The sequence below is a fragment of the Papaver somniferum genome, chromosome 1 (assembly GCF_003573695.1).
Source record: "Papaver somniferum cultivar HN1 chromosome 1, ASM357369v1, whole genome shotgun sequence".
Classification (NCBI taxonomy): Eukaryota; Viridiplantae; Streptophyta; class Magnoliopsida; order Ranunculales; family Papaveraceae; genus Papaver; species Papaver somniferum.
This window is the reverse complement of record NC_039358.1, coordinates 239841133-239910789: the sequence shown is the minus strand read 5'-3', so window position 1 is coordinate 239910789 and position 69657 is coordinate 239841133. Positions and strand designations below refer to the sequence as shown.

Genomic DNA, 69657 nt, shown 5'->3' with positions numbered 1-69657 from the left:
TTCTCACCACCGCTCCTATAGTCCGACCACCCGATTGGAAGCTTCCGTTCGAACTTATGTGTGATGCCTCTGATTATGCTGTTGGTGCTGTTTTAGGACAGCGAGTTGATAGACTACCATATGTGATATACTATGCTAGCAAAACCCTTAATGATGCCCAACTCAATTACAACTACCGAGAAGGAATTGCTTGCCGTCGTTTTCGCATTAGACAAGTTTAGATCTTATCTGATAGGGTCTAAGATCATCATATACACAGACCATGCGGCTTTGAAGTATCTTCTTTCCAAGAAGGATGCTAAAGCTCGCCTTATTCGATGGATACTATTACAGGAATTCGATCTCGAAATCCGTGATAAGAAAGGTTGTGAGAATGTGGTTGCTGATCATTTGTCTAGATTAACTTTAGAGTCTATTGATGAATTTGAGCTGATTAGAGAATCATTCCCAGATGAACAGCTGATGTCTATCTCAGACCTTCCTTGGTTTGCTGATATTGTTAACTACCTCGCTACAGGTAGGATGCCCTCACGTTGGTCGAGACAAGACCGCTAAAGTTCTTGGCTGAAGTTAAACATTTCCTTTGGGATGACCCATATTTGTTTAAGTACTGCCCAGACCAAATCATTAGGAGATGTGTCCCCAACACTGAACAGAAAGATGTGATATCTTTCTGTCATGACCAAGCATGTGGAGGCCATTTCAGTGCCAAGAAAACCGCTGCAAAGATCTTGCAGTGTGGATTCTATTGGCCATCATTGTTCAAGGATTGCCATGATTATTGTGTTGCTTGTGAACGCTGTCAAAAGCTAGGAAGCATTTCGAGGAGAAACATGATGCCATTGAACCCCATTTTGATTGTGGAGATTTTTGATGTTTGGGGGATCGACTTCATGGGTCCATTCCCATTCTGACGGTAGATTGTACATCCTAGTCGCAGTTGATTACGTTTCTAAGTGGGTAGAAGCCATAGCAACCAGAACAAATGACCACAAGGTGGTACTTTCATTTCTAAAGGAAAACATATTTGCACGTTTTGGTACCCCTAGAGCTATCATCAGTGACGGCGGTTCACATTTTCGTAACAAGTACTTTGAGTCTTTAGTACGCAAGTATGGCATAACTCACAAGGTTGCTACTCCGTACCACCCTCAGACGAGTGGACAAGTGGAAGTTCTAATAGGGAAATTAAGCACATTCTCGAGAAGACGGTTAACCCGTAGGAAAGATTGGTCATTAAGATTGAATGATGCTTTGTGGGCCTATAGAACAGCTTATAAGACACCAATTGGCATGTCCCCCTATCGTCTAGTGTATGGAAAGCCGTGCCATCTCCTGTGGAATTAGAACATCGCTACTGGGCAATCAAGAAACTGAACTTTTCTTCGACAAGCGGGACACAAGGAAACTTCAACTCAACGAGTTGGAAGAATTGAGAAATGAGGCTTATGACAGTGCCAAGTTATATAAGCAGAAGATGAAGATGTTTCATGACAAGCGTATTCTACGCAAATCCTTCACTCCTGGTCAGAAAGTCTTGCTGTATGACTCCCGATTACATCTTTTTCCAGGAAAACTGCGTTCCAGATGGAAGGGTCCGTACCTAGTACGCACAGTTTTTCCTCATGGAGCTGTAGAGCTGGAGGATGTCTCCAACAAGAACGTTTTCAAAGTCAACGGGCAGAGATTAAAGCCATTCCTTGAGCCATTTCCACCCGACATTGAAACAACCAACCTGGAGGACCCAGTCTATGTGGACTAAACTGGTCCACTCTTTCCCTAAATAACCAAAAAGTTTTCCAAATCTTTCCCTAAAAACCAAAATTTTTCGTTTTCCCATCAAAACCAAATGTTCCCAACAAAACCAAATTTTTCCAAAAAGTCCAATCCCATTAAAAACCAAATTTTCTTGTAGATAATGTGTTAGTTAAATTTCCTTTTGTATATATTTTGTGCTCATCCATTGTGACTCCTAATATGATGGATTTTTGCCTTGAATAACGGAGCTTTCGCCGTACAATCGGGTATTCTCTCTCCTTTTACTCTACTCAGCATGTTCCTCTTCATATATTGTTTTATAATTCTTTCCATATTTTGAAACATTGAGGACAATGTTTAGTTTAGGTTTGGGGGTATAGAGTAGATACCATGATAATGCCATAATTGAAAACGAAACTCCTTCTTTTTGAAAAAATTGAAAAATTCCAAAAAAAAAAAAAAAAAAAAAAAAAAATTAAAAAAAAAAAAAAAAAAAAATCATAAAAATGGAGCTCATTTACCTTGAAATGTTGACTCTTGTGCAAATATGTATTATTAGGAGTCTTAGTCTAGATATTTAGGCACCCTGATTCTAGCACAATTCACATAGTGATAAGAAATTTGCACGCGCACGATCTACCAATACATGTATGGCCTCGATCTTCAAGGTGTTTGATAGGAAGTTACGATTGCCAATCACTTTAGAATACTGAACGAAACTTGACTAGCTTGTTCTTTGGTTGGTTGGGATAGAAGGTGGAGGTTACATTAAGAAAGACAACCATCGAATTTAACTGGGTGCATCAAAAAGGGCTACCTCTTGCAAAGTGTCATGTAATCTTTTGTTTCCTTTTGTATATGTATCAAAAGTGTTTCTTATCAAAAAAAAAAAATGTATATTCAGAAAAAAAAAATATCAGAAAAAACAAAAAAATCAAGTATTTATCAATTCCATTCTCTCTTGTTCCAAAAATAAAAGAGAGTAGTCAATGTAAATAAGAGTCATGTAAATAGTCATTTTGTTGTTTCATTGTAATAAGCAAGGAGGGTGTATGCCATTGATGTACAACGCGAGTAATTGTGAAATACCTCCAACTCATTCACAATTCTCGTAAAGTCCGGACAGCTAGCTAGATTTCGACCTTGGTTCTTAGCCTGAGAAACTATCTCTTGGTGATTAGTAGTCATAACTTCAGATCTTTCTTTACACATGTGTAGATACACTTTACACTCTTATCACATGTCTTTTTTTGTTATCAGTGCTAGGATTGTGCCTTGATAGCTAGATTGACATCTCCATTTTGCTGTGAGCTTAAACTGACTTGCACATGTCACATTTGATGGAATCTGAGCTTATATTTTGACCTAGAACTTTGTAGGTACGTTCTAAGCAAACCTTCACGAGACTTCAACTCGTCCACTAGGGACACTTAGTGGTTTAAAAGGCTTAGTGCATACGCTAAATGCATTCGAGAGACCAGCGACAGTGGTATAGGTAGGATTTCCTTAGTTTTGTTTTACTTGAGGACAAGTAAAATTCAGGTTTGGGGGTATTTGATGAGTGCCAAATATTGTATAATTTATCCCTTTTTGTTGGCATTTAACTCATCTTTTGCGCAGTAATTCTACATTTTATCCCATATTCTGTATTTTCATTGTTTTCAAGAATAAATATTTTTCTTACTTAATTTTGCATTTTTAGGTAATAAATAAAGTTTGGATGAATTGCGGAGCGAAAAGAGAAGAAAAGTAGTGAAAAGCGGGAGGAATTACACAAGGAAGCCGCGAATGTCGTGCACAAGACCAAAAGGCTAGAAGTGGGCTTGAAGAGGAAGAATTGTTCTTAAGAAGACATGGGCCTGGCATACCCAAGGCCCAAAACCCTCACCCAAACCCATTTTCTATATCCAAGCCCGTCTCGGATTTCAGCCGTCAGATCGAAGCATTTCAGCATCCTACGGTCGCTCCTATGCCTGTGCATCAAATCCCGATGATTCCGCTAAACACTACAACACCTAACCTAATCTCGCACCGTAGACTTCGTTGTATTTTACATCCTACGGTCGCTACAAGCTGCTTCTTTCTTAGCCGTCCGATCCACCTACCATCTCCATATCCAGCGGCTTCAGCTCGTGGTACACACATCTTGATACACCCGCCTAACACACTAATACTCGAACCCTATGACCTAGCCAAACAGCTCCCTACCCTAACCCATATCGACCTCCACCTTCTCTTCCTCTCCCCCTCTCTGCAACAGAACCACCATACCCTGCCGTACCACCACCTATTCCACTTCCACAACCACCACTACCTACACCAACTACCACCAACTCCACCATCTCCATCATTACCCGACACGACCCATCCCCCTAATTCGAAGCGCTTTAACCTCTCTCACCAACTGACCTAGGTGAGGGTTGATAAAACACCTCAAATTAGGGAGCAATTGTAGCGATTGGGAGCAGGAGAAGAACCGAGAGAGGCAGAGAAGACATGGGGCGACGTCAATTCAAAGTTTTGGTGAGTAAATTTCGGAGATTGAAAACCCTAATTTCAATTCTAGGGTTTCGGAAAAATTGGGTATTTGGTGATATAAATAGGGGGTGATGTAGAGGGGTAGAGGGGGATGATCTCTGGACTAGCCAGAAAAACATTTTGTTCTGTTTTATTTCACAATTTCAATTTCAGTTATTGCATGACAGTTGATATGTGTTATATGATTTTGATTTTTATCTTCAATGTTGAGAATGTTGTTTCAATTAGCATATGTGATGAATGTTGATGCTGTTAACATGTTTTTCATGAACTAAGTTACTGCAGCTAAGGCTCAGATGAAGCCTTAGTGCATTGTTGGATGATGAATTGCTAGGTTAGAGCCTTAATGCTTGTTTTTCTTGAGCAATGGGAGATTAGTGCTCATCTGTGTGCTTGTGATTGATTGTACTGTCAAAAGACAGTCAATGCTAGGAGCACATTAGTTGAGCAAGCTGATTTTCTTTCCATTCCAATTGTATGCTTAGGGTCTTAATTTCAACCTAGAACTACATTGTTTGGCTAGGACACCAAGGTGGATTCTAAGCCATTAGCTTAGCCACAATTCCTTTCTTCAGTCACTTACAATTCCAGCTCTGCTTTTTCACTGCTTAGTTACTTTCCTTTACTGTTTTGCTTAGTTCTTGCATTTTGAAGCTGTGTGCACTGAAGTCAGTGCACAATCTCACCCCTGCCCTTGGCTTACAGCCTTGGTTCCTTGCTGTTTTTTTCATTTTGATCTACTGCTTTGTTTGTTAACTGTTTTAGTTCTTTGTATCTGCCGCATTACCTTGCTTTGCTCACTGCCATAGTACCTTGTCTCCATTGATAGCTTAGGAAAATTTCTTTTAAGCACTCCTACTCCCTGTGGACTGATCCCTTTCTTATCCCTATATTATAAAGCTTGACCTTGTATACTTGCAAGTTTTTGTGTGTTTTCCATTCCCACACCAGCGTGGCTACACTTCTGTGTGAGTGTGGCGGATTTAAAGCGACCTAATTGGTCGATGGGAAGTGGGGCCGGAAAGCTAGGGCGTGGTCACACTTCCAGTGCGTTGTGGCGGATTTAATCGCCTTATTTTGGCTAAGCATAGTTTTTCGACCAACAAGGTCTAGTGTACTGCGCGAGGCGCGAAACCCTAATTTTGCAAATTAGTCAGGTTTATGAGTTTTTTGTGAGTTATCACAATAATCGGATGGATTTTGTATGCTGCCACAAAAATCCTTATCTACAGAATGCAGTGTGCTTTCCGTCTGAGCATTTCGTGCGATGGCCTTAACTTTGGTACTTGGAGGTTCATGACACTCCGCTGTGAGTAAACATAAATCCTTCATGTGATACCGATATTAAGGGTTCTGACGGGGAACACAGCATAGGAGGGCACTCAGCGAGTCTTGCATTGGCGAGGTGCCGAAATTTACAGAGTGTTTGGGATGGTTGCTACATTCGCCAGTTTGGATAAATTTCATGTAAATATATTGAACGACTCAATAAATACGCCAGTGGAGAGGTTAGCACTCACAGCACCGTTTCCTTGCAGAGTGACATCAGATGCAAGGTTTTACGATTTTAACCCTAAGCTAAAAACCACCATCAACATTAAGTCCCCTGCTTAGCACGTAACAGTGGCATTGTTGCAGGGTAAGCATGAGATGGTGACAGACAAGAGTAAAATCGAAAGAGTATAAAATGAAGAGATTGCCAGGGAAATTCAACTAACCTTTTGGTGGAAGGAATGAGGAATCTGTGACCCTTGTGTTGGCGGCTTTTGTATAAATTCGTCTTGGCCATGGGATGTTGGCACCAGTGCGGCTTCTTTGGCTACTGGTTAAGGAATGGTTCACGGCGCTGGTGACTAGGCTTGGCCGCATAGGTGATGCTGGCTAGATGGAGTAGCGGATGGCGCGGCTAGCTTGGCATAGCGGATGGCGCGGATGGCGCGGCTAGCTTGGTGTGGCGGATAGCGCGGATAGCTTGGGTAGCGGATAACGTTTGTCAGGAGCAGAAAAGTTGGCGCTGAGAAGGATGCAGGTGTATCGGCTACCGAGGAGAGAAGCTAGCGCTGGGAGGATGCAAGCTATTGGTGCTGGCTAGAGACGCGGGTTGTTGGCCCCGGCTTGGACATGGAATCAGTGGCGTCGCTTGGACGTGGAGCCGTTGGCGTTGCTGGCTTGGCTTGGCACTTGTCAAGAGCGGAAAAGTTATCGCTTGAGAAGGTCGCAGGTGCATCGGATACCGAGCAGAGAAGCTAGCGCTGGGAGGATGCAAGCTGTTGGTGCTGGCTAGAGACGCGGGTTGTTGGCGCCGGCATGTACATGGAATCAGTGGCGTTGCTTGGACGTGGATCCGTTGGCGTTGCTGGCTTGGCACTTGTCAAGAGCGGAAAAGTTGGCGCTTGAGAAGGTCGCAGGTGCATCTACTATTGAGCAGAGAAACTAGCGCTGGGAGGATGCAAGATCTTGGTGCTGGCTGGGGCGTGGAGTAGCGGATGGCGTGGCTAGCTGGAGTAGCGGATGGACGCGGCTAGCTGGTATGGCGGATGTCGCGGCTAGCTTGAGTAGCAGATGGACGCGGCTAGATGGTATTGCATATGGCGCGGAATGTTAACACCGCGGGCCTAGCTGCCTTCTTTTGTGCGTGTCCCAAAAGGGAAACCCTTCTCTCATTGAACTCCAAAACACCATGCCTATAAAAGGCGTTACCCATCTTCCTTACTTTCGTATTGTTGGTTTTGTTTCATTAACTTGGTGCTAGAGGCAAAGACTTGGACCAGCGGAGAGAATAGCAGCGAAAGTAGGTGAGCGTATTTTAGGTATGTTTCTTAACGTTTCTTCTCCTTTGTTTGCTCGTCTGTGTTGGTGTAAACCCTAGCCATAGGCCTGTCCTCCACAAATCTGTAAAAATCCTCTAATATGAATAATTCCTATCCGCCGGTAGTATTGTAGTAACGTTAGCCACAACATCAATAGCAGTGGAGTCGATTATTGTGTAAAGAAAGCACGTATGGATGGTCGTCGTAGGCTCCTCTCTTCGTAAAACCTAGTTTTAGTTTGCGTTTGGACGTGAGCATTATTACCGCGACAAGACACGGTTTCGGCCAATAACATGTTTTTCCACGGAAAGAGTTTGTTTGAGTGAACACCAGTCCCCATTCCCCTTAACCGCGAGTGACGCGACGTGTGGCCAAATAAAATTTCCCATAGAGAATTTGTTGTCAGCTCTTAATCATTGTACCCTAATTTCTTGGCAAGATCCTCATGTGTGGTTTCCTTCAAGGTAGTAACCTTTCTGTTTTTATTCCGTTGTAGTTACTTCGAAAGTAAAAGTAGCACAAGGACTTTGTTAAGATGTCACCTGAAAGCAGTTCTGCCGCCACATCAAGAAATGCTAACAACTCCAAGCCGAATACGGATGATGAATTTTTTACAAAGCCTTCTACACTTAGGAGAGCCCATCCCAAGTATGTGGCGATCCTTTTGACCGGTTCAGAAAATGAAGGAGAGGTCCAGTTGGTTCGGCCGAGGCGCGTAATGCGGTTTTTCCTTCAGAGGAAAGGGTATTCTGCTTCTCCAATCGACTTAAAAATCTGTCAAAGTCCATTGTGCTCTTTTGATAAATGGATGCAATTTATGATAAGTCGAGACTGTGTGAAGACCAATTTTACCAAGGCGCAAATCATTGATGCTGTCATGGCTTCTGCAACACTTCAAATCAGGAAAGACATCCCGGGCTTGATCACTTTTATCTCTAGATGGTGTCCAGATACTCATACGGCCATATGTAGGTGAGGTGAAATGACCATGTCTTTAGAGAGTATAGCCGTCTTGCTGAACCTTCCCATAACAGGGAATCTTGATATCACGTTGTTCGATGATGAAGAAGAAATGCGTTCCACTCTTGACGAGAAGTCAAAAGGATTCGTCGGAAGGATTACGAGACGAAGTGCTTATATAGCTGGTGTATGTCTGAGTGGTTCCATGATGAGCCGGAGTCGGATCTAGTCTTGGACGATACACTCCATATCGCTGCATTTTTAATTTTGTGGCTATCTAGAGATATCTTCGATGATGGCTCTGGTAAGAAGGAGATAAGACAGGAGCTCATTAAATTCGCCATTAAATTAGCGAAAGGTGTCGTTCTTCCCATTGGCGGCTTGTTTCTTGGCTCTTTGTACAACTATTTGGATCATCTGGTTGCGGATATGTACGCTTCAATGGTTATATGAAAGTGGATTCATATGTCCACGTTGCTTTTCTAAAAGCATGGTTGTGGGAGCATTTCGTAAAATATGCTCCCAAACCGTTGGCTTTACTTCCCGAGTCTTATGGCGGCTCCAAAATACTGCGTTGATTGAATAAGTGCCCAAAATCTGGATCAAAGCTCATCAAATTCCTTGACAATGCATATGCCGTTAGCTTTCGTCCTTGGGCTCCAGTCCATGCGTCCGTAGTTCAGCCGAACACTTTCGCCGCTGCTCCGAACTTGACTTTTCTTTATGCTGGAGAGAATATGAGCGTTGGAGAGGTCGTATTTATGCGAAGCTGTATCCCCAGACACGTGCTATATTTCTTCCGGGGGTCTTTCGAGGCATTCCATTATAATATTGACAGGGCGGCTCGGCATATGGGTTGTGACCAAGGGGTCCCATTTACTCGTCAGCCGGTTGCTCCGGAAGAATTTTTTCCAACTGTCCTTGATGCCCATATTCTCGCGCCAGGTAAAAGTATTCCTTTCTTGCTCTCAGAACGAAGTCCAATGACGACCTCCAGGTACAACGTGTTCTGGCAGGATGCCTTTCTCGCCATCCACGGATTTGTGAATGACGTGGTGGAAAATTCTCGTGGTAAGCCTTCCCCTGCGACTTTAGCGGAACATTCATTGTTGAGGGAGCCTTGTACTGCTAAGCGAAAATCTCCTAGCTCAGATATGAATAGACTCCATAAGAAGGAGTGAAGGTCTAAAAATCGTGCGGGTGGTTTTCAGTCGGACTCGACGGCTCTTCCGACTTTTAGTTCTTCCAATATGCGAGTATGTATGATTTTCTTCCTGATTTGGTCGTCTTGCATAAATATTCTGAATTGTTGCCACTGAAAATCTCTTACCTTTTGATTCAGGGTCTCAACAAGATAAACGCCTTTACCAGACTTGCAAGTGGCCAATAGGTGATGTCTTCTGAAGAAAAGTCTGGCGATACTGAGCCTCTCAACAGTAAAGAGGAAGATGAAGAAGAAGAAAACTCAGAGTCTGACGGTGATGGAGAAAGTTCTTCAGAGCGGGACATCGAGTCCTCTTCCAATCCCAGTGGTCCCACAGATGAGTCGGTGAGTCTCCCACACGTTTTCCTCTTGGACTATTTACTTATGCCGAATAAATATTCAATTAGTGGTATTTACATGAGGAGGCCTCTTCTGAAAGTAATTCTGAGATGGAGGTTCACGGCAATGAAGATGCAACAGTGTCTCCAATCATGGAAACCGTACCCGCTGGTAATCTGGAGATGGAGGTTGATCGCCATAAAGATGATGTTGTATCTCCCATGGCGGAAAATGCTGTCGTAGCGACGAGCATGATTGTTCCCAGAGAATCTTTGCTAGTCGCACATCCATCCACATGTGTCGTTTTTGATCCTCCATTCGAGTCTCCTTTCGAAGGTCATGTGTTGGTTGGAGGATTCAGTATGCGCGTGAAGTATGTTGTAACGCCCTGTGTTTTTAGCATGGCGCATGCTAAAAGATGCGCCATGGCTTGATATGAAGCTTCATCCAAAGCTTCCGTTGCGTAGGAAAAAGGAACATTGGCCCTTGGCCAATGTGTTGACAATGTTCAGCCAACATGACTGGACATCGGGTTGGAAGCGGACATCCAACATGGCTGGACACCGAGCTGGTAATGTACAGCCAACATGGCTGCACATCGGGTTGGCAGCGGACAACCAACATGGCTGGACACCGAGCTGGTAATGTATAACCAACATGGCTGCACATCGGGTTGGCAGCGGACAACCAACATGGATGGACACTAGGTTGGCAGCGGACAACCAACATGGCTGGACACCGAGCTGGTAATGGACAACCAACATGGATGCACATCGGGTTGGCAACGGACATCAAACATGGATGGACATCGGGTTGGAAGCGGACAACCAACATGGATGGAAACTGAGCTGGTAATGTACAACCAACATGGTTGGACATCGGAGTTGGCATTGGCAGTGAGCAACCATCTTGGCCGGTCATTCAGAAATTCATGGAAATGGCCATGAATAGTGAAGCAAGCATGTCAATATGCTCCCCTTTCCATACTTGTAGAAATTCCATTAAGACATATATAGGGAGGGGTACTTGGTTGAAGGTGCATATACGGACCATGCACAAAGTAAGATAGCCTTAGAGATGTACAACCATCACGACCCTTCACGGGACCTGGCTCAGGAAATGTTCAGCCGTCATGGTCGGACATTAAAACTGACCGGTGAGCCACAATTGTATGCACAGCCGTCACGGTCGTACATCGTTGTTGGCCAGGGTGGTGAGGTGCAGCCATCATGGCCTGGGGAGTTGATGAATGATTTTTGCTCTCCCAATCTAAGTTGTAAAAATGTCTTTTAAACATATATAGGGAGGGATAGTTGGTTGAAGGTACATATGCGGACCATGTACCAAGTAAGCTTCATAGCGTAGCCGGAAGAGTATAAATGATGCTTAGGCCTCATTTATAGATATATAGCCTTACCAATGGAGCATGTTAAGCATGGGAATCACTATGCCATGCCACAAACCAAGTATTCATCACTTGGATGCATTTTCACGGAATAGCCTATACGGACTAGGCCATTACCTTTATTGCTTGGCCACGGCCTCGCAAACGAGTTGGTTTAAGTTCTTGTCCCTTCGGTGATGAACTACGTTCTGTGCTTGATCCCTTTAGAGTACGGAAGGGTGCGTAGGCACCCACAATGAGTTGCAGCATTGCCGGTCCACCCACAATTAGATGATATGTGCTTGATCCCTTTAGAGTACGGAAGGGTACGTAGGCACACGCAATGAGTTGCACCATTGCCGGTCCAGCAGTTTGTCGCTCATATCATCTAATTGGGAGATGATTGCGACATTTTGGCCCCTCATATCATCTATGCTCGGTAGCTCGATGCAAGAGATGATTGTGGCCAGACTTGATGAGGCTAGTTGCATTCTATTCCTTGGATGCTCATACTTCCTATCAAGGCGTTCGACATAGGCTAAAAACCCGAGTGTCATAATTTAGCTCAAGAGGAGTCCATTTTGATGGGAAACGGCCCATATATCAAGACATGTGGATCTATAGATCCCAATTAGATGATGTGGATCTATGGATCTATAGATCCACATGGTCACCAGAATTTAGCCAAATCCCTTCGTTTAGGGCCTCAAAATGCCGTTTTTATAGTATTAAGAAAGTTTTTATTTTCTTGATAAAACCTTTGCGGAACAAGGGTAAGTTGGAACAGTGTGGAAGCTTAAATAGCCGCATCATGCTCCACGAGCATGCTTGCAAGGGAAAATGAACGTGCATTTGCCTATCTTTAAGGCCCGGATCGTAGCTTCATCATGGCGCATCGGGGAAGTTACGTCCTGCGGGGAACGCGCCAAAGGCGTAATTTTCCGGTCCGTCACATATGCGGAGCTATATACCAAGATATGGAAGAGGTATGGGCACATTGCTACGACCAGGAAGGTTGATAGTCGCTTTGCATTGGTTAAGCGCGTGGAGGAAACTTTATCTTCAATTCATGAGATGTGTGGCGTGACTGGACACACTGTTTCTGGAGATGTAGTCAAAAGCTGGGAATTCCATCAAGATATGTGTGTAAACTTTGAGTTTAATGCCTCCTGGTTCTGTGATGGATTTTCCGAGATCCAAAGGCTGCAGGCTGAAGCGGTTAATGGCCCTTCCGCGGATTTGATTAATCAACAGGAGGCAGAAGTCGAGAAGTTGTCCAGGAGTTGAAGCTGAAGCAGGCGGCTCTTCAAAGCATGAAAGACGCTTTCTCCAAGAAGAACGAGCCTTTGCTAGGCGATTTTCCTTGAATGTTTTTATTTTTCTGAACTTCCTTTACTTAGGTTTTTTTTTGAAAGGACAACAAAACACCTGGTTTATGGTTTGATATTTTTGGATTGATAGATAGTTGTTACCTATGAGGGTTTTTGGATTATTCCTTGAAATGAATTTTAGAATAATGTCGTTTTGGCCATGACTGTTAGAAGCATGAATATTCCAGGAGAGTCATGGAACTGTGGATGTTGTATGATGGTGGAAAGTATGGGATGAAATGGAGGTAACATGGCTATTGGTTTCTATTATCAACGTGAAAACTTGAAGTAGTAGATTATGTACTTTGTCTGACATGACTTACTCGCTTTTAGGGTCCCACAACAAAATGGATCTTTCGGGGGTAAGTCTTAGTTTTATGGGTGACGCCATTGTGACTGTGAGAAGTCCCCGGTCATTCCTCATCGTGTAATGACTGACCACCGAGCTATTGAACCCCGCGCGGATTGTTTGCATATACCATCCTGATGTCCGGGTTGAAGAATGAAATTTGGAATTGGAAACTGATATTGTAACCGAGAGATTAATCTCCCACTGTGGTCGCCAATTGTTTGTGGGTGAAAACTATTTCTGCTGATTTTGGTAATTTCGGGTGTGTGGGTGAGAAACAAATCTAAACCCTAAACAATGTACTGCACGGGAGTACTTTTGATTCGAGAGATCAATCTGTACAATCCTGGATTTAACCAAGAAATGGTCGTTACAGGATTTCTTCGGTCACAAAGTGAAGGAGAAGGGTTGGTCTTAGGGAGGGAAGAGAAGAAAGATTTGAGACCAGAATAGTTGATTCTGGAAGTGTGGGTGTTTCGTGACTTGTATCAGAAAGTCGAGGCTAGCTGAATGAAAAGCTATCAGATAATTTCTGGATGTTGTATTTTTCTCCTGACCAAAACTTGTTGTTTGGTGGAAAATAGGTGAGACCTATTTATACAAGTTGCAACAAAACGTACCCTGGTCTCGTGGGAAGTGGAAACGATTGAGTGGTGGAAGAAGGGAGTAATGGGTAACGCCTGGAATTTATATTCCCATAATGAAGGATACGTTTACACCATTATTTCTTGCCATTACTAACCGCCCCACTTTATGACACTTTCTGTAACGGACGTATTGCACGCTGCCTGCTTAAACCTTCAGACCAATACCCAGATGAGTATCCCCCAGTTTGTGACATGTTTTGATGTCTCGAGTGTTTTTGTGAAAAAAATATATCACTTTGTTGCGTGTGGCAAGTTTAGAATTGGGAGGCTTGTCGTAGGTAAATAGCATATGTGATGCTAGGCTCGTTTTGGCTAGTCGAAGTGGCGCCAACAATAGTGCATGGTGGCATGCCAGTAGCTGTGGCATGGTGGCATGCCAGGAGATGCGACATGGTGGCATGCCAGTGGCCGCGGCACGGTGGCATGTCAGTGGCCGCCGCACGGTGGCATGCCAGTCGCCGCACGGTGGCATGCCAGTCGCCGCACGGTGGCATGCAAGTGGTTGCGTCATGGTGGCATGCAAGTGGCCGCGGCATGGTGGAATGCCAGTGGTTGCGTCATGGTGGCATGCTAGTGGCTGCGGCATGGTGGCTGTGGCTGCAGCATGGTGGCATGGTGGCTGCGGCACGGTGGCATGCCAGTGGTTGCGACACGGTGCATCTGGCATGTGTGCCTGACGTGTGCGTTTTTTGGGAAACCAATTGGCTTTGCGGCCATCCAGCGCGGTTTCCTTCTTTTCATCATTGTGGCGAGTTTAAGGTAACCTGATTGGTTAATGTAAGAGGTCCGACCAGGCATGGGAGTGGCTACACTTCTATGTGAGTGTGGCGGATTTAAAGCGACCTGATAGTCGATGGGAAGTGGGGCCGGCAAGCTAGGGCGTGGTCGCACTTCCAGTGCATTGTGGCGGATTTAATCGCCTTATTTTGGCTAAGCATAGTTTTTCGACCAACGGGGTCTAGTGTACTGCGCGAGGCGCGAAACCCTAGTTTTGAAAATTAGTCAGGTTTATGAGTTTTTTCTAAGTTATCACAATAATCGGCTGGATTTTGTATGCTGCCACAAAAATCATTATCTACAGAATGCAGTGTGCTTTCCGTCTGAGCATTTCGTGTGATGGCCTTAAGTTTGGTACTTGGAGGTTCATGCCACTCCGCTACAAGTGAACACAAATTCGTCATGCCATACCGATATCAAGGGTTCTGCCGGGGAACACAATATAGAAGGGCACTCAGCGAGTCTTGCATTGGAGAGGTGCCGAAATTTATAGAATGTTTGGGATGGTTGCTACATTCGCCAGTCTGGATAAATTTCATGTAAATATATTTAACGGCTCAATAAATACGCCGATGGAGAGGTTAGCACTCACGACACCATTTCCTTGCAGAGTGACGTCAGATGCAAGGCTTTACGATTTTAACCCTAAGCTAAAAGCCACCATCAACACCAACTTAATTTGTTCTTTTCCAATTTATCCCAACAATCAGTGGTAGGATCACGATCATATTCGGCATTCCATGAACTTTCCGTACTCTTAGTTCCCTTAGAACCCTTGGGAAACAACTTGAGCTTTGATTCCTCTAGCACCAAAATCGTTTGGATAAATCCATATTGACGAAGTACTCGACGGGGATCAAACACTGTAAAGCTTTCGGGATAAAACAACGCCCGTAGTACATCCCCAATGGCATATCTTCATCCTCAACAACTTCATCATCTTCTTCATCCTTTTTGTATGGTTGAAATACAACTTGTTCAACAGTCAAAGAGTCTAACTTTTCTCTCAAAGCTATCAAGATTTCCTTTTTATTCCTCTTCTTATTTTCGTTGACAATCCATTTTCCCGAGGTAGGGAATGTATCTGCGCACTTGTCATCTTCCTTGGAAAATTTCAATTCCGGGAAATGGTCATATATCCATACCTACATCAACAATATGTAGGAAAAAAAACCAAAACTCTATTATTAGAATCAGTAGAAATGGATCATTGAGGATGCCAACTTTGGGAAACAGAAGCAAGTTCGGCTTATAAGGATAAAACAACAACAAGCCGATCCTAATAAGTTCAACTCAAATAATTAAATTCGTAACAAGCGAACCATATTAAAACGAAGTTCGGCGTAAAAATAAAAGCTAATTTTGAGCCTATTTTAGTCATGAAAATAGAACTGAAGTGTGTAAAATTACCTGAAGCATGGTGAAATAACCTCCAATATTTGTACTTGTTAACCTAGAGGCAGTTCCAAGTTGCTCGAATAGGAAAGAAAGGGCCGCGGTTCCCCAAGAGTACTTGTGGCAGGTTTTCAAATCCCTTAACAATTGAAGGTATTGAGCATTAACCTTGTTCCCACTGTTATCGAGAAATATAATACTTCCTAAAGTATACAACAAATACGCGGTAGCAGTGCGCTTAGCTGTGACCTCGTCCATAACCAACTCTCCCTTTGAAATTTTCTCATATGTGTCTCCAAAACACTTTTTCAAAGCGGTAAACTTGATTTTCTTCAACTTCTTTGTGCTAGAATCCACAATCTTCACCTCTTTAGCAGCGCATGCAAACTCCAATTCTGTTTTTTTTTTTGGCCAACCTAGAGTTTCCTCAGCCAGTACATATAACTCATCCCAAGTCATTTCATAAACCTGAGATTTCACATTTTCCCCCTTCATTCCAAGACCACTAATCTTTTGTGCATCATCAGGAGTAATTGACATCTCGCCAAAGGGGAGATGAAATGTGTAAATCTCCGAACAAAATCTCTCACAAAAGGCTGAGTTTGTAACTGCATCAAATTCCTCTTTTGCATAGAAAATAACAGACCATAAACCATAGCCTTGTACTAAATCCACCACCTCAGGAGCCTCTTTGAAAATATCCCAATATGCGGCACTCTGGTGTCTAAGTATGCGTACTGCACCTCTGTCATCTGGAGTCTCGTAAATTCTCTTCGCCCATGACTCTTTGTAGCCAATTAACACTCTTCCACCATCTTCCGGAAGACCATGGGGCAAACCATCCTCGCGTTCACGTATCACATAATCATCACTAGGAATGTGCTTACTTGTCTGCATTGATCTATCAGCTTTCTTCTCCCCTTTCTCTTGTTGTAGTTCTTCTTGTGGTTCTTCCTCTTCATCACCATCATCCTTATCTTCATCACTGTCACCATCTTGTTGTACAGGAAAGAGCAAGTCGTGTCGATTCCCTTTTCCTTGCATGCAAGTTCTTAGTGCCACCACCTCGAGGTTTGAGAGTTTTTGAATTAGAAGGAGTCACTTCCATTGTTCTCCTTTTAAGCTTGTCTTTGAATTTTCCAGGATGGGTGCTAAAACAAATGATAAACCTTAATTAATTTTTCAAAATAAATAAATATGATTCTACTAAACAATGTGATAAGTCACCTATAAATGGACAAGTTTATAGGAAGTTATTAGCCATACACAGAGTAAAGTTTGGCACATTCGATATATATTAAAATGAACCGAACAATGTAAGATGGATATTTATCCAAGTTCGGCTGATTAGAATTAAAAATAATTATAAGCCGCACATTCGACACTCAAAACATAACTGTTTTCAGCCGAACTGTTCTTCGTCTGTAGAAAAAAAAAAATCGGCTGAAAATTTTCAGCCGAACTATACTCTGGAACTACCAAAACCTAGAGGAATCATCGATTACATGTCATGAATCAACGAAATATGAAAAACCAAGCAATGGGTTTATGGGAAATACCTTTCTATGTGCAATTTTATGGAATCAAGCTATATTTCTCGCTCTCCAACACCAATCAATCCACTATCCTCTTCAACTACATCTTTTCCAAAAACCCTAGATTTAGATGCTACAGAAGCAACACCAGGATTCAGCACCGTATTTCTAGGGCATCGCTTAACACGAGTGCCATATATATGTTTAATCGAACAAAGAAATTTTCAGAATTCCGTTTCTGTTTTTGGAGAAGAAGATGAGAAGAAGAGGGAGAGAGAAGGGGTTTTTTATTTTATTTTTTTGGTTAAGTAACGGTTGTTAGGATTAATTAGTGGGTAACGGTTGGGAGGGTAGTTAATTAGGGAATGGGTTAATTAGTGGGAGAATTTTAGGATTAGAGTTTAATTTAGTGGAAGGGCATTAATGTAATTTAAACTATGCATGAGTATTATAGTAACTTAAGCTTCATTAGGACACCCCTTATAATCTAACATTAGATGGCATAACAAGTTTATATACCCCAAAATATTCATGTATGCCCCCAAATGAGGGTCCAATTTTGTGCATGTTTGATTTTGTTGCATTAGCATAGAACCACAAAAAGTTCGCTCATGCAATATGTTGAGGCCATTGGTTTCTTTACAGCTTCAAAGTAATTTACCGCCAAAGTACTCATAAGATGAGGGGCACTCTGTCACGCCAGCAGTGGGCAAAATGTTATCTTGTAAGTCTTTAGTCTGGGCCCAGGAAGCTAGAAAAGCTGTAGTCGGCTGTATCAGTTCCGAGCCCATCATCAGTAGTGTTTGGGTGAACAACGGATGGGTGGATGCGTCATTTTTTTTTCCTAACTGATTTTTTTCTTCAAAAAACCTATAATACTGGGTTCGATTATGTCGCCATTTTTTTCTTAACCAATTTTTTTCTTCGGAAAATCTATATTTTTAGTTCGGTTATGTCACAATTTTTTCCCCTAACTAAATTTTCTTCAAATTACTTGTATTAAATTCGGTTCGAAAAAAAAACTAACTAACCGAACTCGGCTATTTTTTTTTATTTGGCCTAATCAAACTTAGTAAAAACAAATTAAAAAATTTAAACAATTATAAAAAAAAGTTAAACATTTTTTTTTAAAAAGATTTGATTTTAACCATTAACTAAAATATATGGATAAGGGTTGCTGAGTTTTACTTTATAATGACCTACCAAAGATGAAAGAATGGTCCCTTCAAAATTTTCATGGTCCCAAAAATATCATTTTGCTTTTTAGTCTGGATAGGGAATCGGATCAAGGCCGTGGTCCATTATGGGTCGTAAGAGCATCTCCAATGCAAGGGGTCAAGGTCATCCTACGTGGAGGTCTTATTTACACCTTTTTACTTGTGGGTCAGTTCTAAATGACAAAAAATAGTGAAGATAAAACGTTTTAGCTAAAATTCATTTCCACTCTCCAACGTCTTATTCAACACTTTTTATTTGAATTTAGAGATAAATTGATGATGTGGATCTAATACCGAAGGTCATGAAGAAGGTCTAATCTAAACTTTCTCACATACCCCCACTTAGCCTTATGACTTTAACACTCACGTTGGAGATGAAATTTCAGTGGAAAAGGTCTTAAATCATATGTGTTATGCTTTTTTAAGACCTTGAGCCATTGTATTGGAGATGCTCTAAGGACGGAACATGGCAAGGGTTAATCGCCTTACTTGCTAATACTTCATAGTTGATATCTTCTAAGCAATTTATTTTAATCATAAAATCGAATAATTTATTTTATGAGAAAACCTCAAATATGATGATCAACCCCTTAATAACTCAACATCATCGAATTAAGAGGGTATTTGGATGTCACTTAGGAGGTAATTTTTTAACTTAATTAAATAAAAAATTCAAACATCGGAAAGGGGATAAAATGTCAAAATAACTTTTAGTATATGAAAAAATTGGAACCCATCACAAATATCCAAGCTCTTAAGGACTCAGCAATGTCCATCAAAAGTACAAATTCTCTCGTAAAAAACATTTGTCGAAGGCTATCGTACCCCCAACAACCTCATCCATATCCATCCTACCAATTCCAACAACTATCCGGAGATTGATACTCATATTTCTCTTCACTGTCATGTTTTTGTAAATTTCTGGCATTTTTATTTCCGAATTTCCGGGTATTGCAAACTCTCTTGTAACAACCCTTTAGTAGATTAATAAGTACACATTTCAAAAAAGAAAGAAAAAAGAATTAGTATAAGAATAAGATTTGCAATTCAGAAAAGACTCCCAATTTGAGAGAGTTTGTTTTCCAAACAACAAGATTTGCAATTCAGAAAGGACAAGTTGGGCGCTTACCTAAATTGTAAGACTTATCAACTAAAAAAGGAATAATAAGAAAATATAATATTTTTTTTGTGAAACAAAAAAAGAGTTGATACATAGCTCATCATGGCTATTGAGAACAACTCGTGCATTTTAAAAGGTAACATTATTTTTGCTTCTAATTGCCAAACAAGCTAGTTAAAATTAAATCGAGGACTCAAATTTGGGAATTTTTTTTCCAAAAAGACTTATTTATTTTACAAAAGTAATACACCCTCCGTCTCTAAAAGATAGTCAGGTTTGTGTGAAAGAATATCTTTTTGGGAAACAATATTTTTTTTTTTGAGAATTTCTTTATATCAAGAAGATATTCTCACTTCTGGTTTTGATTGCCAAACATGCTCATCCGAGCAACAAAGCCAACGGTTGCCCCTCGTGAGCCGATAGTCCACCCTCCACAGGACCACATCACACACTTTGAGTTGACCCCAAAAAGTAAACAAGCCCTAAGATTTGCCAACAGAGCCAACTATGGCACGACACGTGACCCCCAAAAAGGTCGAGCTCAGCAACAACAACACTAGAAATGATCAAAACGACAGCGACAGAGAGAGAGAGAGAGAGAGAGCATTATCATATTATCTACCATAGTCAATTCTCTCCGAGAGACATGATTTTGTCCGTCTCCTCTACGAAAATTAGGGTTTTAGTTAGTCAATTAGGGGTTTTCATCATCAATTAGGGCTTCAAGGATCTTTCCATTCGGTAGAAAATCTCACAAATTATCGATTCAGACTGACAGCAATGTTGAAGTCTAGTTTTTAGGGATTCGTTTTTTTGGTGTCAAAATGGCGTCAGTTTCTTCATCTTCTTCTTCGCCATCTGTACGATTTGGTGGTAGTGGTAGTGGTGCTGCTGCTACTTCCGCTGTTACTGTTGGTTCTACTACTAGTGGAGAAGCTCTTACTAGAATACTTGCTAATCTTTCTACTAGAGGAAACCCTAAGGTATCACTTCTTCTTTCTTCTTTTTCTTCTTGTTCAATTTTGTCAATTCTACTGTTTGGAAGTTCAAATGTAGTTGTTTTTCAGGTTAATTTGGAAAATGAGGAACTCAAATTTTAATTGCTGAAAAACTCAAAATTAACTGACAATTTTGGATTTAAGAGTTCTGAATTTACTACTGAAACTTCAGAAATGGCATTTAGATACTCTAATGTTCAATATCATTACTTATCTATTAAAAGTGAATTTGGAGTTTCTGACCTAGTTTGGGACAGAGTTGTGATATTTTGAGGATTGTTGTTTTCTGTTCCCCATGTTGTATTATTGGATAGTTTGTTACGAATTGAGTTAGTTAACTGAGGTTATATGTGATTATGATGTTTTTGCTAGGAAGTCTTTATGGTAAGTTATGCTTGGTTTGAATGAATTGAATTATTGTGAGAAACATATTTCAGACATTACCATAATAAGTAAAGTTTTTTTTATATGTATCAACTTTATGTTCATGTGTTTTCACGTGTCATTTTAGTTGCCGATATGTACCATCATGAACAGGTTAGGAAGTAATCTACAACTACAAAGGCTACACATTGTTATGTATAAGTGGTGGTTATGGATATCATACAAGTGGGTACTGCTTTCTGATCTATTAAGTAATTTTGTTTCATGGAGCAAGAAATTGGCAAAGGAAACATCTTTTTAATGCTGGAGAAAGTTAGGTAGTTAACTTCTATTAAGTAACATCTAGTTAGTTGATCTTCCGGTTTTAATGTGGCTTGGGAGCCTTTATTTTTTATTTTAATTTTTATTCTAGATGTTTGTGTGGGCTCTATGCTTCTTCTTGGTTGTACTTTTGCTTATAAAATATAAATTAGTAAACAGATAAGTCGGCTCTGCCTGCTGTGTCCTTCACTTGCCACTAAAGAACTTCTCATATTTGAACTTTTTCAAAGGATGGGTGCATTGACCTTTTGTTAATCATTATGGGTGCAGGACGGTGCTGCATTAGCTTTGCGGAAACATGTTGAGGAAGTGGCTCGGGACCTTAGTGGGGAGGCTTTTTCTCGTTTCATGGATCAGTTGTATGATTGTTTCACCAGGTTATTGGAAAGTACTGAGGTTGCTGAGAATTTGGGAGCTTTGAGAGCCATTGATGAGTTAATCGATGTGACACTTGGAGAAAGTGCTTCCAAGGTGTCAAAATTCTCTAACTATATGCGCACCATTTTAGAGGTGAAGCGTGATCCTGAAGTTTTAATCCTCGCCAGTAGGGTGCTTGGCCATCTAGCTAGAGCCGGGGGAGCAATGACTGCAGATGAAGTGGAGTGTCAGGTTAGTTCTTATTTGTCCATTTTTTTGTGGTGTTTTGTTAGCGACAGAATTGTTAATATATTTGCTTCGCCAGGTTAAAATTGCAATGGGTTGGCTTCACAGCGATAGAGTAGAGTATCGTCGATTTGCTGCTGTCTTGATTCTGAAAGTAAGATCCTCTTACTGTTGACGTCAGTAAATTGTATATTTGGTTATTGTACTTTCAACTCCATAAGTTTGGTTCATTAGTTTATTTGGCTTAAACTGTCCTCATTGACCAAGTATTCATATAACCTAGATGTACTGTTGAAGTTGTTGTTAATTGGTTAACTGATTATTGGTCTCATGAAATTCGGTTACAGTTTTACAGACCGTTTTGTACGGCAATTAAAGATTCTCTCTTATGAAGATACTTTTAAATTTCGACATCAGGATACCTTCTGAAACATTTTTACTTCTGTTGTCAGGAAATGGCAGAAAATGCACCGACAGTTTTCAATGTATATGTGCCCGAGTTTGTAGATGCCATATGGGTTGCCCTCAGGGATCCAACTTTGGCTGTTCGTGAACGGGCAGTTGAAGCCCTGCGTGCTTGCCTTCGTGTGATTGAGAAGCGTGAGACTCGTTGGCGTGTGCAATGGTACGTGAGAACCACCAGACGTTGTAACTTAAAACTTACTTCTTTGAAGCATATATTAACTTATGCCATTTAATGTGTTTGTCTGCAGCACGTTTAAATAATTTTCACTCTCTTATCTTTTCATAGGTATTACCGCATGTTCGAAGCTACCCAAGCTGGATTGGGAAAGAATGCTCCAGTTCATAGCATACATGGTTCACTGCTTTCAGTTGGGGAACTTTTAAGGTTGGGGACTCTCCCGCCCTCCCTCCCTCTCTTCCTTCTTTTTCTTCTGCATGTGCATATTGGATCGTTTCTAGTAGTTTATGAGGTGTACCCCAAATCCAAATTCTTGCTGCTCTTTTATGAAGTGGATAAATGTCTTATGTGGTGCCTTGTCAAATAGCAGAATAGTGTTATATTATTAGATCATCAGGCACATTGAAGCTTACTTAAGCTTGATGATTTTTCAGGAATTCTGGTGAATTTATGATGTCAAGGTACAGAGAAGTAGCTGATATTGTTCTTGTGTACCTGGAGCACAAGGATAGGCTTGTTCGTCTAAGCATAACATCCTTGCTGCCTCGTATAGCTCACTTCCTACGTGACCGTTTTGTTGCAAACTATTTAAAGGTTTGTGCACTTGCATCCTTCCCGCAATGTTATAACTGATTTAATATACAGTGGTTGATATTATTGCATGTGATCTTCTGTAACAGATTTGCATGGATCATATTCTTGCTGTTCTACGGTTACCAGCTGAACGTGCCAGTGGGTTCATTGCTCTAGGAGAGATGGCTGGTGCTTTAGATGGTGAACTTGTCCACTATTTGCCGACAATAATGTCTCACTTGCGAGATGCAGTATGTGTCGAGCCCTTAACTATTTTTACACTTTAAAATCCCATCCGTTGCTTGTAGTAATGTGACAACTAATGGTCTGTATACTGTATGAATGTTTAGATTTCTCCTCGTAGAGGTAGACCCTCGCTCGAGGCTTTGGCTTGTGTTGGAAACTTTGCAAAGGCCATGGGACCTGACATGGAACCCCATGTTCGAAGTCTTCTGGATGCAATGTTTTCTACTGGTCTTTCTTCCACCTTGGCTGAAGCTCTTGAGCAAATAATTGTTGGGTATACAGTCAATTACCAATTTATTTCTCCTGCCAAAATAAGTTTATAGTTGTTTATTCATATTCCAAGAACTTGCTTTTTACATTGCGTTGGAACATTCCAGCATCCCGTCGCTGTTGCCTACTATCCAAGAGCGCTTGCTTGACAGCATTTCTCTAGCTCTTTCAAGGGCTCCTTTTCCTCATTCAAGGGCAGGTTTTGTAGTTGCTCGTCCAAATGTGATGAATAACCCCCGGCAAGTAACAGAGCTTAGTGGTTCGGCTCTCGTGCAGCTTGCTTTGCAAACACTTGGTCGTTTCAATTTCAAGGTGGGTTCAGTCATTTATTTGTTTATGTACCATGGTTCTAATGTTATCCGCTGTGAACCTGGTATCTGGTATCCTCAACCACGAGCTTGTTGGGTTTACTGCTATAGCAGGAGATGCTGCCCTATGCTTTTTCTCAGTCTTTCCAGTAGATTCACTGTGAAGCTATTTATTGTTGTAGGGCCATGAACTTCTCGAGTTCACTAGAGAATCTGTTGTTATATACCTCGAAGATGAGGATGGAGCTACCAGGAGAGATGCTGCCTTATGCTGTTGCAAGTTAGTTGCTAATTTCTTTTCTGGAGTAGCATGTGCACAGTTTAGTTCAAGTAGGTTGAGTCGAACTGGAGGAAGACGACGACGTCTTGTTGAGGAGGTCAGTGTCACCACTATTTGTTCCTTTTATGCTTCCTTCTGTTGCATTTGATCATTTATGTTCTACTGTCCCTTGCAGCTAGAGCAGTTCCATTATTCATATATTTTTCTTTTTCCTTTTTTACTATACATGCTTCCGTTTTGATGCATATTTTGTTTGACATGTAAATGTCATTGTAGTACCAATATAGAGATATGATCTATAGGACCATATGATGCTTCTTACTTATTTAAACTGGTACTTGTTTATGCTACTTCATTACGATGGAGAACCTTGTTGGTCTGTAGTACAACAGTATAACATTGTAACAACATATCATATTTCTTCTGGATTTCTTTGACTCTTCCACCTTATCTCTATTGAAATATTAAATCTTCTTATTAAGTGTATTTTGGATTATTATTATATGCTGCTAGCAGTTCATAGGTATTATTTTTTGGTAACAGTTCTATATGGTAGTTTTTTTACTTTATAAGTTGCTGATTTATTTTTTTACTAAAACAGTTGGTACGTATCCCCTGCTCCTGTCAATTTAATAAATATTACTTGATGCAACTAGTACGTTATACCTCGGTTTCCTTAGAAAACATCTCTGTCTGTAGTATAAAGGATCTACATGTTTAAACTTATAAGCATGTTTAAAGCTTGGTTTTGTTAATGTTTTCTACTCAGTAGAGTTAGTACCTCCTTATTATGTATCAGTTCATGACTTCATGTATCTTTTTGGCGGTTTGATAAGAGTTTTAGAACGGGATCATTTTTTTGTTTATGATGTGAATTAAACGTGGTTACATGGGCTGTTCATGCTATATATGCCTGCAGACCTAACTTGTCCTTATTGTAGATTGTCGAAAAGCTCCTGGTTGCAGCTGTTGCAGATGCTGATGTCAATGTCCGGCTGTCGGTCTTCTCTTCTCTACATGGAAATGGTGGGTTTGACGAATTTTTGGCACAGGCCGATAGTTTGACAGCTGTTTTTGTTGCTTTAAATGATGAGGTAAGGTCAAGTTCTATATTTGAATTGATGAAGTGAAAATCTGCATCTGTTAGCATATGGTAGCTAGTGAAAATATGTCATTTTCGTTTCTCTTCATGATAACTCAATCTTACATGATCTGCCGATTTCATAATCGTCTCAATTCTATGTTTTACCTTGGGATTGCCGTTTTCCATTGTTATCAGCATTTTTACTGATGAATTTCTGCTTATTGGACTCAGTTAATTTTCTTGTCAGCTTTTCTGCTTTATTATTTTTATCTACTAATTTATTTCGATCGCGGTTTGGTTTCATATGAAAGAGATTATTACATCCTCAAACTTAAACACTTGCATTTTAGGCCTGACGATGTGTCAGTTAGAGGTTCCGCGATACCTATAGTTCCTGATGTTTATTAGCTGATTTGACACTGCATAGACTGGTTGATTTTTTAGCCGAATAGAGTTTTCTGTGTGCTATTTTTGATCCAGACCTCCCACAGCGGTCCCAAATATGTGTACTCTTTAAATTAGATAAATTTGGACCAATTCGCATGTGTCCCATGTGTGGTATTTTTTGCAATTGTCTTCTTCTATTGAATATGTTTCGCTTTAATATTAGGAAGTTGGATTTGTCAGTTCGTCAAAAGTATGCCACCCAAGCCACATCGTGGTACCATACAAACATTAAACACCCAAGCGCATCTCCACAGTAGCATTAACTGCAGTTACTACTGAGGAGGACAGATTGGAAAATCTTGGCACTGCAGTGACCCTCCTTTGTGGGCCAGCACTTTAATTCAGCATCATTGTTCTTTGTCTCGCTTTTTAATAGTGAAGACATCAGTTAAAATATTAAAATGAAATATAAGGAATTTTAAAATGATACCAGTTACCATTTTTTCGATATGGTTGAAGTGTCTGTAGTCTGTCCTAAACCTGAAGTCAGTAAATTTCTTCGTATGGAAATCTGTTTCCTTGCATATGTTAATTATAATACAAAAAAGTGTTTGTTTTACGCCGACTTTCCTCCTCTCTCAAAATTCAAAAAATTTAATGACTGCTCCTCAATAATTATTGCTATTGCTTATTGAGTTTTCTCATTCTTTTTATGTGTTGTATTTTTTCCTACCACTACAGGATTTTGTTGTTCGAGAGTACGCAATCTCATTGGCTGGGAGGTTATCAGAAAGAAATCCAGCATATGTTCTTCCAGCACTTCGTCGCCATCTCATACAACTATTGAAGTATCTAGAACAAAGGTCGGATGACTACTAATAATTTCTAATTCCTACCAAATAGTGAAAAAGGAAGACATCATTTGTAGTAGTTGTTTTCATGCATGCAGAAAATCTATAATTTTTTGTTTTATAGTTCGCCTTAAATCTGCACATGTTGACATTTCTTGTTTGTCAACAGTGCCGATAGCAAATGCAGAGAAGAAAGTGCAAAACTATTGGGCTGCCTGATTCGAAGTTGTGAACGACTCATACTTCCATATATTGCTCCAGTACACAAGGTTTGTTTGTTTAGTGTTCGTTTTACATTTAACTCATCCAAATGAAATGTCTCATGCTGTCTGACCTTTATTTTCTTCAGGCACTTGTGGCAAAGCTTTGTGAAGCCCCTGGGGTGAATTCTAACAATGGTGTTGTCAATGGTGTTCTTGTTACTGTTGGGGAGCTTGCAAGAGTGGTGGGTGAAAATTTTTCTCAACTGTTGCTTGTAGAATATTCCTTATGCTCTCGAGCTCTACGTTTTAAATCATGGAACATACCGAAGAACTAAAGCTACACGCCTAGGACTGTCAGTCTGCGGTGAATTAGATGCTCACAACTTAATATTTTGAGTTTCATAAGCTGTACTGTTGCATCTTAGATGCTTCACCTCTCCAGGGATGTGCTAGCAAGAGCTGCTAGGTTAGCGACTATGATAAGTCTTTTCCTTTCTTTGGTATACCTGGACTCCTGGTCCTTTGGAATGCGAACTCCACCAAAAACTGTAAAGAGGCAGGGGGAAGTGAGATCGATAGTAACTTTTTATTCAGGTTGCTGATACCTTTTTAGTCTTGAGATAAAAAGGATTACCTTCCTTATTACTTATATTACAGGTCAACAGATTTAACCTGTTGGTTATCCTGGAGTGACTGCCTCCACTTGCTTTGGTACTTCAGTTTCCAAAGTGATGGGGGCGCATAGTTGATAGAAGATATGGATGCTTTTAAGATTATATATGTTAAAACAGCGAAGAGCACTGAGCAGTTAATCCCCCTTATGTATATCAATACTTCTTTCTGTATGATTTCATTAGACTAGTATCTCTGCAGTACTCTTTGAGTACCAAACTCTTATCATTGTTGCTGTGCTTTCTGGTGCAGGGTGGTTTTGCAATGAGGCAATATCTTCCTGAACTGATGCCACTAATTGTTGATGCCTTAATCGATGGTTCGTCTGTCCTAAAGCGTGAAGTGGCTGTTGCAACGCTTGGTCAACTTGTGCAGAGCACTGGGTATGCACCTTGTTTGAAATCACTGACGATTTTGCTAATGAAATTGTTTTAGTTAGCCCAACTAATTAATTGGGTCAATTTTGTCTCTCCAGACGATATTTCTTCTTGAATTAGGTGCATTTTTTTTTAATCTTCTTCAATTATATCAAACATTTAGGTCACACTTGGCTTTACTCTTTCTTAGTTGATTTGAGAAGGCTATGACTGGGTTTGATTGTAAAATTTTGTCGAAACAGGCTTATTATAACATTAGTGTTTCTTGGAGGAATCTAGATGGGGTTGTCTGGTCTAATACTCTTAGTTCTGGTGGTTGGCTTTGTTGGATATACGAACAACATCTTAAATGAACTTGTTCGGTTTGATGGTTTCAAGAATATTGAATTATTTATAGGTTGCCTGTTCAAAATAAATCTGTCCTTAATCGTTTCATATTTAAGTTGAGATTCACATCGGATACCTTAGTTTAAGATTAATGCCACTGCAGTGTACCCTTGCATTTTGTATACTTATTTTTTTTTCTTACATTTTTCCCCCTCACGGGTTCCAACAGGAAGCAGCGGATTTTTTGACGAAGTGTGATGATTGTCTTGCATTGGTGTTTGATGATTTCTAAAACTATTATATTAGATGATGACTTCTTTGTCTTGTTGTGGTAGGTATGTGATTGCTCCATATAACGAGTATCCACTATTGCTTGGTTTGCTATTAAAGTTGTTGAATGGTGAGCTGGCTTGGTCAACCAGGCGAGAAGTATTGAAGGTACTTGTCATTGGAATTCTAACAGGCTTTCTGAAACATTTTCTGATAACCTACATGTATTTTGTTGTTTGTTTTGATACAATCAGCTGGAACCTTCATGTAGTGTCACTTATAGCTATAGGGTTTTTGCCTCCAATTCTTTTATATATGCAGGAATCTAGAAGAATGTCTTAGTCATAGCCATGCATCATCTAACTAATCCATCATGAGTTATGTGAACACCAATACACCACCTTACGGCAACCTAGTACTACTTAAGCTTAATCCGGCATTAAACTTAATTACACGATCACTCCTTAATCACACCTTAATCCGGATTACGTTGAACGAATCAATAAATAAACTAATCAGATGATTTGTTGCGTAAACCATAAAAACCCAACATGTATACCAGCATAAATTCAGCTAGAAGTTTTTACGCAACAGCTCAGCAAATCCACCAACAAAAATCCGACAGTTAATTCTGAACTTTGCTCCGCTACCAGCATCTCCAGTGTTAGCAAATGAACAGCCAAATGTGCCTGCTTTGGTCCAACGGTAACCAAGTAACGTGAGTAATCTTAGGAGCTTTAGAATCTCTATGTTCAAACCAAAAGAACAGTTTTGCCATATTCAGCTATTATTCTAGTTGACATTCACGTAACATAGATAGAATGGACTTAATATTCTGGTCATATAGTTAGTTACTTCTTTGCTGAAAAGGTTCTTGTCTTTCTTCATCAGGTTTTAGGGATTATTGGTGCTTTGGATCCTCATGTTCATAAACGCAATCAGCGAAGCTTGCCAGGGTCTCATGGAGAAGTTATCCGTGCAGCTTGTGATACAAGCCAACACATTCGATCAATGGATGAGCTACCCATGGACCTTTGGCCATCTTTTGCCACATCAGAAGAGGATTATTATCCTACGGTAAATATCTAACACAGAGTTTAGCATATCTTATGTTCACGTTTTTTTAATATGAGTTTCGATAAACAGGTTGCAATCAGTTCACTCATGCGGATTCTTCGGGATCCCTCTCTTGTAAGCTATCATCAAAAGGTGGTTGGTTCTCTTATGTTTATATTCAAGGTACAATATCTTTTCCTGTACTTAGCATTTCGTCTCTAAAGTCTGTACTTGCGAGTTACTTTCTTTTTGTTGTTCCGCGTAATTCGTTGTACAATAATGCTATCTAACCAGTTATGGTTTTGTTTTCTTGTGAGATTAGTCCATGGGCCTTGGTTGCGTTCCTTATTTACCAAAGGTCAGTTCATATTTGAGCTTAACTTTGTGTTTAGCGCATTTCAGTTTTTGTTTTTTTCTTTTAAGAAAAATGCCTTTTGTGAATCAGTCGTTTCCTTTTGGAATGCAAATGTTATGTGTCCTCCGTGATTTGCCACATCATTTTTCTAATAGTGAAGTGTGATATCTTATTGAGGGTTTGAACCTTGAAAGATATTAAGCAAAGACTGATGACCTATTTTCCCTTTACCACTCGAAACTGTGAAACCGAGTCAGGGTTTTGTCCCAAATCTTTTAAGTAGATGCGACCACTATTGAGTTTATTGCATAATAGTTATCGATTTCTTTGTGTAGGTGTTGCCTGATCTTTTCCACACCGTTCGCACATGTGAAGATGGACTGAAGGAGTTTGTAACATGGAAGCTTGGGACATTGGTATCTATTGTGCGCCAGGTAAAATTGAACCATTGACGGCACCATGATCTCATGCCAATTTGCAGGCATGCTATTTTCTGATGGTTCTGTGATTTTTATGGAAATCTCATTAGTTTTTGTATTATGTTTGTGCAGCATATACGCAAGTATTTGCCAGAATTGCTGTCTCTTATATCTGAATTATGGTCATCTTTCAGTTCGTCAACATCTAATCGTCCTTTGCATGGCTCACCTGTAAGTGTCGAAACTTCATGATATTAAGCAGGTTGACAAATATTGCAAATTTGTAATATTCTTGTGGGTTATATTAATTGAGGAATTCTCTCTTCCTTCTCACAGGTTCTGCACCTAGTAGAGCAGCTTTGCTTATCGCTGAATGATGAATTTAGGACATATCTACCTGTTATTCTTCCTCGATGTATTCAAGTACTCAGTGATGCTGAGCGGTTTAATGACTACTCCCATGTTCTTGATATTCTGCATACCCTTGAAGTGTTTGGCGGTTCGTAGTGTTTAACTCTATTGCTGTTTATTATGTTTGTCTCAGTCGTTCACTTTTAGTTTTATCTCTTTACAAGTCGTCAATTTGGTTGTTGGGTTACAGGGACTTTGGATGAGCACATGCATTTACTTCTTCCTGCACTCATTCGATTGTTTAAAGTGGATGCTTTAGTGGATATTCGGCGTGCTGCTATTAGGACTCTTACAAGGTTGATCCCTTGTGTGCAGGTAGTTCACTACTTCTTTTTGGTTTTGCATAGTTTTTGAGCATGTATCTGGTGATCCATGTGGTAGTTGTGTTCTTACATATGTTTTTTTCACACATCTATTCCTTTTCCAGGTAGCTGGACACGTATCATCCCTAGTGCATCATTTGAAGCTTGTCTTGGATGGGTAAGTTAAAAAATAGTGTGTTTACCAATTCAAATATCTGCTTAGAATTAGAGTTCTTCTCGGTTGGGGTGTGTCATATTGTACAAACAATGACAACTTGATTGTAAAATTTAAAACAACCGTTTACTGTCATGGGTTATGTTTACCAAGAAGCACTCGGTTATTCATGCATGCTGAGACTTACAAGTCTCGAAAGGACAGTTAGATTTCCTGCACCCTTTTGGTCTTCAAAATCTGTTGCGGCTTATTTTTTCTGCTGTTACTTAAGTTTTTCATTTGCAGAAAAAACGATGAACTCAGGAAGGATGCTGTTGATGCCCTTTGCTGCTTGGCGCATGCTCTCGGGGAGGACTTCACTAATTTCGTGCCATCAATCCATAAACTTCTACTGAAACACCGTTTGCGGGTCTTCTTCTAAACCAGAGTTTCAAAGAACTTCTTTAATCGGTCTTTTCTTCTAACTGTTTCTCATAAGAAGTTTTTGATACTATGAGTTATATTTTCAGCATAAAGACTTTGAGGAAATGGAAGGGCGTCGGCGTAGACGTGAGCCATTAATATTAGGGAATTCTGCTGATAGATTGACTCGAGCAAATCCTGTTGAGGTCATAAGTGACCCTTTGAATGATGTTGAGAACTTTGAGGAGGGACCTGAGATGCACAATCAACTAAGAAGCCATCAAGTAATTTCTTTTATATATCAGTGCTGGATGACATGTCTGTATCATGGTACTCTTATGTGCTTACATGCTTATATCAATTGCATATCTGTCAGATTTCAGTCTTAGAAACTTAGAAACTTAGTCAAATTACTCCTGGTACTTTAACGCGGCCTTCTTATTTATTGCTGGGATATTACTCTCCGGGGCTTTGTTGACTTACATATTAGGAAAACTTTATTTCTCTGATTCGGTATTTCCCGCAGCTTAGTACAAAAACATGTTATAAGTACGTCCTTTTAGTCTTGACTTCATCTAACATGAAATGTGCCGCATTTCACAGTAGGGATTCAGAGTACGGTCCTTAAGGTTTGACTTGCACTTAGATCTTCACTTTCTTAAAACCTTTTGGGAATTGGTACGGAGGTGTGGGTTTGTGACACTAAATATGTTGCCCTTCTCGTTGCTGTTTTAGCTTGTATATTTTTCTTTTGTCGGATGAATTCTTACATTTATTAGTTCCTTAGGTTAACGACGGTCGATTAAGGACAGCTGGTGAAGCTTCTCAACGGAGTACCAAGGAAGATTGGGCAGAGTGGATGAGACATTTTAGTATTGAACTTCTCAAAGAATCTCCATCCCCTGCTTTACGAACCTGTGCAAGGCTTGCACAATCGCAGGTGGTGCATGAAAAAATTTAATGTTTTTCCATTATCTGTACTTGGAGTTTTGTTTCTGACTTAGATAATGCAGCCTTTTGTTGGACGGGAGCTGTTTGCAGCTGGTTTTGTGAGTTGCTGGGCTCAACTGAATGAAACTTGTCAGCAACAGTTAGTTCGTAGTTTAGAGATGGCATTTTCATCTCCAAATATTCCTCCAGAAATTCTGGCAACACTTCTTAACTTGGTAAGTATTTTCTGATGTGTACTTGTGGTTCTCACAATTTTACTATATCAAATGCTGAACTATCTAAAAAACTTAGTACTCCTGAACTTTGCAGGCTGAGTTTATGGAGCATGATGAAAAACCTCTCCCGATAGATATTCGACTCCTTGGTGCTCTTGCAGAAAAGGTAATGTTATTTTTTGGTTGGACAGGTATTTTATCAGTGTGCTAGCTAACATACCTGGCATATTTCCCCTTTCCATTGTATTATTGATGCCTCTACTGAAGCCAAATTTCTTCTCAGTGTCGAGCATTTGCAAAGGCTCTGCATTACAAGGAGATGGAATTTGAAGGTGCCCGCTCCAAGAAGATGGATGCTAACCCAGTCGCTGTTGTTGAAGCTCTTATACATATAAATAACCAGTTGCACCAGCATGAGGTCTATTATCCTCTATGTTACAGACTTCAAATGAGTTTTATACTTCCTCTGTTTTTGGAAAAGAGTTACTATCACTTTTTCAATTTGGCCTATTTTTAGGCTAAAATGAAAAAGTGATAGTACCTCTTTTCCGGAAATGGATGTAATATATATTATGCATGGTGTTCTAGATAATTTCCCATGAGACTTCCCCTTTTAATCAAGGTTTTTATCTCCAGGCTGCTGTTGGAATACTGACTTATGCTCAGCAGGATTTGGACGTTCAACTGAAGGAATCCTGGTAATTCAAGCCTTGATGTTTATGTGACAATTTCCGTAGTTATCCTTTCTATGTAATGACCGGACCTCTGTTGCCCTGCTAAAGCCTAGAGTTTTAGGACTTGCTGACATTAAACATTCTCTATTCATTTTATTTTATTGGAGTAATTTGTTCATCACTTTATCTTGTTCTATGGTTCTTAGGTATGAAAAACTGCAGCGGTGGGACGATGCTCTCAAGGCGTACACTGTCAAAGCGTCTCAGGCAGCTAGCCCCCATGTCATTTTGGATGCTACATTAGGTTTGTATTTATTGCATGTTGTCTTGTTTGCATCTTTCTTTCCCTAGTGTTGGAGTTTTCTTCGAAAGCAATTCTAGAAATTAGCAACATATAAGCATCAGATGTTCTTAACTTAAGAGAAGCCAGTAAGCATCAGATATCCAATGTGCAATTTTCAGCCTTTTATATGGGCCCTTGTCTTCCTTTTTTTTTTTTCTTAAATAATAATAATAAGTTCTCTAATTATTTATCACATATGCTGACCTTCTGTTGTGAATACGGTGCTTAGCTTCTTTTTTTGTATACATGTTTCAGGTAAAATGCGATGCCTAGCTGCACTAGCTCGATGGGAAGAACTTAATAACCTCTGCAAGGAGTTTTGGACCCCTGCGGAGCCTGCAGCTCGACTGGAAATGGCACCTATGGTATGTGTTTAATAATTTAGCTTAACTTGTATGAGTGTATTTTAAAGGCTTAGTTGCTGGGTTGTTAACTTGTTTGGGTGTGTTTCTATGTTCCACTTACATATATGATGTATTTGTCCAGGCTGCTAGTGCTGCTTGGAACATGGGGGAGTGGGATCAAATGTCAGAATATGTTTCTCGTTTGGATGATGGGGATGAAACCAAACTTCGGATTCTAGGGAACACTGCTGCAACTGGTGATGGAAGTAGTAATGGTACTTTCTTTAGGGCTGTTCTGTTAGTTCGTCGTGGGAAGGTGAGAATCTTTGTTATGGCTGATCATCATTCCTGTTTTTTATCTTATGATTTTGATCTGTGTAAGGTGCTAAATTTTCTTTCTTACAGTATGACGAGGCGCGTGAGTTTGTAGACAGAGCAAGGAAATGCTTGGCAACAGAGCTCGCAGCACTGGTAAATTTCTTTATACTGCCCAACCCGTGCTTTGCAACTGGCTCGGTAGTTAGGGGTGGATTTGTAGGGTTCTTCTTGAAAAGAATATTAGCAGGTTGAACTTGAAAAGTTCAGGGAATGTACAGTTATCTTATTTATAGGGTTAAGCACATGAGTCAGTATGTCATTAGCTTTCTCATTTACTAGGATTGCAACTTTTAAGTGGTTTCAACTTAATCTTTGTGCATCCTCCTCAAAGTCATCCATAAAATTTCAGTTTATATATGTTCTCCTTGTTTTTCGCTTTTAGCACCTGGATGTCAATTTTTTTGTCGGAAAAAATCAACAGCAAACTGTAACAACAATTTGTTTTTCTTCACTCACATGATATCTGATTTATGGTATGTATCTAAGAAGTTTCACCTCCTTTAGGTCCTTGAGAGTTATGATCGTGCATACAGCAACATGGTACGAGTTCAGCAGTTGTCTGAGTTAGAGGAGGTATTCTCCATCTTTCATCTTGTGGGCATTACTGTGTTGAGTTGGATTTCATTTCTAGAATCATGCCATACACTGTTCTTACAGCTAAATTTCTATGTTAATTGTGACAGGTCATTGATTACTGTACTCTTCCTCTGGAAAACCCAGTTGCTGAAGGACGGCGTGCCCTTATTCGTAATATGTGGACTGAACGTATACAAGGAACAAAGCAGAATGTAGAGGTGGATAAGCTTTTATTTTCCTCTCTGTTTTATGATTATCTTTTCTCCATTTCAAAGATTTATTGTTCTGAAGATGTGAAATTGTTGACCTTCATGATGCTTACTGTTTGAAGGCAGTCCTTTTGTCTATGCATGTTTTACTGTTGGTGCTTAGCTTCTTCGTCATCAACTGTTTTTTTTTTTTTTTGCACCATTATTTTGTACCTTGATGTTTTTCCTTCTGGCTATTCTTAAATTGTACAGGTATGGCAAGCGCTTCTCTCTGTCCGAGCACTTGTGCTACCCCCGACAGAAGACATAGACTCTTGGCTTAAATTTGCTTCTCTTTGCCGAAAAAGTGGTAGGATTAGTCAGGCGCGATCTACTTTAGTCAACCTTTTACAGGTTAGTGGTGCACGTTGGATGTGGAAAAAATTACGGTGTGAGTTGTTATTATTTTATTGTTCGTAAGGTATCTCATTTTTCGTCATATAATGTATTCACTAAACAGTACGACCCAGAAACTACTGTGGGAGATTTGCCATATCACGGGCCTCCACAAGTGATTCTGGCCTACTTAAAGTATCAATGGTCTCTTGGGGAAGATCTGAAACGATATGAATCATTTGCAAGGTTGCAGGTACCAGAAATACCTTATTTTTCGAATCCTTTAAATGAACAATTCGTTTACTCGGGGACTACTTTTGGTATAATTTTTGTGTAGCCTTTATTTAATTGTCAGTTGTTCGTCTCTTTTAGGATCTTGCTTTAGAGCTTTCTGGAGCAATGAACAGTTCGCCAAGGCTGCCAGTTGGTTCAGTTAATTCTTCAAGTTTTCGTATCCCCCTTATGGCCCGTGTTTATTTGAAACTCGGGACTTGGCAGTGGGCACTTTCTCCAGTGTTAGATGATGACACCATACAAGGTTGTTAATATTTCACGTGACTTATTTTCTTTTTCTTTTCTTATGACAGTAATTTATCTGTATGCTAATTGACTGTTGTGGTCAGCAGAAATCCTTGTTGCATTCCGATGTGCCACTGAATGTGCAACTGATTGGTCGAAAGCATGGCACAAATGGGCACTATTCAATACTGCAGTTATGTCTCATTACACCATAAGAGGGTTCTCTGATTTAGCTGGGCAGTATGTTGTAGAAGCTGTTACTGGTTATTTCCACTCAATTGCATTTGCAGCAACAGCAAAAGGAGTGGATGATAGTTTACAGGTAAAATAGTTCACCTGGTGGGCGTGTTTCATATCTGCAGCTCATACTAGGGTTTAACCAAAAAAAATCAGTATACTACATCTAAACTGTTTGGTTGCGGAATTTCTTTCTCCTCATTATAATTACTCTGATTTGCTTAAAATGGTCTTTACTGCGCCGATAATTTTCCTCCAGGATATTCTTCGTCTTCTCACGTTGTGGTTTAGCCATGGAGCTACAGAGGAGGTTCAATTGGCACTGCAGAAAGGATTTGATCATGTTAATATCGACACATGGCTTGTTGTGTTGCCTCAAATAATTGCTAGAATACATTCAAATAACGATGCTGTGAGAGAACTCATACAATCACTTTTGGTGCGGATAGGTCGGGGACATCCACAGGTTTGCCTTCAGTTGTTCCAGAATCTTTTTCTTTGGACTTAGGTAAAATGCGGAACATGGGTTTATTTGTCCTCTGACACATCAGACCATCAACTGTTGACTAGATTATGGGTTTATTTGTCCTCCGTTTCTCCATTAAATAGGTTTCCCATTTTAGGGGAAAGTATAAATAAGCAACTCAGGCAAAACCTTAGGCAACTCAAGCAAAACCTTTATACTTCTGTCACACGGGTCTTCTCAGTTTGACTCCGTCAAATGCTTAGATTCTGCTGACTGCATCTCGGGTCTATATGTAAGTGTTTTGGATTTTTCTGGATTTAGCAGATGCTACAGTGACCCTTACCATTAGTTATACCTTTTTGGAAATAATTGATGTCTAGTCTTATAATGCATTGACCGTTTGTCTACTAGTGTCTATCATCTCTTTTTTGGAAACCCTGAAAAATGATGCACCTTTTGGGTCACACATTAAGAAATATAAATGGATTCCCGTGACAGGCTCTGATGTACCCCCTTCTCGTCGCATGTAAATCGATAAGCAATTCACGCCGAGCTGCAGCACAAGAAGTGGTTGATATAGTTAGGCAGCATAGCGGTGTACTTGTGGATCAGGTGACAGTAAATTCTGCGTTTTCTACATATTTGAACTCCTAATGCTACTGCTTGTTTTTTTTACCATGAGATGCTATTAATGCAGGCACAACTCGTCTCCAAAGAGTTAATTAGGGTTGCAATACTTTGGCACGAAACGTGGCATGAAGCTCTTGAAGAAGCCAGCAGGCTCTACTTTGGTGAACACAACATCGAAGGGATGTTGAATGTTCTGGAGCCACTGCACGAAAGGCTCAAGGAGGGGGCAAGCACTATTAAAGAACAGACCTTCATTCAGGTAGTTGTCTAATTCCCTAGATTTGTATTTTCCAAAAACTGTTGCTTGGTGTTCTAGCTTAGAGCTAGGTGAACTGAATCGTTATTGATGGATTTGGTAACGTGCAATTACGTCCCAAATCCCAATCATAAATCGTGTTTCAAATTTAATGTATTTTCAGCTCAAATTGTGTCTGCTGTTGGTGTGAGCGAATGAGTTTTTAAGTAGAAACCTGGTGTGTTGGTTGAATTTATTGATAGCTCAAAGAGTAAGGATTTTTAGATTGTGCGTTTATGACCTCAAAATATTAACAATACTTCTAGGATTTTTAGACTCTGAACACTGATTCCCTCCAAGATGGCTAGTCGTGTTTGGTACCCCAATGAGGGTTGAGGTCTGCTTTGCTAGATGTCTTATCGGCCATGTCGCCAATACCGTACATCTTTTGAAGGTTAAGTTCCTCATGTTATAAACTGTATTGTTACTGCATTTGCAACTTATGGTGAGTTGGAGTTTTGGTAAAGAATAGTTTCTTGTAATCTTTGAGCATATGGAGCAAGTTTTTGTTTGACATGTTGTAGAAGCATAAGCAATTCATACAAAAGTTTTAAATATTATATTTTTGTCTGTTGTTTGACCTTCATTTATTTTGGATGCAGGCATATGGTCATGAACTACAGGAGGCCTATGAATGTTGCATGAAATATAAGAAGACTGGGAAGGATGCTGAACTTACTCAGGTATCATGGCTCATCCATAAATTCGGCATGCACCTTTTCGTGTACTTGTGTTTCGTCTGGGTCTGATTTGTTTCTCCGTTAGTGTAGAAATTTGATGCTTCTTTTTTTATCACCAGTTTCTTTAGTTAATTGTTTTAACACAACAAAGGGTGTGCCTGTACATGCTGTCTACGTTATATTTTTGGGTCATGTTGCTTCTCGAGTGTATTAAAGAAGTGTTATTGCTATGCCTCATGGTGATCGTGGTCACTTCTTTATGTTGACAAGTCATTAAAGATTTATTAAATTGTTTCTTGAATCCAACTTTCCAATTAGTGTATTCAATGGTTTATTTTGTTATTTTTGCAACTTAATCAGCAGCAATTATATTTTTGAAACTGCTATTGAGCATTAAATATCTATTTGACAGGCTTGGGACTTGTATTATCATGTATTCAGACGTATTGACAAGCAGCTTCCCAGTCTTACTACCTTAGATTTACAGGCAAGGAACTCATGTAATTCTTGCATTTCCGTTGTTTCTTAATGATCTTACTCTGGTTATCTCAACTGCTCCGTATACTGCAGTCTGTTTCACCAGAGTTGCTTGAATGCCGCAACTTAGAGCTCGCTGTGCCAGGAACATACCGTGCAGGTGATTGGACATATCTGTTGGACTTGTATCCTTGTATCCTTTATAGTTAACTGAATTTAGTGTTGACTTTCGTATTTCAGGGTCACCTGTTGTTACCATTGCTTCATTTGCGCCACAGCTTGTTGTGATAACATCTAAACAGCGTCCCCGCAAGTTGACAATTCATGGGAATGATGGAGAAGATTATGCTTTTCTGTTGAAGGGGCATGAAGATTTGCGTCAAGATGAGCGTGTCATGCAGGTATTTCTTTCATATAGACTTTGCCTCACCTTATGTTTCCTTAGAAATTAAGATGAAATTCAAGGGTTTTTTTTCGTTCTTTCCGTTCTTTTCATTTTTTGTATAATGCTGTACCTACTAACAGTGTTTCTTTTTTAGCTTTTCGGTCTGGTTAATACCTTGTTGGAGAACTCAAGAAAAACTCAAGATAAGGATCTTTCTATTCAGCGCTATGATGTCATCCCATTATCCCCAAACAGTGGGTTGATTGGATGGGTTCCACATTGTGATACTTTTCACCATTTGATTCGAGAATACAGGGACGCCAGAAAGGTTAGTCCACAGTTTCTTCATTTTTTCATTGAATAAATAAACTCAGCAAGATATTATTTGATGAGTTTTTATCACAGATCACCTTAAATCAAGAGCACAAGCTTATGTTGGCTTTTTCTTCGGATTATGATCATTTGCCACTCATCGGTAAAGTCGAAGTGTTTCAGCATGCCTTAGAAAATACTGAAGGCAACGACTTGTCAAGGGTATGGTACCACCTTACTCTGTAAAACTTAAGTCGTGGTATGGATGCTCTGTTTTCCCGTGTTATTCGAGGAATCTTCCTGGTTTGGTTTCTCTTTTGTGTATGTAAGAATTTGAATGTCATGTTTTCTGAATTCTTTTGTTGAATATTGTAGGTTCTGTGGTTAAAGAGTCGCACTTCCGAGGTTTGGTTAGACCGTAGGACAAATTACACTAGAAGCTTGGCTGTCATGAGCATGGTATTTATTCCTCATGTCTAATTTCTGAGCCGTCATCTGATCCTTTATGTGAAGCTTACAAATTGTTTTATTCATTGATACAGGTAGGTTATCTCCTTGGATTAGGAGACAGACATCCAAGTAATCTTATGCTACATCGTTATAGGTACTTCTTGAGATCTGCATTTTTTTCTCAAAGATGTAGACAATCTAAGATAGTTTTTCGGACATACACTCTGAGATATAGACTTGCAATTTTTACATCAATCGTGATTTTTTTGTAGTGGAAAAATCTTGCATATTGATTTTGGGGATTGCTTCGAAGCTTCAATGAACAGAGAAAAGTTCCCAGAGAAGGTGCGCTGTCGGCCGTTCCAATGATAATGCATACCTGTTTTCGATTTTAAGTTTTTCACTTTTTTACGGATTTCGAACATTGATGTACGATGAAACAGGTTCCATTCCGTTTGACAAGAATGCTAGTGAAAGCAATGGAGGTTAGTGGGATTGAGGGTAACTTCAGATCGACTTGCGAGAATGTGATGCAAGTGCTGCGAACAAATAAGGATAGTGTCATGGCGATGATGGAGGTATGTAAACAAAGATTTCTTTTGATCTGTTAGTAAATCACTTTGTTCAAGTATGATAACCTCATGTCAGTGTCAACGGTTCAGGTAACTGGAAAACAGTGACAATCTGACCACTGAAACATTCGAAAGACAAATAAAGGGAAAGTGTTAATATGATCAAGATGTTTACAGAGAAGCTAAATGAGACATTTAAATATTTCATATATTGTTTTGGTTTTGGTAGTGCCTGCAAAGCAACTGCCTTAGTTGAAAAGCATATCCATGAACAGTTAGATTTATCTCGCAATAAACCCCTTCCCTTGGTAGTGATTAACTAATAACTTGATCTCCTTGACTTTTATTAACTTTAGTGGTTAGATCATAAAAGCTATAGTACTCTGGGTATATTGCACTAGGTTAATATTGGTCTGTTTGTTCATAACTGTGACGCGTTTAATCACATATTGACCCTGTGTTGTGGCCTTTTATGGTATATCTAAAGTTGGTTTATCCTTCTATTTGTTTGCAGGCTTTTGTACATGACCCTCTCATAAATTGGAGACTTTTCAATTTTAACGAAGTTCCTCAAACGTCAAACCCCACAAGTACTCATGTCCAGCCAGCTGTAAATACCGAGGAACCTGTGCCGGATAGGGAGCCGGCTCAACCTCAAAGGGGTGCTAGGGAAAAGGAACTTCTTCAAGTAATTACCTTATTCCTTGTTAGCTTTATGGCATTCTAAAGATTGCATTAAGCCATTGATTCTTTTCCTAATTTGGCTCGTTGTTGTATAGGCTGTTAACCAACTAGACGATGCTAATGGAGTTCTAATTGAGCGCGCTAAGGTTGTGATGAGTCGAATGAGTAATAAGCTTACAGGGCGTGACTTTTCCACGGGTGCCACAATGACCCCTGGAGATGCTGGTGAGGTAGAACATGGGCTTTCTGTTAAACTCCAAGTTCAGAAATTGATCATTCAAGCTACATCACATGAGAATTTGTGTCAAAACTATGTCGGGTACGCACATTCTATCTATTTATTTTTATTTTCGGTTCTTTACAGCTGAATCAGTGGAAATTCAACTACATAATAGCATTTTGTTCTACTTCTTATTTTCAAATTAACCGGACTAAAATCCAACTGTGTAAGGTTATATATAAGTTCTGCATTTTTCGGTTATATTATATCTAAGTTGATAATCTTTGAAAATGTAAATATGGTTTAATACTTCAGTGGCATATATTCCAGTTGCAAGTGTTGTGATATACCCCAATTTTTGTGTGTGTTGTCACTGCTCAAGGAACTGCCAAATATCCTCGGTTTTTATGCTGCTGTTACAGAAACTCTTGTTCGCTTTATTTTTCTTGTTCTTTTAATTTGCATCCCTAATTGTGTTGTCTTCTATCGTTCAGGTGGTGTCCATTCTGGTGAACAGATGCTCTAGCATGCGTGTGTTTGTAAATTTGGGGTGTAAATAGTTACGATGGGCTTGAGCTCAGGAGGACTTCTTGTCATGGAATTATGTGTTTTTGTAATCATGTAAATATATGATGTATATACTTGATGAGAAAGACGGGTCATTTTGTAAATTTATTGTACTAACCATTTAAGGCAGATATCTCGGCGCTGTTGGCCGTTGGGTGTACATAGCTGGTCTTTGTTATTTGTTGTTAGGTTCAGATGTACATATGACCTCGTCATTTTTCTATGCCACTTAAAAAAATGTAGCTAGTTTACAGTATTTCTAATTAAACTCGAGAGTTTATTCATCTGAATTCACTCATCTGAGTTCCACAATTGAAGTTCATAAATTCCAAAAATACAATTTGAGCATTTTTACTCATAACTTGCCCAAAAGAAGTAAACCATGACAACTAGTAAACTCTACACGGGGTTTCAGTTTCTTATAAATATCTTGGTTTACAATCGAACTGAAAATACAAATCTGCAAAAAAAAAAACAAACAAACAAAAACAATAACAATTGAAGATGTCATGTCCCTTTTCGCAGAGTGATCCCATGGACTCTTTTCAGGCCATAGCTCTTCTTTTCTTGTTTCCTCTTTCCTTCTGCTGTTTTTTCTTTCCACCTGTTTCCTCCATGTCTGCTGTCAACGAAACAAGGCTATTGACGTGACGGATTGCTCGAGTGGTGGAATATTCTGACAGCATGGAATCATCCATGAGTTTCTTCAAAGTCTCATCAAGCTTTTTCAAAGTTTTTGTTACAGGGTCATAGCAGGAGAGAACAACATTGTACCACAACAAACCTTTGTTGAGCCCGAATGGCTCAAACCAGCTGTAGTCTTCCCATTCTAGTCTAAAAATCGTACGCCAAGTGGAAACAAACCTGCGACGCGTCTCCCTAAAACTCGACTCCCATATCGTAACATGCTTGCTCGGAAACACTTCTAGAACACACAAATTCCCTCCCAATTCCATGAGTTCAACATGGTTAGTGTCACAGAGTTCCGCAGGTATTCCTGAGAGCAACTCAAACCTCTCATTTTCCAAATCAAAAGTGACAATCATAGTTTCTACACTCTCTATCCAGTGAAGAGCTCCTCTTGCAAAAACACCCACTGACGGTAGAACATTACTAGGGAGGGACAAGGCTTGGTTTCCTATACTAAACTTGTGTTTCGACAAAACACCACCCTGGAGGGTATACACGTACACCATTCTGCTCATAATTCTAACGACCTTGTACTCCTTGCTTGAAGGATTGTAACCGAATCCAATACCCTGCTCTGTGTCAGGATTTTCGACCCATTTGCTAATAACCGGAAGTTGAATTTGCTCTCCAGTGACGGGATTGCAAATATAGACTTTCCTTTCAGATGTCCTTTTACGGATGTGACTGGCATAACATACTAAACCCTTACAAGAACCAACAATGAAAGTTCTCAAGTAGCATGTCGATGGCATGATTATACGTTGATCTAACTTTGTAAGTGTTCCGAGACTGCTTATTCGCTCATCCTCATGATTACTGCTACTAAACTTATCATCATCATTTTGTTCCGAAAAGTAGATTTCTGCCTCCAGTTTATTACTCGTCATTTTGTGTGAAACCATGTAAAGTAAACCCATCTTGGGTTTAGGTAACAAATTTCGCAAAGTTGTGCATACTTCTCTACACTGTAATTTTGAGACCACAGGCAATCTAGTAAGTACGTTTTCTGTGATTTCTAAAGGTAATTTCTCCATTGATTTCTTTCCTTTTTACAACAAATGAAAAATTACCCCCACTTTTCTGCAGAAATCCACTACGAAAACCCTAACACTATAAATATAAACTGATTACCCAAAATCGCCAAACCATAATATCAGTTCAAATTCAACAGATAACAAGAACCCTAACACTGATTCAACTACTGCATCACTAATAAAATAGGGAACAAAATTCAGTGCCCTAATTTAAACCAACCAAAAGATTAAATCACTTACTTGTTTTTCCTCATACCATCTTCTTCAATTATCTTCAGAATTGAACAAACCTTTCCACGAAATTTCCAAAAAAATTAGATTCGATTGTACCTAAAATTTTCCTGCAAGTAGAAAAATAGATAAAAATTTCCCTTTCACAATGGTCGAATCTCTCACCTTAATTCTCCGAGTCCTTGCCCTTTTAGTCAAACTATCTAACGGCTCTAACTGAGTGGCAAACATGTAATTATTTTAGAAAGTTAGTTTAGTTCTCGTAACGGTTAACCTAGAGTGTGGTTGTTTTTTGTTGACTTGTCTGCATCTGACTCGGCCGCTGATCGGCTCGAGTAAGATATCAGACAATCTTTTTTTTTGATCTTCAGTCAGATCCAATGCAGTTAATATCAGATATTAATTTGTCACGGTCGGGACCGATACACTAGTACAACTTTGTATCAGGAATATTATTGTCGGTGTAATATAATTTCCAAAATTTATACCTAGAAATTTTATACCAAATATTTTTCACACACATACAATTTTCACACATAGGCAATATCCCTACAATATTGGTTCTGAACCGGTAATATCGACAATAAATCAGTCATATCGGTGTATAAAGGCCGAGATTATCGACCATATTTTGTATCGCTGATATAGTGGTTTTCGTCTCGCTCAAGTGCCGAAAATGATAATATCGACAATATATCGGTCGTATCTACCGAGATCGACTACATTGGTCAGATCTAACCCCTAATTCGGACCCATTTGAGTCAAGGAATAAAATGCTACTGATTCACGGGACCAAGTCGTTGACTCACATATGTTTAAGTCAAATGAGTCAGATCTGACTAAGAGAAAAATATATGGAGCCAGATCCATATGAAACAGGTGATAATGATATCAATCAGTTCTAGACGTGTTAGATGCAGACAACTCAAATGAGTCAGGAAAAACAAATAAGGTGCTAGATGAGTAACATGTCCAAACACTAAATTATGGGGCCCTCCGGGCATAGTCAGTGAAGCACAATGATAGCACTATATTGTAGGATCAATGAAGCACAATGTTGGTGCTACAATATAGGGTCAATGGCCGAGCAATGAAGCATATTGGATGACACAATAATTCTCTATCGAGGAGGGAAAAACAATACCAATAATACGACTGGTGTTGGGTGGAGAAACATAAGAAGTAATGATTACTCAATATATACAACTCCACATGTAAACGGTGTTGTTTCTTTCAAACCGATAATGGAGGAAGGACGTGGAAAGAAAATAAAAATTCATGAACATCATAATAGAAAAATAAAAACATACTGGTCTATCTTCAACTGTTATCTTTATTTAGGTCAAATTAAGATATATCCCTGTTGTTTGTTGGCTTTTCTTATGCACCCCGATTTTTTTGAATATTATAAATGTATTCATGTTTTGACTTGGTCCCACTGTTTTTCTGTGAAGAAAAAAATGAATTCAATCCATTTAGGTTCAAGATGAAAATTATCTCAGATATTAAAAAACCATGTTTACCCATGAACCACATCTCCTTGATCAGGAGGGTAATTATTCAACGATCCTAAGACTGGTTCGACGAACATGAAAGCAGCGGAACGATGTTGAACCGGGCTCAATGAACCTGAAAAGTGTTATAGAATTTTCCGCCAACTAAAAACCACAAGACACTCGGGAATGATGTAACAAATTCTTTGTGAATAATGTAACGAACCTGAAAATGATCAAACAATCTTGAACCGAGCTCGACAAACCCGAAAAATAAAGCTGAAAGTTATTAAAGCAACGAGTAAAGAATAAATAAGTAAACTATAGTGAAACTTAACTAGTATGGATGGAGAAGTTGACGACTGCAATATATTTGTAAATGTAAAAAAAGAAAACAAGGTCTTTTGTCTTGCGGGTTTAAGAACAAGTGTGCATCTGCATATATTTTATATTTTATTTATTTTTCTGATGTGAGTTCAATTTTAACCTAAGATATATTCTTGAGAAATGAACTCAAGAGTTTAATTACTTCTCATAGGATCCCATTAGGCCTCTATTGAATTCTCTAAGACAATGTGATGTTCTTCCTTCAAGTAACTTTAATATTCCATTTTTTCGAGGAATAAGAGGAATATCAAAGTCATCATAACTCATTTCCATGGTTATATCACCAAGATAACATTACTGCTCTGACTAATCAAATATATAGGTAATTCTTAGTCGATCATAGTATTTATAATGCAATTCTCCTGAATTAAATGCATTCATTACACATTACATGCCAAAAGTTGAACCCTACATTTTTATGTTATTTACACATTCAGGATTGAACCAAAATAAGTTATGAGCACTACTACTAAGTACCTAGCTAGATCCAATTTTTACTTCTTCGGAGATTTAGAAGCAACAGATTTTCCTGGAAGAACACCACCACTAGCAATTGTAACGCCTGCAAGTAATTTCCCCAATTCTTCGTCATTCCTAATTGCTAAACATAAATGTCTTGGGATAATTCTCGATTTCTTGTTGTCTCTTGCAGCATTTCCGGCTAATTCCAATACCTAAAAACCCAATTAAACAAAAAATACACAAAAATCAGAATCAAAATCAAAATCCATTGAAAACCCAGATTCAAAATGAAGAAGAAAAACATTGAAAACCCGTAATTCTTAGGTTTTTATCAGAGTTCATTTCTGGAATGAACACTTTTTTTTTAGGTTTTTATCAGGAGTTCATTTCTGGAATGAACTCTTTTTTTTTTAGGTTTTTATTAGGAGTTCATTTCTGGAATGCACTCTGCTTTTTAGGTTTTTATCATGAGTTCATTTATGGAATGAACTCTGTTTTTTTAGGTTTTATCAGGAGTTCATTTCTGGAATGAACTCTGGTTTATATAGATTTTTATTAGGAGTTCATTTCTGGAATGAACCCTGGTATATATAGGTTTTTATCAGGAGTTCATTTCTGGAATGAACTCCTGATAAAAGGTGATTTCTGAAAAAATAAGTCGAAATTAACATGAGATCATTTTGACGAATGAACTGCTACAAAAAATAAGTAGAAATTAACACGGAAGGGTACTTTGGTCCATTTAATATTTTTAAATATTTATGGACCAAACAGACATGGGACCACCTAAAAAATGACCAAACAATATTTTTCCCTTAATTTGGGGGTAAATTAGATTTTTTGTGAAAATTGACACCCCATAGCCGTTTGATATAGTTGGGAGAGAAATTTGATAGACCCCAAATAAGTGGACTAAACCCCAAACTAGCCAGAATTTAAAATAGGAAGATGCCAAATAATATGAGAATGCGTAAGGTCTAATAATAATTTTTATATTTTAAAAAATATATATACCTTAGGAAATTTTTTGAGAAAACTTGCATAAACAGGCTTTGGGAGCATACTTACATAAACAGAATTTGGGGGCAGTTGCCCCGATATATCTATATCCGGGTTCGCCACCGGCTTGTGGGTCAAACAAAAGACTCAAAACAGGACTTACCATGAAGCAGCCATCTCACTCACGAGTCATGACTGTACCAAACTTTAATAATGATGCACTAGTATATTCCCACTAAACCACATATATTCTTTATTGCTTGACTTTTACTTTACTTTTGATATTCCGAGCCTGCAACTACAATGGATTCTCAAGAAATGATGAAAACAATAGAACCTCAAGAAATCCATTTAGTATCAACCACAACAGATGATTCAGAAGAATACAACTTATTACTCTGGGCATTAAATCATTCTTCAATAGTTGGTTTAGATGCTGAATGGGCATGTTCTAATGAAACCATAAAATATACTTTCCCAACTGTTGCTCTTCTTCAAATAGCTTGTAGAATCAATGATGAATACTTAGAGGATGGAGATTCACCGAACAAAATCTTGGTTTTCTTAGTTGATCTTCAAGAGATTATTAGACTTTCCTCTACCCTTACTTCAATTTATCAACTTCTTAAGGATTTGTTTGTATCACCTCATGTATTGAAACTTGGTTTTTCATTTAAACAAGATTTTACTTACTTGTCTTCTACTTTTGCATCTCATGGTTGCCCTCCTGGATTTGATAAGGTACACGTCTCTTTACCTTTTGGAATTGGGAATTTAGTGATTGTTCTTTGAAATACTATGTATGTTTGAAATGTGCAAGTATTGTGTTTGAAGAAATGCCTAATTGAGCATATTTTGTACACATTTGGTAATTTTGTCACTCTAGTTACAGTGCAGTAAGATGGCACAAGACCTAGTACAGGTATGACTAAAGAATGTATTGGAAACCATGTATTGTAAAATGTATAGCACTGGAAGGAGTTTGAGTTTCGCTGAGGTTTGATTGTTGCTGTGCTAGCATTATAAGACACCAATTGTTTGTTGCTGTTGCCATAGGGTGATATGATCTTACCAAACTCTGTTGAAGCGGTGTATTATAGGAAGTTGTGCTTAGCACATGCTTGCGGCTAAACCTTTAAATATAAAGATCTAAACCAAATCATTAGGTTCTAGCTGCAGGCGCGTGCCACTCCATTAGTAGCTGAATCGTGTAAAGCTTGTTTGTTTGATTGGGTATCAACTTGTGTAAAGCTTGTTTGTTTGATTGGGATTTCAACATGTGGTTCAGCTAGCACCATTCGTAGATATTTCAACTCTATATCATGAAGGCCAGCTACAACAGAAGCAACCAGGAGAAGATGTTTCTAAGAATTTGAAAGGCTTGGCAACTGTATGCAAAGAAGTGATTGGTGTTACTCTTTCCAAGGTTTGGTTTTGGTGTAGGTACTTTTTCTTTTTGTGTGTGTGCTAAATTCTTTCTAATTAAAAAATGATTAACCCACGGAAAGAAATCTCTAAACTTTCCCATGGATAAATCTGGTTGTTGACTGTGAAAGCCGAGACCCAATGGGACATGGTTTTCACAGTGAACTTAGAGTCACATCTTTAAGGGGTTCCTACCGAAAAAATCTCGGAGATTCTTTTGTTGGACATAGAAAGACGCCTTTTCATATGTTGTGCCAAAGTGGTTAAATGTTTGTTATTCTTAGTTGTGATCCCAACCTCTGGATAAATACCTACACCAGGAACTTCAATGTAGCGACTGGTCATTCCGCCCTCTCACAGAAGATCAAAAAACATATGCTGCTGTGGATGCACAGTGCTTACTGGAAATCTTTGATGTTTTTGAGGAAAAGGTTCTTATAGAAGGTAGTTGTTGTTTAATGTTGTATTTAATATCCTTTTAGCTATATACAGTAGTACATCTATTACACGTCAAATTATAAGAACTGTCAAATGCATCAAGGAGTGAAATTTCTGCAGCTGAATTAACTCTTTTTGCTGCAGAATCCTCTAATTTCAACGCCTCATGCATAAAGACTGCTCCGCCAAGAATTTCTCTATTGAACATTATAGGAAGATACGGCGAAAGAATTTTTCTGAAGCATTTCGATAGAAAACCGAAAACCCCTAAACAACCACCTCAACCATTTAGTAAAAAAACTAGGAAGAAGATGCAAAAGTTAGCTGCACCGCATAAGATTCGCAAACCTTTCACCTCAGCGGATACAACTAAGGAAGCTAAACTCATTGAAGGTTGCGGTCATTTGCAAGAAGCTAAACTCATTGAAAGTCACAGTGATTTGCAAGGGCCTCCACCAGGATATTCTTCGTTAGTTATTCTTGCTCCACCAGGTAAGATTCTCAAACCTATCACCTGGATGATGTAACTGTGGAAACTAAACTGATTGTAGGTTTTGGTTATTTGCAAGGTCCACCAGAGGATTCGTCATTGATTACTCTTAGTACTCCACCTCAGCAGTTGAGTAAGAAATTAAGGAAAAAGAAGAAGATGCAAAACTTAGCTCCATCGCATGAGATTGTCAGACCTACCACCTCAGCAACTTCAAATGAGAATGCTAAACTGATTCAAGGTTTTGGTGGTTCACAAGGGCCTGTACCAGGGGATTCGTCAATAATTATTTCTTGTTGTGATGGTGGGGGTGATGGGTGTGCAAACGCTGTGATGGTAAGCCAATTCTTGATTCTCGTTGTTGCATCAATTATTCTTACTGCCCCTCGTCTCCTTCTCTTACTATAAAATATTTTGCATTTTCCCAGCCTCAAGCTAATGTTGCTAGAAGTATTCCAAATCGTGGTGGTCACTGCTCCACCATGGACCCTGTAGTCTGCCAACTTTGTGGTAAGCCTTCTCATACCGCTTCTGATTGCTACAAACGCTTTAATAAGGGTTTCAAACCACAAAAACCGCGATGGATAAAGAAAGGGAGGACACAGTCTGCATGTTCTCAACCTCCTTGGGCACCCGTTGTGTCTGTCACACATCCTTCCTCTACTGTTTTTGAGTGTGTGATTTGACTAGTGAGGCCGAAGTTATACCAAGTTCTTAGTCAAATTTCTGTGTACTTGGGATCCGAAGCTATATTTTGTGGTTATATGTAATGAACTTTATTCCAAATCTGTACAATTGAAACCTCAGCATTCTCTAGATTTTCTGGATAGATTTCACTCTAAACTCTCAAGAGGCGGTCATACTTGTCCTCTAAGATCCCTGAAAGGTTTACGTGCAGTTGCAGGTCTTTCAAACACAAAAATGATGAACAACTCAAGTGTAAAGAACATTAATCAGTGTGTTGTTACTCATCCAATAGAAATGATGAACAACTCAAAGTGTGAAATGTCGTATTCACGTGAAAAAAATTACACTCTCCATGTTTGGATATATTATTGAATCATTGTTAGTTAGAGAGTGTGGACAGGTGGGTAGGAGACCCTAATTTTCCTATTTTCCAAATTTAACTGTTCCATAAGATTAGAAAATCGCATTTAATCCAACGGTTACCACAACCCATTTTCCAGTCAAAATATCATAATGGGAAGGTGCTGTCATGTCATTTCATAGTCAGCACAAAGAGAGTATATACTCAATTTAGTATAATACACGTTCTGGTTTTATCACTTTCTAAAAAAAAAACTGACAACCAAAAATTTCAAACACAAAAAAAATCTAGAGAGAAAGAATTTCCTAAAACAATCTTCCTCTGATTTCAGTCATTAATACACCATCAAGACGATGAAGAGGATTGTTGTTAGAAATCCTTAACCTTTATAACCCCTTCTCTCTTATCTCTTCTTCTTCACTGTTGTAGACGAAGGAGAAGAGAAAGAGAGGAGAAGAGCTTTTTACTTCCATTAATGGATAGTAAGAGGTTCTAAATAGAGAAATTGAGTCTGGGTTTTGTTTAATTTAATTTTAGTCAAGTAATTTAGTGTAAAGATTGAATTTTTTTTGTTGAGAGATGATGAGTAAGGAGAGATTGGAAGATTGGGATGAATTGGAAAGTGAGTTGAATGGTTTGGAACAAGATTGGGAGGATTTAGATGATGATTGTAGTGAGGATCAGAGTGGAATTGGAAGAAAGGAGGAAGTGAGTTTATGTGATGTTACTGATTCAAAAGATTGTGATGCAAAAAGGGTTTTAGTTGGTGCTGGTGCTAGGATTTTGTTCTATCCAACTTTGATGTATAATGTTGTCAGGAATAAGATTCAACCTGATGAGTTTCATTGGTGGGATCAAATTGATCAGGTATAAATCCTAATTCATTAAAGGGACCCTTTGATTACTTTTTGTTTTTGATTCAATTTTATGGTTTTAAGATGTTTCTATTTGTTTGTATCTTTGAATGTTATTGGGTTGCTTTTAGGCCAAATGAATTTGAAATAGGCTCAATTTGAGAACCCACTTTATAATTTTCTGTAATGTGATTTTTTCGGCTGCATTGCTCCAACATCTCAATTTTGTGTAGATGGTGTGCTTCTAAGAATTTGATCATGCTTGGCAAGAGATTGTTTTGTTTTGGGGGTAATTCATAGTAGGTATAGAGGTTTTATTGTCATAAGATGCACTTCCATTATCGGTGCTTCTGTTGCGAGTATTGGTTAGAGATTCTAGGATACCAAATTTGAATGAAAGCCTGAGTTTTCTTTTTCTTTTTGATCGATAACCGCCTGAGTTGCTTTGCATTCATTAGGAATCTAGGAAGATGGGTCTCGTGAAAAGATTGTGTTAATCTGCTGATACTGGAGTTACATTTCTGCTGATAAGAATCACTTGTAGGTTTAAGGCTAAAATTTGTTCGTATGTTAATGATTTTCTGCCATCAGTTTGTATTGCTAGGTGCTGTGCCCTTCACTACTGATGTTCCTCGTCTGAAGGAATTAGGTGTTCAAGGAGTTGTCACTCTGAATGAGCCTTATGAGACTCTGGTTCCGTCATCACTTTATCATGTGAGTGTTGCATTTACACAAAATTGTTCTCTTTTAGTATTCGGTACACTCTTCCTACCTGTTTAAAGATAGAATTACCAATAACTCATTGAGGAAAGTCTTTGTTTCTTGTTGCAGGAAATATGACGAAAGTCTTCTTTTCCTTTTATTTTCTTTATTTTTTCCTCTTTTTTTTTCCTTTTTTTGCGAGTGTTTCGTACCATCCATTTAGTTTTTTGTAATTTTTTTGAATGTAGGATCACGGTATTGATCATTTGGTGATTCCGACAAGAGACTACCTTTTTGCTCCATCTTTCGAAGATTTATGCCAAGCTGTAGACTTCATCCACAGTAAGTGCATTGAAGCATATTGAGCTTACTCCACAGTATTATTTGGTGTACAATCTCTATGTAGTCACTCGCTTCCCGATTGATAGAGAATAATGGATTGTTTCTTGTACTTTCTTGTATTGATATTTCAAACTGATGTTGACTTTCTTTTCTTCTTTTATTGTTTCCATTGTGTAGAGAATGTCTCAAGTGGGAAAAAGACCTATGTTCACTGCAAAGCTGGTAGGGGTCGTAGCACTACTGTTGTTCTCTGCTACCTGGCACAATACAAGCAGATGACACCTGTTGCTGCATTCGAGTATGTGAGATCGATCAGGCATAGGGTTCTCCTGGCTTCTTCCCAGTGGCAGGTATCTTCCAAAAGAACCCCTAATTAGAGCTACTAGTGTTATTGATATCTATGAATAAACCTTATTTATGAAGTCGTTTGGGAAAGTTTAAATGATGTTTTTCATGTCCGCGTGCTTGCTAAAAGACTTGATTAGGCTTACTGAGTTATGACAAGTTGACAACTATACTACGGTAGAATTAAGTATTAAACTATTAAGGTGTTTTTCCAGTTAATTCCGTTGCTAGAATGAATTTCAGAGGACAAAACCAATCTATAACGCAAACAGTAATAAGTATTAAAGTGTTTCCAGTTATTTCCGTTACTTGAATGAATTTCGGAGGACAAAACAGATCTGTAACGTGAACAGTAATAAGTATTAAAGTGTTTCCAGTTATTTCCGTTACTTGAATGAATTTCGGAGGACAAAAGGAATCTATAACCCAAACAGCTTGTCTGTCTTATACAATTTATTTGAATTCATAAATGAATGGTTTCAAAAGCAACTTCTTCTTTTTTTTCAATGTCAGGCTGTGAAGGACTTCTATAATGTAAGAGTTGGGAAAGATACCAAACCAGGCGGCCACTTCAGCAGCCAAGATTTGAAACCTGTTGATTTCCCAGCTGCTATCGAAAACATTGAGGGATCGACAATTGTTGATGGCTCAATCATGTTGATAACCGACTCGGATCTTGATGGGTATGACAGCACTTGTGAAAACTTTGATAGAATGAACAATGCCATGTCAAAACTTTCAAAACCATGGGTGAGAAAGAAACTTGGAAAGGAGGATAAGTGCTCTGTAGAGGCTGATAAGTCAGGAGTTGTTGTTGCAGGCATCCAAGCCCGTTAGGAGGATTTTGTCAGTTATTCAAGAGTAGAGAGAGTAAATGAGGCGGACATAAATGGATTGTTCGTTATCATGTTCTGCATGCAGTTTTTCTATCTGCAGCAGGATTTTATATTATTTTTACCAATTTTTCATTGTTGTCTTTGCCGCTGCTGGTGATGGGGGTGTTGTTGTTGTCCTTGGGTCTATGCGTGGTACTGTGGGTGGGTAGTCGGATATTGCCAAATCGGTGATACCGGCTGAGTTGTCTGTGTATTTGTTTCGATTCTTTTCTTGTAGAAAAGTATACTATTCTTTCTTTCCATTTTCAATCAAAAGGAAAGAAATAATACTGTTGTAATCTGAAACATTACACCCAAGTTAATAAAGCTGAAATTTTTTGTGTTTCCATTTAGATTTCATATTCGACTTCAATCAGTTCAATTTTGCTGGCCCTATTTCTGCACATTTTCATGTTCTTCTACTTCATGGTTTTCAGAATTGTACTCTGCAGCTTTGAATGAAAACCATAACTGGTTCTGAGTACCCTGATACTAACAACATATATGCTATCAGGGTGCAGCCTGCTTGTTGTCTTGCTCTCCTCTGATCTTTCATATACTGGAAAGTCTGGAATATAGGAACTGCCACCCTTGTCCAGCAGCCATTCTGCAGTTTAATAAGAGCTCAAAATCGCTCAATGAACCCAAAATTGATGAGAACCATACGCTGCCAATGACCAAAAGTCTTAACCGTAACACGAAATCCGCGCCGCATGACCAAAAACCTGTCTCATGGCTGCAAAATCCAAACTTGATGCAAATTGCCATACATGACAACAATTTAAGGCTAATAATGCTAAAGAAATCACCCAGGACAGGTGCAAAATTGAGTTCAAGTTTCATCACTGGGCAATGGCAGTGAAAAGTTACCATTTTACCGCAATATGTGAAAAGTGAAAACAACAGTGGTGTAAAAGAGGTGTTAGTATGTAGATTAGGTTTTTCACATTCTACTCATAAATTTCTTCGCATTTGAGGGTTTTGAACTTTTGAGCAACAAACAAATATTGGTGTGATGGATTTAGAGTTTTCCATCTCTGCTCAAGAGTTAATCAATCCAGATCAAAGGGGATGTTTTCAGCACTTCTCTGTAAGTCCATAGTGGTTGCCTGGTTGGTTTCTCTAGTCCATTTCGGTATATGTTTTTCCACCATCTGTTTAGGATTTGAACAATATATTTGTGAGTTTCAATCTGCTTCATAGAATCATTGATAACTTCTACAATCATTCTACAAGCTTAATTGAGTGTAACTCATCTCAGATTAGGAGGTATATGTAGAGATCAGAAGCAAAGATTAGAATTTTGGGATTTTTTTTTCACTTCAATACATCAGCATTGGAGTTTAGGGTTCAAGCATTGCACTTGAAGATCAGCCATTTCTACACTCAATAGGTACTTCCTTTTCAATTTGTTAATTCTGGGTTTTTGAATTCCAAATTTTGGGGGGTTTTTCATTTCTGAGATTCACTGTTTAACACAATGGAAGGAACAAGTACCCAAACAGATTATAATGATGAAGATAGATTCAGTAGGTTACATGATAGCGTAATCCATTATATCTTGTCTTTTAATGATACTAAATGTGCAGTACAGACTTGTGTTCTGTCCAAAAGGTGGATTGATGTTTGGAAATCTCTACCATTTCTCAATTACAATAGGAGTTCATTCCCAAACGACAAAAAACATCGTTTCATAAATTTTGTAGACATGGTATTCCTTTGTCACCGCCAAGACTATGATATTCAGAGGGTTAATGTGTGTTGGGAAAACTCTGGATTTGATGATTTAGTGACAACAAATGTTAATAGATGGAGAGTTAATGCCGTTCACCATAATGTTCAAGAAATAAGTATAGTAATCGATGACTACTTGCATAATTTGGCATATGAAATTCCTTACCATCTCGTTCATTGTCAGTCACTGAGAAAGCTGGAAATTCGAGTATCTTATATTGCCGGATATGTCAATATTATTCTACCAAGTTCCATAAATTTACCTCGTCTTAAGGAAATGGTGTTATCTGGATTTTCAATCTCCAATCTAGAATTATCTGGAAGGCTCTTTTCGAGTTGTCCAGTTCTTGAAACATTGGACATACTTGGTTCTGATGTAACAATTGATAATGGAAGGAATTTGATTGTTGATTCTCCCAGCCTTAAGAGGTTTGCATACAGTTGGTCGCGTAGAAATCTCTTGCCTCAAAATGATATTAATGCTAACATTATCAACTTATGTGCTCCAAATCTGGAAGACTTCTTTTGCAGTTTCTTCTTCACAGTTGTGTTTATGGAGTGTCTATGGGGGAATTGTTGGTCAATTCTTTCATAGGATCCTATGTCAGACGCAGTATTTTTTTTTGGTCTATCCTCGTCCTCTCTAGTTTTTCTGAAATTCGTTTTCATGTTCTACGAACAGCTTAGGCAACTTGAAGGATTTCTTGCGATTTAAATTTAAGCTCTCATTTAAAAGCTGACAAGCAATTCAATCCAGCCATTAGGAACTCAGTGATGATTTTTGCAATTCCTTAGCTTATCAGTTAGTTGCTGAACAAAATAAGGTACATTGCCAGATTGCTTGCTGAACAAAATAAGGCTAGATTGCCAAAGTGGCCTGCAGCAGCTTTATATGGAACCATGGATTACTAAAAAAGATCTTGTGATATTGGCTGAGTTGGCTGTATATTTGTTTCGATTCTTTTCTTGTAGTAAAGTTTACTATTCTTTGTTTTATTTTCAATAAAAAGGAAAAAAATAATGCTTTTTGTAATCTGAAACATTACGTCCAAACCAACAAAGCTCAAATTTTTGCATTCTTGCATTGCATCCATTCAGTTCGTCAAAAGCCTTGCTGGATTTGACTAACAACAATTGTGCAATAAAAATGTAGCTCTGGCTTGGTCTACTGGATTTTTCATTTACTGGTAACAGGAAACTAGTTTTTTTCTAAATTTCGTTGGTATAGAGTTTCCTTTGCATCAAGTATTCAGCAACAACATTTCATTCTACAAGGCTACATTGCAAAAACGGCCTGCAGCAGCTTTATATGGATTGCTACAAAATTGAAGCGAAGGGGATACCAAGGTCCTTATGAATTTACGATACATGCCTCACATACAGAACTTAACACCTGCGGTCTGAAATGAACAAGGGAAAACGCAATCTAGTATTTCCTAATCTGCAGTAATGTCTATGTAAACAAGAACGAATTGAAGCATTTCCTGTTCTATAACCAGTTCAAATATCTAAGCAAACAAGAACGAATCTTTAAAGTGATGTAGAACTGAGAGAGACACACTCATCACTAATGCATGAGACTGCAGGTCCACTTCTTCTGATTCAAGTAGTTTTCGAAATCCACAAAGTTGCATTTCTTATCTCCCTCTGCAACGCCAGAGCAACTCTAGAGCAAGACTGACTTCTCCGTGGACTATTGAAGCTATTAGCATTGAAGCTTCTGAGAAAGGGGCTCCAAACAGGAGAATGGTAGCTTCTGCATGTGGGAGTGTGAAGAGAAGCGTTGTACCTTCAGCGAGTATGATTCCAAGGAGATGCACTGAAGTTGTGCTATTTTCTTTGGGATAACTGCAAGTATTTGCAATGAAGGTGTTACTTTGTAATATTAACCTCAAGGAAGGTGTTATTTTGGAGAATGATTGCTTCAAGGTCCAATCACATTCTTGCAAATGCTTGCAGTTATCTCCAAAATAACACCTTCCTTGAGGATAATATTGACAGACCTTCCGCTCTGAGGGAGCCCTTCCAAGAATAGAATTTCTGAGAGAAGCATTGTAGCCTGACTGATTTGCATTTGCAAGATGAGATTGATATAGTTTCTATGATTTTGTGCATAGTTGGCATTAGCATTTCCAGAAAAGTTTTGCTGGCTATATTAAGTCTTATCAAAACCCAAAAACTCTTTCAATTATAATAGTCAGTGTACAAACAATCAACCGTATCAATAAGCCGATATTATGTTCAATGTTTTTTCTCATTCACCAGATAAGTTGATTGATAAATGTAAACTAGTTTGCAATAAGTGGAAAAATCATATCAAATCTTCCGATTTTGAAGATGCTCTTAATCCTCAACAAGTACGACATACAGCAAAATTGTCAACCGGAGGAAAAATCCAAACTATTTATTAGCAGTACCACCCAAAAGAGAGGAGGGTCTTCCATTGTCAATGTCCTGTTGCACTTTATTTTTAATATGGTTCCTTTCTTACCTCGTCTTCTTCTTTTTGGTGTACTGCTAATACATGGTTCGGTCTTATTTCTCAAGTTGAGATTCTTGCCGTCTTCAAACTCAAAAGATTTGATACAATTATGTTAACTACTTCAAACTAATTTAAATACATCAACCAATCTATCTCGTAAAGCAGAGAAAACATTAGACATAATAACGCATGAAGTTTATTGATACACTGCTTGACTGTTGAAAATGTTTTAATTTGGGCTCTGATATGACTTAATATGGTTTTAATATGACATAATATTTTTCCTAGACTTTAACATTCTTTTAACGTAGAAACATAGCCATGAAAAACACCACCATAATACCTGCTCTAATAGTAATTCAATAGTGAAATCTAATAACCTAACGGTCCTAACCTTTGCGGTTATATACAAAGCTGGATGTGGGATACTTCCGCTCCCCACCACCATTTATGATCCTGCAGGTACACATAGTCAATAACCAAATTAGATCAAAACAACATCAACAAGAAAAGAGCAAAATCAGATGCAATACTATGTCATTCATTATTACCCAAGATGTTTCTTAATCCGATCCTTAATCGTTCATTCTTCCTCAAATAAACTGAAAATAAAGAGGAGAGTAAACTAAGATTTAAGAAAAGCAAGAATATTAATCGACGAATAATCAAATCAAGGAGTTTTAAACAGAAACGATACTCCTAGCCCTAGGAAAGGTGAAGCTATTTATAACCTGCAAACGAAAAACCTAAAAATTAAACTTTACTAAACTATCCTAGGAGAATATATTATTCTCATAAAACAAGATAAATAAAAAAAGAGAAACTAAATATCCTGAAAGATATGCAAGATATTAGATGAATTTTGGAATGAGTTGTCCAAAACATATGCAAGAGACACGACCAGCTTGAGTTTTACCGTAGGTGGTTTTGCCTTTTACTGGACCTTAGAGGTAAGGAGTTCGACACCTTAAATTTTATCGTATTTTTTTGTTTATTTCTTTTTTTAGTTTTCGAAACCTGATACCACGGTAAGAAGGCCAGTCCTCTCAATTGGACTTTCTTGGGGGACAAACTACTTGTAAAACTAACATTTTCGGGAAAAGAATTCTATCCCCGCAAATTTGAAACCAATTCATCTTCCTGGAGACTTGCATTTCAAAGAGAAATCCCACTTTGAAATTGTAGGGGCCAAATATCATACAATGGAAAGAAATGGAGAGGATATTGATGGAGGAACGAATCAACCTCGCACAAGAGCATGAATGGTTGATGATAGAAAATCAGAATCTGAGAAGAAGAATACGAGAGTACGAATGGGAAACAGGATACAGATAAAACCACAAGAGATCCTACGGACATGGAGGTGCAAGAAGAATGAGGCAAATAAATGAGAAATTTCGGGGCGAAATACATCTGCAGAGGCAAAAGGGTACCTGGTAAGCAGAACAATGGCGTATCAAAATAAACAATGGGCGAAAATAGTTCAACGCGAAGATTACACCCAAATTGCTACAAGGGGAAATCACGAAATTAATGATATATCGCGTGTTGCAAACCGGGAAGCTAGGAGGTTGCGGAAAAGAACCAGGAGACAGATCCGCGAAGACAAGAAAAATAACGTCGCTTAGAACCAGGCCTCAACACCAATCTGAGGAAAGAAAAGATCACCTGAGTAGCTGAGATAGAAGAATGAACCGTGCGGTAACCAAAGGAATTCTGAATACACAACGAGTTCTCCTGACAAGAAAACGAGCAAACCGAAGGCGAAATCAGAACTATGCGGAGAGATTACAAAGATTACTCGTAATACCTCAATAAGGGGCTGGGAGATACTATCAAAACCTCTACCTAGGGAGGCTGGGACTACAGTTATGGCGTGTCAACTTAGTTCGCACAAAACTGTGGGACCGGAGGACTGCACAGTGTGTAAGAGACGACCCTTAAGTTTACTGATACACTGACAAAAATGCATCATTGTTGAGAATGATTTTTTCGGGATCTTACACGACTTAATATGGTTTCTTCCAGTGGCTTGATATGTTTTTAATATGACTTAATACTTTTGACATTCTTTTAAAGTGGAAACATAGTGTCACATGCTCATTTAATCGCATAAAATTTTCATGGGACATGACCGGCAATACTATGTAGTTCAGTGAATCAACTTCACCCACAAGTACTCAGCCTTGCACACTTGCATCAAAGTATGCATTTTCCTTCACTCATAAGGACATGAGAATAGTAGCTCCTGCGTGCCGGACTCGGAAGAGAAGTATATATAGAGTCTGCAAGTAGGATTGAGGACCGCTGAAGTTAGACTCATTTTCATTAGGATAACCGCAAGTCATGAAGGCCAGAACAAGCATGTGATTGGACTCTGAAGACGTCATTCTCACTCCAATGTGTTTGTCTTAGTTTGCAAGTTCAGATTGATGAAGTTTTTATGAAAAGTGGTTTTGTGCATTGCTGGCAACGAATCATGTGCATCAAGAAAAGTTTTGCTGGCTATATTAAGTCATATCAATACCAAAAATTTCTTGAATCATAATAGTGATATATATATCGTTCAACAAATCATATCAATAAGGTGATATTGGCTGTAATGGTGGTTCATCAAGTACGCATTGAACATGTTCAAATAATTGAGTTTTAGACAAAAAAAAAAAGGAGCCAAGAAATACGATAGAACAAATTTTAACCTGATAATAATAATTTCATAAACTGTTTATACATGTGTAGACCTATCTATGTGCATGTACGACCAAAGCAAATACGCTATAATCTGTATCTGAGTTGAGGATTTGTCATTACTCAGTTCTCTACAAAAAGACTCTTTTACACAGACTTACAAAATTTGGGAGACCAGCTAACTGACGCCGCGTCTCTTACACCGATCATTGCTTGTGAAGAAAAAAAATGAAATCTAATCCTTTCCCAAGCAAATAAAACCATTTGGTATCATTGTTGCATCACACGACCATTAATTATTACGGCATTTTAAATGCAGCTCAAATTTTCAAAATTCCCATAGACACCAAGAACATTTCTCAAATACGATAGAAGAATTCAAAGTTGAGGGACCTGTACCTTGAATGTTATTCAGTGCCCAGCAGCCCTGGTAGCCTCACTGCCATTTGTCCCTTAAATACTTGGCTAACATCACATTCATGGCGACTTTGCTATAATTCATGTCCATTGCATTCTTCGTCAGAGCTAATGCAGTATCATTATCATAATCAAGCTTGCTATACTTTTTATAAATCTCTTGCACCTCCTTGTGACAATCAAATTGGATCCGCTTTTTCTACACACAAAAAACAGAGTTAAAAATAAATAAAATCCATCTGATATAACTGATTTAAAGGAGTTCACCTACGAGAATAATGACAAATGAAAAGGTACTGTAAACACTAACCGCATCTTCATGGAATTTCAAAGCTTTCTCCCGCTCTTGGCGTATTCTTGCCAATTCATTTAAAAGAGGGTCACCTTGGGGCAGAGTCTGAGAAGTCCAAGCATAAGTCAAAGGAGTAATATGTAAAGGATGATGACTTACGCGGACTGGAAATCCCAAGCTTTGGAAATCTGTTACACGTGTACCACTTCCACCTACACATCTGTCTATAAACGCAGACTGCTGCAAAACTGTATCTTGCAGAGCATCATTGTAAGTAGGCAACTCAAAATGGTCTTCAGTTGTAGCTGGCTGTGTTGGAAATGCAGCCTGGTAGGAAGTGTTATGTCCCAACTGGGAGATGCTAGGCTGTGGAGCTGAGTTGATTAATACCCCAACTTGGTCCTGCTCGTTACGGATTCGTGCGGATTCATTCAACACAGGTTCATGATGGGGCACAAACTGAGAAGTCCAATAAGAATTCATCGGAGCACTTTGTTGAGGACGATTACTGCAATCTGGGACACTACCCATGCTACTGGAATCTGATACACATGTACCCCTTCCACCTTGTGATGTGTCAATCGACATAGGCAGTTCAAGAATCGCTTCCAGGTGCTCAACAACATCATGTGAAGATAATTCAAACTGAATGCCGTCATCTAGCAGTATAGGCTGTGCAGCTGATCCTGAAGCTGAGTTATTTACTAGCTGAACCTGCTCCGCAACTCGAGGTTCAGGACATGGAGGCTCAGATTGGATGCCATTGTCTACCTGTATGTCAGGTTGTGAAGCTGACCCTGAAGCAGAGTTAATTACTAGCTCAACCGGCTCCTCAACTGGGGTTTCAGAATGTGGAGGCTTGGGCTGAATGCCATCCTCTAGCTGTATGTCAGGTTGTGAAGCTGACCCTGAAGCTGAGTTATTTACAAGCTCAACCTGCTCTGCAGCTGCTGGTACAGGACGTGGAGGCTCGGGCCGAATGCCATTGTCTAGCTGTATGTCATGCTGTGAAGCAGAACCTAACACTGAGTTATTTACAAGCTCAACCTCCTCCCCAACTGGTGGCACAGGACGTGGCGGCTCAGACTGAATGTCATTGTCTAGCTGTATATTATGCTGCGAAGCAGACCGTAAAGCTGAGTTATTTACAACCTCAACCTGCTCCTCAGCTGCTGGTACAGGACGTGGAGGCTCAGGTCGAATGCTATCGTTTAGCTGTATGTCATGCTGCGAAGCAGACCCTAACGGTGAGTTATTTACAAGCTCAACCTGGTCCTCAACCAGGGGTTCAGGATGTGGAGGTTCAGACTGGATGCCATTGTCAGGCTGTGAAGCTGACCCTGAAGTTAAGTTACTTACTAGCTCTACCTGGTTCTCAACTAAGGGTTCAGGACATGGAGGATCAGAGGGAGGAAGGAGAACCTTTTGACAGCTTTGATGGACTTCTCTGGTCTCTCCTTCCAACTCTTGCTGCACAGGTATTTTATCAGACTCGCCTATAAAGGCTGCTGGTACGCTAGAGATTGCATTAGCTTTACGAAAACGAGCAGCACCAGTTGGAACTGCAGGGCTTGGAAGAAATTGAGAGCTATCACCAGCTGAAGTTCCACATGCTCCTGCAGAGAGATAAATTTCATTTATTTCACTGCATTCGATATAATCAGCTGCAGAAGCATTAATATCAACTATCCTTTTACCTTCTTTGTTTACACCACCGACTTCTCTTTTATCTTCTACGACTACTGGTTTTTGAGCTTCCGCATCAATGGTACCGGGCAGAACCATGGTCCTTCTCTTCTTTGGAACATTAGCATAGTCAAAGCCTGTCTTTTCTAATGAGCCTTCAAAATATTGAACTCGTTTACGGGTCCTCTGGGATAAGGAAGAATCAGGCAAATATCTCCACTTCGGTATCGTCCTATTCAGTAGTTTTTCCCAAAATACATGAGGGAGATCTTCGTCAACTGACTGCATCTCCAGCTCACCAGGCAGAGAAACATCACTAGAATATGTCCCTCCAGTTTGACTAACTTTCACAACAATCGAGGAACTGTTTGTACCAGGGCTTCCACCTTCCTGAGGCAGCGGACCAAATAATTCTTTCACCAAATGCTCAGAAGAAAAGATTGAACTAGAGGATGAAGAGGAACTATGGAACTCAACCAATTGTCTGAATGAATACGAAGCACCCCATCTAAGCATTTGATGAATTGCGGAACGGCCTAAATTCTGTGCATCAACAGTCACATCTTGCTTAGCATTAACTAGAACCATTTCTTCCAAGGTACATACTGAATATAAACGGAACAGTTTTAACTGCTCATGCTGTGAGTCAATAGTGATCTTCTGCAGAACTTTCAGATCATTGTACGGGTTCAAATCGCTGTCATACAGAATTACAATATCGACTGATGACAGCTTAATGCTTGGGTGGCAAGCACGACGATCTAGTAAAAACACAATTCTCCCTTTATCCTTGTCATTGAACCTGTTCATGGCAGCTTGCTTGTTTTTGGAAAATTGCTTCTTTGGCACGATCAATCCACAATCAACACGTTCGTAGGAATCTACACCACTTCTCTGACATACAACATCATCCAAGATATCTCCCGAAGAGATTCCACTAGACCCGACATTCGACTGCCACAACAAAGACATTAGAATTAGAATATAATATATGGTGACAACTCAGATAATACGATCATTGTGCTCTAGAAAAACAATGAGAACACAACAAGAATTAGAATATATGGTTATAGCTCGTAATAATCATTCTCTAGAAGTCTTATACCTGAAAAATGATTACGACTCTTAGACCTTGCTTTTTTGTTTCTAAGAGGATCTTATCAAGTACTTGTAGTTTGCCACTTGCTTTTATTCCAACATTCAAATACTCGGCTTCTGCCAGACCCTTTGTGAGAATTTTCTGCAAAGAAGGTTCCACAAAATACGGATGGTCGCAACACTGCAAAAACACATCCCACATAAGAAACAATGTGAGCCTGATGGTACCTACCAACAATACATTAAAGGAACGAAACAGCACTCGCCATATTAGATATGAAGATTTTCATACATAACAAATTTAACAACTTCAGCAACAGAAGTAGGTCTCACCTTCCTGGCTGAAATAAGAACATCCTGGAGAGTCTCCACAGTATCAATTTTTGAAGATGAACGAAGTAATGCTGAATTAGAAAGTAGGATATTACAATACTGCTCAAGCTGCACATCAGAAAGCTTGACAGGAACCCAGGACTCGACAAACTTGGATTCTGACTTATGTTCCGATGCAACAACACCTACAAGCTTCCCCTTCAGTTTCCCAACACTGTCATCAGAATCAATATTGTGTAAATTGTTTTTAGTTGTACCTGTGCCTTGAGTATCTGCCAATTCCACTTGTACAGCATCCAAATTGGATTCTACTGCTCTAGGCAAGGAATTGACACCCGACTCTCTATTCTTCTTAGCGCAGCAGGGACCATACCAATCACCAGGTGGCACAACCTTCATGGGAGGATCCAGACATCTGAGATGATAGTTCTTTTTGCAACCCTTCCCGTCACAGCACCTGCAGTTGAACATGAGAAAAACAAATCAACTCATGGTTTTCTTAAATATGGCTAGCCACAAAAATAATAATATACTTAATATTGGTAGCCAAGCAGAAAGAAGTGGACATGGTTCAACGAATACAATAAACCAACATGTTTTCAGGTGTTGCCAGAAGTATTTCATATGAATTTGATTGGGTACACATGAATAAATCATATCTAAAATCAGGAATCAATGAACAAAACAATAAATCTTGTAACCCAACATGGATACGAGGTCAATTGCGAATTCAGAATAGTCACCAATGTAATTGATGAACTTTAACTTGAAATACATGGGAGTGTCAGCAAAAAGTGTCTGAATTCCCAATTTTCAGTATTTAACGCCACACGACAATAAATCAACCAAACATGAAAATATGTGGAATGATTATAAAGGTAGTAACAGTCACCCACAAGAGCTTTCCACCAAGCTTGCATCTAACACAGACATTATAATCATTTCCCCTTTTAGCCATCAGCTTCAAATCCCTCTGTTGCACATCCTTGCAACATTTTTTTCCTCCTCCTCCTACACAAAGCTTGCCTTTAAGCTTCTCTCCATCCTATTGCAAAATACATAAGACCCAACAATGAAATCAGAACCATAATCAACTAAAACTAGTCCTGAAAATGGCAAATCCAACATCCCTTTGTAGAATTGGTTATATTTTTACCTTTTCTGGTTCCAGAGGAACTATGTTCTCTTCTCTAATCTCTCCCTCTTCCAGATGGACTATGGCAGTTTCCAAGCTTTGCCTTTTAGCTCCAACTTTTGCAGACCGTTCACCGTTGCTGGAGCATTGAGATTGTCCTCTTGTCACTCCCTTAACGTTACTTCCACAGCACTGACCTCCTATATTCCCCCTAACCCCTTGAGGGGAGTCATTTCCCCCTTTGAGACCCACTGTCACCTTCTTCTTCTTATCTATCAAAAATCAACAAAAATCAAATAATCCCCTAACATACCCATTTGCCCCAAAACACTGTGAATCAATCTATTTGAGTATTCAATTGAAAAAAAAATAATCAAAAACTAGTACCTGATTTAGGGTCCCTTCCTTGGCACTTGAGTAAAATTGCTCTATACTTAGCAGCACTCAATTTCTTACCCTGGCCACCATTAGAACAAGCTGACCCCTTGTCCTTGTTCCCGTCCTCCACATTTATGCTGTCTAGGGAGCCAGAACCCCTCTCAGAAGAGGAGGAGTTTTTTGAACCGGATGAATTAGAACCAGACTTTCTCAATGGATTAGGCATAGCTTGGGATTTCTTCAATGGAGTTACGCCATGGATTGAAGACCCTGTTTCGTTTTATTAACTTGCGGGGGAAAGAAAAAATAAATAAAAAGCTGAAAAGCTGCAGAGTTCTGAGGGTCAAGGCGTGTGTTTGTGGGTAAAAAGCAGGGGATGTGATAAGGCGACATTAAAAAAGAATCGGTTTCGCTCTCAGACTCAGAGTAATGCGATGTCATGTCTGTCAGTCTGCTGGGTAGTTGAGAGCAGCAGCAGCATCGATATCACTAAAAAAAATGGCGGGGGAATCAAAACAAATACTAATAAATAATTATTACTGAATTCAGAAGTAAACAAATACTAATAAATAATGATTCCACTCAAAATCTTCATTTTACTGTTAATGGGTCTACTAATTTTGGATCGGGGGTGTACCAAAATGAGTAAAAGACAAGGAGATTTTGGTCATAGAATAATATCTTTATTAGGAACATTGCACATCCAAGATCAAATTTCTAAAAATCATGGCTGCTCGTGACTGTGGGGTGCCTTTTGCTTTTACACCCAAATCCATATAAAAACATTACAGTTTTCGTGGTTCATCGTGTGAAGCAACTATGCTTAATATGGCATTAAAGGCACAGTGTGTGTGTGGAAGCAAGCAAAATACGGTAAAAGCTAGGCTTATGGGCTTGTAGCTGATAGGAGCATGGGTACGAACCCTAGTTAGCAATTCGGGATTCGGTAAATGTACGGAATGACAAACATACGAGTGTTATACAGTTTTGTAAAATCCAAATTCGGTCCAAAATTCGGTCAACGGAACTTGATTCGTCAGTAATTCGGAACGGCATACGTACGTGTATAATTCGATTTATAAATGTGAGTTTGGATTTGAAAATTCGGTATCTATATATAATAAATAATTAATATTTATAAGGTCATAGACTAATCTCTATGCATACATGTGAGTTATTTAAAGAAAAAATAAACTTAATATGATGATATTAATAATATACACAACATTAGTCATCAAAGAGGACGTGGTATAGTGGTTTAGATCTCTCTCACCTTCACCTTCAAATCTCTTCTGTCATTTTTGTTTCATAAAAATTACAATAACGTCTAATATTGGGTCGTGTATGTTTGGAAGGCACTAAAGCCCAAAAAATAGGGCCTTTGAAAACATAAAAGCTAAAGAGTTTCTGGCGAATTAAACGGACGTATCATTCGGGATACGTAAAGTTCGTGAACGATTCGCGAATAATCCGAAAATGTCACATAATACGCGTCTTGGATTCGGAAATGCAAACGTACGCGAATAAAACGGTAAAATTCGCGATCCAGAAAAATTCGCGAAACAGAGAAATTGAATTATTGGTGTGACGTATGATATTCATAATTTAGCATCACTGCTTTTCTTTTTGACTTTTTCTTTGATTTGACCTTGCATTTTTTTTAACTCTTACTCTAATGGTAAAATTAGATTCGGGAAAAAAATGATTCTAATAACGCGTTTGGATACAAATCTGCTTATCCAGAAGTCGAAATCAAAAGTAAAGTTAACTTTTCGATTTTTAAGAGTCGTTTTGAAATTTAATAGCCAAACTGATTTTTGATTTTCTGACTTTTAAAAACCGAAAAGCTATTTCTGATGTGAGATCCAAACGCGCTATAGATATAATCTTTCGACTTTACCAAAATTTTATCCTCCATTAGTATGATGACTGAATGATTTCTGAATCCGTGATCTTACATCAAAATAATGATATTCTCTTCGTTCCAGTTTAGATGAGTGTTTAGCGGTTTTTTTTCTTTTTGGTCTCACATGAGTTGATGGTTTTCATATTTTTCCACAAAATTATCAATAACACCCTAATATTTTGTCTTGAAAATCCAAATTTATTTTTGAATACACTAATATAAAGGACATAGTAGAATGTAAAATTTTCAGATCTCTGTTAATCGTTGTGAAAGCTTAATCGTTGTGAAAGCTCCTAAAATATAATTTAAAGTGCAACGGGGGAATACAAATAATAGGATATCACAAAAAAAAAATCCACAGAATCTTGCAATTTTACCCGTATTAATATTTATGGGGTATTATTTCTCAAATCGGTCTGTTGACTAGTGTACCAAAATTCATCATAAAACAGTACGTTTTTTTTGTTTTTTCCAAGCAAACTAGTTACTAATAAGGCTGTTCAACATGTGAAGCAACTAAGCTAAGAATGGTAAAAAGCTTATATAGGCTTATAGCTGACAGCAGGTGGGGGAGTCAAAGAAGATGAATTATTGGTTGTGTGACGCATTATATTCTAACTTGTTATGATAATTGTTTCTTGGCTTTTTGTCTTTGATTTGATCTTACATCTTTTTGAATTTCTTACCTTTTTACTTTTACTCTCATGGTTACTTTTACTCTGACTTCGATAAGGTTGATAATTTAGTGCTTTAAAAAACCGTGAAACCCAGCAGCAAAACAAAAGATGTGATATAACGGAAACGATTTTCCTTGGTACATTAAGAATCTTGCAGTTTTACCAAAGTTATGTGGTTCAAGCCTTAGTGTTTGCATACATGAAATGCGAAGTGATGATTAAAACGGAACGGTTTATGGTTGTTGCAAACGGTATGTAAACCAAGAAAGACCATCCGATACAAGGGGTCTGCATGGCCAACATTGTATTTTCCGGGTTGGCACTCCAAGAGGGTGTGTCCAGTACTTAGCCAAAATTTGCTAAGGCTTGTTATCGAGACCATAAGATCGCCAACATCACGGCCGCTAAATATTCTTGCAGAAAAATTCTAGCTTATCCTAATGTACAAAAACGTTCTAGTTGCTGTGATTCTGAGTTGATCAAGGAACGCAGTGACAATGACATTCATTAATCACCAAATCAGATCACAGCATTTTGGTCCTGAAACACTCGGCTAGCATCTCATTCATGAGGAATATGTTATGATTTGTGTGAAAGCTAATGCAGTATCATGATGAAGCTTTCTATATTTTTTACTTATCTCATGCACCTCCCTGTAAAAATCAAATCCGAGATGCATTTTCGCCACACACACTGTGAATACCCTTAATTTGGTATCACAACCATATGAAAGAAACGATATATCAACAGATAGAATGAGATATAAACATAAATCATAGCAAAATTAAGTGCAGTAAAGTAAAGTAAAATAGAACACAACAATATACGTGGTTCGGTAGAATGTCTACATCCACGGGTAAAAGAGAGTTAAGGTTTTCATTAATCCTTGCTCAGTTCCAATGGAACTTCATTACAAAAGAGGAAAGTGCAGAGAGTTTTTAGGTCGAGAGAGAAGAGAAGAAGTCGCCCCCTTCTCAGACCTAATCATCAGGCTTTTAAGGAGAAAATATCTTCCGCCAAATGACCTGTTTATCCTTAGCTTAAAAATGAAGCAGACTTGCAAATGATTCGGTGTGTGTTGTTGTACAATTATATCCATCTGCGGATTCTGATTGTCCTCCACGTGTCAATACAGAT

General features: G+C 38.9%; 6 protein-coding genes across 10 annotated transcripts; 4 read left to right on the top strand and 2 right to left on the bottom strand.

Annotated features, from left to right (window-relative positions):
- Positions 1-19992: 19992 nt before the first annotated feature.
- LOC113321308 (serine/threonine-protein kinase TOR-like) lies at positions 19993-42189 on the top strand. The gene is made up of 57 exons (XM_026569208.1): positions 19993-20386; positions 21377-21715; positions 21789-21863; positions 22162-22334; positions 22461-22559; positions 22787-22946; positions 23033-23176; positions 23276-23445; positions 23549-23753; positions 23932-24126; positions 24971-25123; positions 26242-26363; positions 26521-26620; positions 26701-26796; positions 27479-27609; positions 28266-28368; positions 29092-29277; positions 29347-29439; positions 29579-29614; positions 29947-30045; positions 30163-30261; positions 30367-30529; positions 30632-30756; positions 30869-30921; positions 31204-31327; positions 31428-31604; positions 32108-32260; positions 32334-32486; positions 32581-32652; positions 32770-32904; positions 33123-33184; positions 33367-33464; positions 33759-33868; positions 33990-34163; positions 34253-34318; positions 34730-34798; positions 34909-35019; positions 35263-35403; positions 35510-35638; positions 35758-35923; positions 36012-36226; positions 36401-36607; positions 37106-37219; positions 37305-37496; positions 38135-38215; positions 38625-38699; positions 38783-38849; positions 38930-39090; positions 39229-39402; positions 39480-39608; positions 39762-39845; positions 39929-39990; positions 40109-40181; positions 40280-40414; positions 40923-41096; positions 41188-41411; positions 41807-42189. The coding sequence occupies exons 1-57, from the start codon at positions 20228-20230 to the stop codon at positions 41823-41825; spliced, it is 7404 nt and encodes a 2467-aa protein (XP_026424993.1). The 5' UTR covers positions 19993-20227; the 3' UTR covers positions 41826-42189.
- Positions 42190-42255: 66 nt separating this feature from the next.
- Positions 42256-43985, bottom strand: LOC113321319 (F-box/kelch-repeat protein At3g06240-like). The gene is made up of 2 exons (XM_026569216.1): positions 43844-43985; positions 42256-43534 (listed from the first exon to the last, which is right to left on the bottom strand). Exon 2 carries the CDS (start codon positions 43484-43486, stop codon positions 42425-42427), a length of 1062 nt encoding a protein of 353 aa, XP_026425001.1. The 5' UTR covers positions 43487-43534; positions 43844-43985; the 3' UTR covers positions 42256-42424.
- A 3444-nt stretch (positions 43986-47429) lies between these two features.
- On the top strand, positions 47430-50346 carry LOC113321289. Of its 3 annotated transcripts, none has more exons than XM_026569199.1 (6): positions 47430-47916; positions 48464-48601; positions 48921-49044; positions 49183-49530; positions 49617-49864; positions 49957-50346. In XM_026569199.1, exons 1-6 carry the CDS (start codon positions 47479-47481, stop codon positions 50212-50214), a joined length of 1554 nt encoding a protein of 517 aa, XP_026424984.1. In that variant the 5' UTR covers positions 47430-47478; the 3' UTR covers positions 50215-50346. The 3 variants fall into 3 exon arrangements, with proteins under 3 accessions (XP_026424984.1, XP_026424974.1, XP_026424977.1); XM_026569189.1 differs by having other exon boundaries at positions 49590-49864; XM_026569192.1 differs by having other exon boundaries at positions 47431-47916; positions 49608-49864.
- Positions 50347-50824: 478 nt separating this feature from the next.
- Positions 50825-54043, top strand: LOC113321280 (putative dual specificity protein phosphatase DSP8). Its single transcript, XM_026569181.1, has 5 exons — positions 50825-51443; positions 52022-52144; positions 52381-52474; positions 52652-52824; positions 53333-54043. The coding sequence occupies exons 1-5, from the start codon at positions 51156-51158 to the stop codon at positions 53654-53656; spliced, it is 1002 nt and encodes a 333-aa protein (XP_026424966.1). The 5' UTR covers positions 50825-51155; the 3' UTR covers positions 53657-54043.
- Positions 54044-55174: 1131 nt separating this feature from the next.
- On the top strand, positions 55175-56023 carry LOC113274143 (F-box/LRR-repeat protein At1g55660-like). The gene has a single exon (XM_026523631.1). It carries the CDS (start codon positions 55175-55177, stop codon positions 56021-56023), a length of 849 nt encoding a protein of 282 aa, XP_026379416.1.
- A 3923-nt stretch (positions 56024-59946) lies between these two features.
- LOC113321256 lies at positions 59947-66304 on the bottom strand. 3 transcript variants are annotated; one of them, XM_026569166.1, is made up of 9 exons: positions 65947-66304; positions 65581-65831; positions 65321-65469; positions 64425-64881; positions 64099-64272; positions 63005-63947; positions 61326-62923; positions 60998-61214; positions 59947-60195 (listed from the first exon to the last, which is right to left on the bottom strand). In XM_026569166.1, the coding sequence occupies exons 1-8, from the start codon at positions 66161-66163 to the stop codon at positions 61035-61037; spliced, it is 3969 nt and encodes a 1322-aa protein (XP_026424951.1). In that variant the 5' UTR covers positions 66164-66304; the 3' UTR covers positions 59947-60195; positions 60998-61034. The 3 variants fall into 3 exon arrangements, with proteins under 3 accessions (XP_026424951.1, XP_026424957.1, XP_026424943.1); XM_026569172.1 differs by lacking the exon at positions 59947-60195 and having other exon boundaries at positions 60614-61214; positions 64425-64609; positions 64682-64881; XM_026569158.1 differs by lacking the exon at positions 59947-60195 and having other exon boundaries at positions 60614-61214.
- Between the last annotated feature and the right edge of the window lie 3353 nt (positions 66305-69657).

Excerpts from the sequence above, each read along its gene's own strand:
- LOC113321308 (XM_026569208.1), top strand. The coding sequence starts at position 20,228 with ATGGCGTCAGTTTCTTCATCTTCTTCTTCGCCATCTGTACGATTTGGT. Across the intron at positions 24,127-24,970 it reads GACGACGTCTTGTTGAGGAG|ATTGTCGAAAAGCTCCTGGT; the intron begins GTCAGTGTCACC and ends TCCTTATTGTAG. Across the intron at positions 30,757-30,868 it reads GGTTGATCCCTTGTGTGCAG|GTAGCTGGACACGTATCATC; the intron begins GTAGTTCACTAC and ends TTCCTTTTCCAG.
- LOC113321319 (XM_026569216.1), bottom strand. The coding sequence starts at position 43,486 with ATGGGTTTACTTTACATGGTTTCACACAAAATGACGAGTAATAAACTG.
- LOC113321289 (XM_026569189.1), top strand. The coding sequence starts at position 47,479 with ATGGATTCTCAAGAAATGATGAAAACAATAGAACCTCAAGAAATCCAT. Across the intron at positions 47,917-48,463 it reads GCCCTCCTGGATTTGATAAG|CTAGCACCATTCGTAGATAT; the intron begins GTACACGTCTCT and ends CATGTGGTTCAG. Across the intron at positions 49,865-49,956 it reads GGTGTGCAAACGCTGTGATG|CCTCAAGCTAATGTTGCTAG; the intron begins GTAAGCCAATTC and ends GCATTTTCCCAG.
- LOC113321280 (XM_026569181.1), top strand. The coding sequence starts at position 51,156 with ATGATGAGTAAGGAGAGATTGGAAGATTGGGATGAATTGGAAAGTGAG. Across the intron at positions 52,475-52,651 it reads AGCTGTAGACTTCATCCACA|AGAATGTCTCAAGTGGGAAA; the intron begins GTAAGTGCATTG and ends TCCATTGTGTAG. Across the intron at positions 52,825-53,332 it reads TGGCTTCTTCCCAGTGGCAG|GCTGTGAAGGACTTCTATAA; the intron begins GTATCTTCCAAA and ends TTTCAATGTCAG.
- LOC113274143 (XM_026523631.1), top strand. The coding sequence starts at position 55,175 with ATGGAAGGAACAAGTACCCAAACAGATTATAATGATGAAGATAGATTC.
- LOC113321256 (XM_026569166.1), bottom strand. The coding sequence starts at position 66,163 with ATGCCTAATCCATTGAGAAAGTCTGGTTCTAATTCATCCGGTTCAAAA. Across the intron at positions 65,832-65,946 it reads AGGAAGGGACCCTAAATCAG|ATAAGAAGAAGAAGGTGACA; the intron begins GTACTAGTTTTT and ends GATTTTTGATAG. Across the intron at positions 64,273-64,424 it reads TTCTTATTTCAGCCAGGAAG|TGTTGCGACCATCCGTATTT; the intron begins GTGAGACCTACT and ends GTGTTTTTGCAG.